General features: G+C 35.1%; 1 protein-coding gene across 1 annotated transcript; it reads right to left on the bottom strand.

Annotated features, from left to right (window-relative positions):
- Positions 1-10,697: 10,697 nt before the first annotated feature.
- Positions 10,698-44,634, bottom strand: B4GALT4 (beta-1,4-galactosyltransferase 4). Its single transcript, XM_031959692.1, has 7 exons — positions 44,484-44,634; positions 34,775-35,163; positions 25,575-25,807; positions 18,871-19,058; positions 15,835-15,957; positions 13,213-13,317; positions 10,698-10,939 (listed from the first exon to the last, which is right to left on the bottom strand). The coding sequence occupies exons 2-7, from the start codon at positions 35,013-35,015 to the stop codon at positions 10,807-10,809; spliced, it is 1,023 nt and encodes a 340-aa protein (XP_031815552.1). The 5' UTR covers positions 35,016-35,163; positions 44,484-44,634; the 3' UTR covers positions 10,698-10,806.
- Positions 44,635-57,993: the final 13,359 nt, after the last annotated feature.

Raw genomic sequence — 57,993 nt, forward strand, 5'->3', positions numbered from 1 at the left:
TCCTCTTCCTACATTATACACACTGGTGTAACTAACTGTGAGCTGCTCCTTTCCATCTCCTGTCTCCTTGCCTTTGCTCTGCTTATCTCCCATATGCAGACTGCACCCCCTCTTCACCTCATGAACCCTTCACATCCTTTCAGATATAGCCAAAGCATTACCTGCTATCTGAGGCTTTTCCTGATTCCCCCCAAATCCCAGGGTCCTTTCCTTAACTAGCTTGTATTTATTATTTATTCATATACTCTTATGAATGTACATGCTGACTCCCTGGAGTATCAGATGATTGGGGTGTGTGATTGATCAAACTAGGATAAGTCAGAGTGATATTACTAGCATTTCAGTGCCTGACCTCTGAGTCTAATCCTTATGAATAGAGTACGGCTGGTATAATTCTTCACATGGAAAAGGTTACGGAGCCTGTTTCCAGGAGTCATGATGAGATATAATTCAAGTGCCTTAGAAAGATTTGGAGAAATGTGAGGTCATTCTGCAAAATGCACTCTTCTCATGGAGAACAAAAGCCTCTGGCTGTCCAGAAGTCCAAGAGTTGAGTGTGTTGGACTTGTAACTGTCCCAGCATCCATAATCCAGGGAGTGAGGAGTAACCTTAAAGACCCAGCCCAGTAGTGGTGAAGATGACTCATCCCTTTATGATGCCATATTTGAATTTGGTGGGACCCATGCTGTTGAAATTCTGGGAGGTGGTTGCTATTATAATCCCCATTTTACAGATAAGGAAACTGAGGCAATCAGAGGTTAAGTGACTTACTTGTGGTCATACAGCTCGTATCTGGGTTGCCAGACTCCAGGTCTGGCACTCTGCTATTGAAGTGCCATATTTTAATTTGGTGGGAGCCATGCTTTTTTAAAATTACGTTGTCTGTGCTCACTCTCCAACTTTCAGAGACCTAAGTGGTGTATGGTGGGGACTAAGAGAAAAGATGAATGCTCTATCTTTAGGGAAAAATATCCTCTTGTAAAAGCTGAATGATGCTAAGTGGATAAATGGACTTGGGTGCTAGTCATTAGTAGCTAACAGTGTAGGGAAACCACACTCAATAATCAGACAGGATTAGAGACATTTCAACCCCTCAAAGATTTCTTTAAGAGCTGAGAACAAAATATAGTCAGCCTTACCCTGGGAAATTGGAGTCAGAGAGTGCTTTCTAGATAAATTACACAAGTTTAACCATGTCAACTCCTCAAGAAGTCCCAGTGGCTTCCCTTGCTTCTATAAAGTACAGATTCCTGTTTGGCTTTTTAAATAAATTGCAAACTCTTTTGCCTTTTTAAGCCCTTCACATTATGGCTCCAGCTTATTTCAGGATTATTGCACATTTTCCTTTATATGTCCTACATTCTTGCCAAGTCAGCACACTTGCTGCTCTCTTATAATATTGCATCTCTTGTCCCTATGACATATAATAGGTATTTAATAAATGCTTGTCATATGAACTAAATGTATAGATTACAGTTAAAGGATGTTCAACCTGGTGAAATACTTAGCATCAGGATGTTTAACTTGGCAAAAAGAGTTGGGGAGAAAAAGACAGGAAAGCTATCCTGAAGTATTTGAAGAGTTGTCTTGTCAAAATACTTAAATCCTTTTCTGTTAGTTTATCCTTAGGTACCAGGAAAAAAAAAATCTAAGCAAAATGAATAAGAACTGCAAAATTAGAGATATTGGCAAAAACTTCCTAACAGAGATGTCCAAAAAATGAACATTAAATAGCAGGTAGTTCTTCCTCTCTCTCGAGGTCTTCAAACAGATGTTGGAAGTCCACTTGTCAGATATTTGGTAGAAAAAAAATTTTATTTAGGCATGGCATAGACGAAATTGCCTCAGATTCCTTTCAATTTAGAGATTTTTGATATTTCAAATTATTTACGTTTTCCCCATTGAGGGAGTGGATGAGGACAACCAAGAGTATGGTGATATAGACTCTTAAAATGTATTCTTTCTTCTCCTCCATTTCTTAAAACCTCTAGTTTCCTTCCAAGCTAAGATTGATTAGTCTGGACTAGTTATTCAGCCATTTTAATCATGCCCAACTCTCTGTAACCCCATTTGAGGTTTTCTTGGCAAAGATAATGGAGTAGTTTGCCATTTCCTTTTGCAGCTCATTTTACAGATAAGGAAACTGAGGCAAATGGGTTGAATGACTTGCTCAGGATCACAGAGCAAACTAAGTGTATGAGACTGAATTTGAACTCATAAATGAGTCTTCCTGATTTCAGGGCCAGCATTCTATCCATTGCATTATCTAGCTGCCCCAGCCTGGACTAGATGATAATGTATATTTCAGAACCAGGGGAGGATTAATAAAGAAAATTAATGAAGAGGAGAGGAAAGAATAAAGAGTTCATTGTCATAACTATACCCTGGGCATCCTTGGTTGGCTCTATACTGCTTAATACATTATTCAGCCATATATTGCACACTAATCAAGTCTCCAGGGACCAAAACTTCAAGAAATAGTCAAGACATTGGGATGGGGAGAGGAGAAAAGAATTAGGAACCCAAAAGATCTTAAGGGGCTAGAATAATGGACTGAATCTAAGATGAAAATCAATTACTGGAAAGTTGTGCCCCGAGATATTTTTTTTAAAAAATTAGCTCTACCCATGCAAAATGGAAGAGAAAGAAAGCAGTTTATCTGAAAAAGACAGTTGTTTTAGTGAGCTGTAAGCTCAATATGAGTCATCCATATGACGTTGACAGTCAAAAAAGTTATTGTAGTCTTGGGCTCATTAAGAAGCATAGATTCCAAAATGTAATACTCTTCCTGACTAGATCTTATCTGGAGAATTCTGGCTATTTCTGGGTAATTTGGGTTATTTTTATTATTTATTTTAGTACTTTTTTTTTTCCCAATTACATGCAAAGACAAATTTTAACATTTATTTTTACAAAATGTTGTGTTCTAAAACAGCAAACAATTTAATATAGGTTATATGTGCTGGACACTTAATTTTAAGGTTATTGATAGGATGGAGAGCATTTGGAGGAAGGCAGTCAGAATTATAGGACCTTGACTCCAAGTGATACAAAAATGAGATGAAGGAATTGGGTTGTTACTCTGGAAGTGGGTGGATCATGATAACCAAGCATTTGAAGGACTGTGATATAACAGGGAATGATTTTACTATCTTGGCCCCAGAAGGCAGAATCAAGAAGAGACTAAATTTAGGCTTGATGTCAGAAGAAACTTCCCAATAATTGGAGCTGTCCCAAAGTGGAATCACCTCCCCTTCTTTGGAAGCCTTTAACCAGGTACTCAAAGACCCTTTGTCAGGTATAATCTATTCTTATTCTTTTCATATTATTTCATATATGCTTATGCAGGATATTCCAAAACTTAGCATTATTTTAAACTATTAAAGCTTCACTTCCTTTCCATACTGTAACTTTCTCTACTCCTTCTTCCCTAGCCTTCCCTTCCTCTCCACATTCTTCCCTTTAAACTATTAAAGCTTAAAACTACATTAAGAATTTTGTACTTGTCTTCTCCAGTTAGAAAAAGCAGTAAGCCCCTTGAAAGTTAGTCTTTTTTTTTTTTTGTATCCCCAAACCTACCACAGTATCTGCCATACATATATATACTTAATAAATGTTTGTTCACTATTATAGCAGCGAATTTTTTTTTTCATCTAGGACTGGATGACCACCAGGACTCTTTCCCACTCTCAAACTTGTAATTAACCCAACACTTTCCTTCTGCAGCTCATTTTACAGATATGGAAACTGAGGCAAATGGGGTTGAATGACTTGCTCAGGATCATAGAGCAACTAAGTGTATGAGACTGAATTTGAACTCATAATTACTGCTTATGATGTCAAGAATAACTGATATCCTGTACCCTCCTCACATGGTAGTACACACCAAAGCTTCTTAAACTTTTTCTATTTGTGACCCCTTTTCACACAAGAAGTTTTTATGTGATTCCAGGAATAAAGGTATATAAATCACACATTTGCTGATAAATCATAATTGAAACTCCCACATTCAGTTACATGATCCCACATGGGGTCATGACCCACAATTTAAGAAGGTTTGGAGTCCAGGAGTCCTCAAACTTTTTAAATAAGGGGCCAGTTCACTGTCCCTCAGACTGTTGGAGGGCCAGACTATAGTAAAAATAAAAACTTTGTTTTGTGGGCCTTTAAATAAAGAAACTTCATAGCCTTGGATGAGGGGGATAAAGGTCCTCAGCTGCCACATGTGGCCCGTGGGCCGTAGTTTGAGGACCCCTGGATACACCATGGAGCAATGACCAATACCAGTTAACTTTAAATTCAACAGATATACCATCAGTATGTTTTATATTATACAACTCTAATTAACTCTTTTAAGGTATAATACCTAAAAGATTTTTCTAGGGCCTTAACCCCATGAAATTCATACATAAATATCATGACCATGTGTCATCCATGCATCTGGATGTCTTAGATGTCTTAACATTTTAAAGTTAATATCAATTGCTAAGTAGAAACACTGAGTTTTTCCATGACCACACTATAGCAGCTTGGGCAAAACCACCAGGTATTTTCAGACTCAGTAAGACAACTAGTGACAAGGCTAAGATCCTGAGAAATAAAGTCTAGATCTGTGACTACATTAATAGAGAAGACTCCCAGGTGAGTAATTTCTCTTTACCAACGCTGCTCAGTACCTTCTCTGCCACTTACAGCCTTCGAGAATAATCTAGAACCCACAATATTCCCGAATATAGATTAAAATGTAATTACTGATTTTTTGTTGATAAATTTAAAATATACATATATATAAACATGGGATTTTCTAACTCAATTTCCAGCTCACTGGTATCCTTAGGTACAGCTGAGTGGTTCCCATTTCTATGTGAGTTTGACATCACTGGCCTGACACACCCAAAGCTCAAATTCCTTGTCCAGGATCACACTGCTAAAATTCATCAGAGGCAGAAGCTAATCCCTGATTTTCTTGGCTCCCAGATTAACTCTTTACCCATAGGTAGTCATAGGGTACTATGACTGCCTCAAACTCTCAATGTTTTAAAATTTGATTTCCCTAATTTTTGGAGGCTTTGTGCCACAAAATAAGTTTCTGCCTTTTTTCCCCCTCATTTCCTTCCTGCTCATTTCCTAAGCACAGGGAAGATCAATGACAGGTGGGTAACATCTTTTTATTATTTAATATTGCTCCCTAAAGTCTCCCCCAATTCCCAATTAGGCACAAACACATCGGCTCATTATTTAATTTTTCATCATAACCTAAATTCAACATTAACACTTTCACTAGGATGCTGCTGCTGCCGCCAGTTACCCACACTGGCATGCTACAAAACTTTTTCCTTTTTCTGGTATTTAATTTTTTTTTTTAATTTAATAGCCTTTTATTTACAGGATATATACATGGGTAACTTTACAGCATTAACAATTGCCAAACCTCTTGTTCCAATTTTTCACCTCTTACCCCCCCACCCCCTCCCCTAAATGGCAGGATGACCAGTAGATGTTAAATATATTAAAATATAACTTAGATACACAATAAGTATACATGACCAAAACATTATTTTGCTGTACAAAAAGAATCAGACTCTGAATTATTGTACAATTAGCTTGTGAAGGAAATCAAAAATGCATGTGTGCATAAATATAGGGATTGGGAATTCAATGTAATGGTTTTTAGTCATCTCCCAGAGTTCTTTTTCTGGGTATAGCTAGTTCAGTTCATTACTGCTCCATTAGAAATGATTTGGTTGATCTCGTTGCTGAGGATGGCCTGATCCATAAGAACTGGTCATCATCTAGTATTCTTTTTCTGGTATTTAAAAAACCATTCTGCAGTCTTCACGATCAGAAGAATAATAGCTTATACCAAATGGGTGTCAGAGGCAAAAACCTGATGATGTACTGATGCCCAAAGTGCCAAGGGGTGCATATTAAAAATCCTTCAGGGAAGCTACTATTGCAAAAGGAACTCTAGAGATCCTAGTCTGTTGGTATGTGAGAGACCTTTTGTGACTATTTTAACACCTTGTAGAAGTTAAAATACCTGAATGTCTCTTATGTAAACTCAAGTCTTCTGAAAACCTTCCCTCCAAATAGACCCCAGCTTCTTAAACATTGGGTCACAACCCCATAAGGAGTCATGTAACATGTAACATGTGAAATTATAATTTATTACCAGTAAATGTTTTATTTTTATACCTATTTTATATATCTTTATACCTGGGTCACATAAAAATTTCTTGAATGAAAAAGGGTCAAACTTTTTCCACTCAAGAAGCCTTGAAATAGACAATTAACACAAGATTTTTTTTGTTTTGTTTTTGCTTTTAAGGACAAGAGAAAACCAGTTTAGCTAAGGCACTGAGGAAAAGAAGTGGTGGGCTTTAAAGGAAAGGGAGAAACCTACACCTATGGCTATTAGATAACTCAAGGAATTACAGGAATTAAAGGGAGTTCCAGAAATATTAGCTCTTATGGTAACCTTCCAGCCAAAGCTGCTTCCTGAATCCATTAAAACCAGACTGGAAGCAGGTCTTGGGGAAATTGCAATTCCCCAAACTTTTGGACTCTAGGTCCTAGGCTGTTCCCACCAAAGTCCAAAGGGAAGTGGCAGTGCATTAATCCACCTGAAACATGGCACCTCCTGTTCCTGTTTGGCCAAGCTGGCTTGTCCTTCCTGTGGTTGGCAGGTGTTTGGAAACTGGTGGGAGAGGACGGCAGATTCCCCTTTTCCACAGGCTTATTTTCCTGGATGATGGTTGTAGGCCAAGTTGAGAGCAGGATTGATGGAACACTAATATCTCTGGGGAGCAGTCATACTCTCAATGTCCTTGGCTTCAGTGTGATTTAAGTGAATTAATTTATAAGAGTTGAATAACGTTATGAACCTGATTGAAAACCCAATGTTATTCAGCATGGAAGCTTGAAATGTCTTTCTATTGCTGAATATTAAGTTCCCTTACCAAAAGCATGATTAATAACCAAAAAAAAAACAAAAAACTGAACAGAGGAAAAGGAAAATTAATCCAGTCCCACTGGTGGTATTTAAAAAGCAGGTGCTGGAAAAATAGGCTTGAATATGAAAAAAGATACTTATTCCCTCAAAGCATCCAAATAGATGAGCCAGATACTGGCAGAGAATCATCAAAAAAGAATGCCTAGAAGAGGTGATAATTATATAATAGCTAAACTGAATTTAAGATGGAAATATGGAAATAGGAAGCTATGAACAGAAAACCCGAGAATAATCTCTCTCAACCATGGAACTCTCCTATCTGACTCTCTCTAAAGCATAAAGTTTTCTGATAGCCCTGGAGATTTTAGCAGGAAAACATTAGTTTTAGAGAATGTTTCACCCAAAGAATATAAATACATTCATTCAACAGGATGATTCTTTAAGCACACCACGCTAATGTGAGCAGATCAAGTGAGCTATTTCCTTGTCTTTTGTTACTGCAGTGAAATTTCAAAATAACCCTAGAAGAACCAGAACCCAAGCTCTGGTAACTGCTGTCAAGTTTCACTTTATAAAGGCTTTCTGAGAAGGCCCAGCAATGAATGAACTTTGTTACCTACTGCTCAAGGTAAGTACCCACTTGGATTTATGTTTGAGGAGGACCTATCACCAGAAGGTTAGACTTTTAAGTGATGATTTTTTTTTCAATACAGAAAACTCCTCTCCCCCCCAAAAAACAACAACAACAACAACAACAACACACACACACACACACAAGTGTGGAAAGGTTATGTTCTGAATCAGTAGATAGTAGCTGACAAAAACAGATCTTTTGAAATACTAAAATACTGACTCCAAAAGTCACTTTGGACATACTTTGTGGTTATAACACATTTACTGTTGATTCTAAAACTACATATAAAAAAAGCTTTTTTTTATTGAAAATATCTAGAAAAATTAGTAGGCAACATGTTATATTATTAATAGTAGATGAAGAACACTCCCCAGGGCAAGTGCAGTTGGCTGATTAATTTAGAACAGCGTAATAATAACCACCACACCAGCCCCTTTGGTAAGACCAATGGAATAATTCTTCAATTGATATGGGAAGGTAGAAGTTCCTCTAAGCTGCATGGAACTACACCAGGCCTGAATCAAACAATGGCAGATAAAAAAAAATCCAGAGAACTGAGGATGAAGAAAAATTGCAAAAAAAAAAAAAAAAAAAATAGATGATTCAACTCAATTCAACAAAAACAAAAATTGTCACAATCCCTGCCCACAAGAATTTAACAGCAGGTACAAGAGCTACACAAATGAGTATGATAAGGTAGAATCAAATGTGGAACTGCAGATCTGTGGAGGAGGAATTTGTGGCCAAAGATGAACTAGCGTATATTATAAAATGCAAAAGGGATAATTTTGATTAAGTTAAAAAGTTTTTCTTCAAACAAAACCAATGCAGACAAAATTAGAAGGGAAGTAGAAAACTGGGGGAAAATTTTATTTTTACATCCAAGGGTTCTGATAAAGGCCTCATTTCTAAATACATAGAGAACTGACTCAAATTTATATGAATACAAGTCATTCTAAGATGATAGGAAAAGATAATGATGAATATTGGAGGGGATGTGGGAAAACACTGAGTTTGAAAGCAAGATTGATGTAACACTAATATCTCTGGGAAGCAATTGGTGAGCAATTTGGAACTATGCCCCAAAAGTTATCAAACTGTGCATACCCTTTGACCCAGCAGTGTTACTACTGGGCTTATACCCCAAAAGGGATCCATATGTGCAAAAATATTCTTGGTAGTCCTTTTTTTTATAGCAAGAAACTGGAAACTGAGTGGATGCCCATCAATTGGAGAATGGTTGAATAAATTGTGGTATATGAATGTTATGGAATGTTATTGTTCTGTAAGAAACGACCAGCAAGATGATTTCAGAAAAGCCTGGAGAGACTTACAATGAACTGATGCTAAGTGAAGTGAGTAGAAGCAGAAGATCATTGTACACAGCAACAAGATTATGTGACAATCAATTCTTGATGGACGTGGCTCTTTTTCAACATTGAGGTGATTGAAGCCAATTCCAATAGACTTATGATGAAGAGAGTCATCTGCATCCAGAAAGAAGACTGTGGGGACTGAGTGTAGATCACAACATAGTATTTTCACCTATTTTTGTTGTTATTTTCTCTTTTTTTTCCTTCTCAGTTTTTTTCCTTTTTGATCTGATTTGTCTTGTGCAGATGATAAATATGGAAATATCTATAGAAGAATTGCACAAGTTTAATATATATTGGATTACTTACTGACTAGGGGAAGAGTGGGAGGGAAAAAGGGATAAAAAATTTGGAGCATAAGGTTATGCAAGGGTGAATGTTTAAAACTATGCATGTATTTTGAAAACATACTATTATTAAAAAAAAAAAGAAGAAAGAAATAAGAAAGGTAAGTACCAAGAAACCTCTCATTTAAATGAAAGTGTGGTCTGATTAAAGTTGCACAGCTTACAAAAGCCTGAAACAAAGGTTCAGTGCCTCTAAATGTAATGCCATTAGAATGGGAAAAGAGCAAAAGAGATCAGGCAAAGTGTTCTGAAAATGTAAGGGAGAAATGACTTGCAGCTGATGAGCAGTGGCAGAATGTTTTTTTTTTGCAAGAGGTAGCATTTGAATGAGGCCCTAGAGGGAAAAGGATTTCAATAAATGGAAATGTGTATGGAGTCCATTAGAGAAAGCCTGGGAAAATGCACAAAGCTAAGCAATTACAGAACAAAATCAGGGAGAAAAAAACAAACTCAAAATTAGGAATAGCTACTAGTCCAGAAAAATGAACTAATAAATTAAAGAGAAAGGGAAATTATCTGAGCAATAAAAAAAAAAAAAATTCAGATAATGAGGTGGCAAAAGTAGGTATGAAAGGGAGATAGCAGAGAGAAATGATGAGTTGATTTTTTTTTAAAGTTTCCTCTTCAGAAGGGTTGTCTCATTCTAATCTGAGTGCTACCTTATTTGACTTACCTGCACCCCAGAGAGGCAGAAGAGGAGAATAGGTATGTGAGGTAGGAAATATGTGAAGCAACTATATCCCATTTCCCCTACTGCCACCTCTTTCTCAAATAGGCTGTACCTTTGCTCAGCTACTCATTTCTATTCCAGGGACACCTGTTATACTTTCCCTCTCTAGTACCTTTGTTTCTCCTTACTCCTCTACCTGATGTTCTTCCCCTTAGGTAAGACAGATTTAAAGATCTCTAAGGGTACTCATCTACCTACCTTTCTGTTGTTCCCAAGAACAGTACTGACCCTTTTGACAATGGCCATGCTATTTCCTGCAGCCCATATCTTCTGATTCCGAGTTGTCATTTTTCCAAATATAAACAATTCTTTTTCTTTTCTTTTTTCTTTTTGTTTTTTACAATTTGCCCAGAATCATACAGCTCATAAATGTCATGTGTCTGAAGTTGAATTTGAACTTGAGTCCTCCTGACTCTAGGGCCAGTGCTCAATCAATTGAGCCACTTAACTGGCCCTGACAATTCACTTTCAAGAAATGCTCCTGAACAGCTCTTAGTGTGCCACAATGGGCCTTCTCATTCTTGCATATGCTCATCTATAAGGAAACTTTCCTGTTCCAATAACCTTATTCCCTCCACATCATGAACAATGCTTTTCAGAAAAACAGGAAGGAAAAATTCAAACTAGTCACATCTAGGAGACAGCTTTTCATTGTGTCCACTCCTTGGTGAAAGAGGCAAAAAGGGTTGGGGGGAATGTCAAGTTCAAAATTTCCAGACATTCAATAACTACTGCAACTGGACATTCTATCTTTCCCCATAATGTAGGATTAAGAAGTCACATGAAAATTCACTGTGATATTGATATATAAAGGATTGTGTTTCACAGACAGCAGGTTATAGTAACAAGAGTTCAGTCCATCTGTTTGCCACACTCGTGACACCTGCTTTAATAGCTTCATCCTAAAATTAAAAAAAAAAGTGAAAAAGATAAGGTTATACAGAATTATATTTCCAGATATAAGCCTCTATTCCTGCCAAGATTCCTGAGCAAAGTTTACAAATACTCTTAAAGAACTATTGAATTCAGCTGTATTTCTGGTAGATTCTACTTTGCACTCCTGCACAATGGAACAGAAAGAAAGTCATGGTTTCAAGTCTCACTGGTGGTGTAAACTGGACAAGAGACTTAATCCCTTAATTTCCAAGTAACTCCCACAACAGCTATAAATTGAATCTGCAGTAGTCAAAGGAGGTTCTCAATATAATGAGATCACAGGTCCAATCCTTCCTCTTAATCCCTATAAAATATTCTAGATTATAAAATGGTCCCAAAATGAAAAAATTAGGAAAAGAGTTCATTTCAGAATCTTATTTACTGGTATCTTCCAGCACTTTCACTGGCTGTCCTTCATGTTTGTTATGTTCTTCCTCTTCATAGCTGCTTCCTGCCTTCTTTAAAGTCTCAGATAAATTAGTACCTTCTTCAAAAAGAACAGACATCTTTCTAATTTCAGAAAGGCCTGGAGAAATTTGCATGAATTGATGCTAAGTGAAGTGAGTAGAACCAAGAGAACACTGTACACAGCAACAATAAAATTATGCTATGATCAATTCTGATGAACGTGGCTCTTCTCAACAATGAGGTGATTCAGGCCAGTTCCAATAGACTTGTGATGAATAGAATCATTTGCATCCAGGAGCTGAATATAGATCACAACATAATATTTTCACCCCCTTGCTGTTTGCTTGCTTTTTTTCTTCTCTCATTTTCCTCCCCTTTTGATCTGATTTTTCTTGTGCAGCATGGTATATGTGGAAATATGTTTGAAGATTGCACATGTTTAACTATACTGGATTACTTGCTGCCTAGGGGAGGTAGGAAGAAAATTTAAACACAAGGTTTTGCAGAAGTGAATGCTGAAAACTATATTTGCATGTATTTTTGAAAAATAAAAAGCTATTATTAAAAAATTTTTAGTAAAATAGCAAAGTAGCAGAGAGGGGAAAAAATGCTATTATAAAAAGAAAAGCTTTTTAATCTTAGGGCTTTTCCTCTAAGACTACCCCAAATTTATCAAATACAAATCATGTTTGTACATATAGCTATTTGCATGTTGTCTCTTCCATTAGAAAGTGAGCTCCTTAAGAGGGCCTGTTTTTTTGCCCTTTTTTGTGTTCCCAGTTCCAGACGTCATTCTCAGACTCATTTCTTACCTAGCCTTAATCACTGAATGGGTGCAGCTTCAGTCAGATTTTTGACCTGTTGAAGACCTTAGTTTCAAAAGGCCATGGTCTCCTACTGTATCCTACTATACAAGACCATCTCCTTTTGTTCTGATCTATACCTTTTAAGCTTTTTATTTTCAAAATACATGCATAGATAATTTGTAACATTCACCCTTAAAAATCTTGTGTTTCAAATTTTTCTTCCTCCATCCTCCCACTGCCTCTAGACAGCAAGTAATCCAATATATGTTACATGTGTAATTCTTCTACAAATATTGCCATATTTATCATCTCATACAAGAAAAATCATATCAAAAAGAAAAAAATTAGGAAAAAAATCCAATAACAAAAAAGATAAAAATACTACAATTTGATACACACTCAGTTCCCACAGTCCTCGCTCTGGGTTCAGATGGCTCTCATCATCACAAGATTTTTGGAACTGTCCTGAATCATCTCATTGTTGGAAAGAGCCACATCCATCAGAATTGATCATTGGATAATCTTACTGTTGCCCTGTACAATATTCTCCTGGTTCTCTCACTTCACTCAGCATCAGTTCATGTAAGTCTCTCCAGGCCTTTCTGAAATCATCCTGCTGTCTGATCTATATCTTGCCATCAAGATCTTTTGATCCCAGAAGGCTCTATGAGGCAGGTGACCCTGTATAACCTTCCCTCAAATCCATCCAATTCACTTGCCAGTCACCTGTCTGATGCCATTACTCTCTTTGAGAAAGAAGGACAAATAAACAATTTCTAACTCTTAGTACAAGGCCTGGCACTTAGGTACTTAATAAATGCTAGTTGACTAACTGCTGGGAAAAGATCAATTTAGTGGGAAAGGGAAGGGAAAGGATGCTCCCTGAAAAGACAGAAGTAGATAACTTTCATAAGAGCTGATTTTCTTCAAGTACTGGGTCTTCCTCATTGCCTTAAACACAATCCTGAATGTAATGGATTCATTAAAAAGTTCATTTTCTTTACAATTACAGATGCAAAACTTACCTTTCTGAGTTTTCCTCATTGCCCTTATCTCTGGTGTGGAAGATCATTGTGTATTTGCCTATAGAAGGAGGAGGCCGAGATATTTTCATCCCATGTATCTCCACCCTACAAAAAGAAAGGCACAATGTAATACTAAGTGAGCCCTAAGGAGGAATCCCACAGAGCTTGATGATAATGGCATAGTTCAGTGCTTTAATTTTCTCCATCTTTAAAATAAAAGCACTGCATATTTAACCTGTATCAGATTGCTTGCAATCTTGGAGAGAGGGGGAAGTATGAGAGGGAGGAAGAAAAATTTGAAACACAAAGTCTTACAAAAACGAATTTTGAAAACTATCTTTACATGTATTGGGAAAAATAAAATACTACTGAAAATTAAAAATAAAATAAAATAGTTTTTGCTTTCTTTCTCCAGAAAGTTAGATGGAGCAGTAAATAAAACACTGGTTTGGAATTCAAATCCAGTTTCAGTTTCTCCATATATAAAATGGGGAATACCTACTTCCAAGGGTTATCATGAGTATAAAGCACAATAATAATTGAAGGATACTTAGCAAAATGCCTAGCACATATGAGCACAACATAAATGTCATTATTATTCTCTATTCCTTTTCTTAATTTTTCCTTTTTATCTGCACATACTTGATAAATAATAAGAAATAATGATTTCCTTTCACAAAGAAGACTATAAAAAAAAGGCTACATGTAAAACATGAATTTATACCAGATACAGCTTGTTTTACTTTTAACATTGAAAATGTTAACATCATAGTTCTAAATTCCCCTGCTTCTCTGTGTATCTTTTTGAACTTTCTTCTACTCTCTCCTCTTTATTTTTTTAATGATTCATTTATGTTCTTTGCCTTTCTTCTTTTTTCTATCACTATCCCCCAATTCTCTCTCCTCCCTGAATTCTACTTTGGATCATATTTATTTAAAAAATGTTTTTCTGAAGTCATTCTGGTTGCTATTTCTTATAGCATAACAGTATTCTAATACAATCACATACCACAACATATTCAGAAAAAACTGTAGACTTAGATGAACATTAGTTCAAAAAGTGAAATGAGAGAACCAGGAGAACATTGTAACAACAATATTGTGCAATAATGAATTGTAAATGTCTTAGCTATTTTCAGAAATACAATGATCTAAGAATTCCAAAAGGCTCACAATGAAAAATGTTGTCTAACTCCAGAGAAAGAACTGAATGCAGATTAATGAATACTATTTTTTTCTACTTTATTTTTTCATGGTTTGTTTTCTTTGGGGGAGAGGGGAAAGTCTATGTTTTCTTTCACAACATGACTAATATGGAAATGTTTTATATAATTGTACATGTATAACCTATATCAAATTACTTATCACACTAATGCATCGTTGGTAGAATTGTGAAATAATCCAACTATTCTGGAGAGCAATTTGGAACTATACCCAAAAGGCTATCAAATTGTGTATACCCTTAGATCCAGCAGTGTTACCCTTAGATAAGTTACTGGACTTATATCCCAAAGAGATCTTAAAGAAGGGAAAGGGTCCTGTATGTGCAAAAATGTTTGTGGCAGGTCTCTTTATAGTGGCCAAAAACTGGAAACTGAATGGATGCCCATCAACTGGGGAATGACTGATCAAGTTGTGGTATATGAAGATTAATGGATTATTATTGTTCTGTTAAAAAAAAAAAAGACAAACAAATTGATTTTAGAAAGGCCTGGAAAGGTCTTCATAAACTGATGCTGAGAAAAACAAGCAGAACCAGGAATACATTGTATAAAAACAGCAAGAATATGTGATGACCAACTATGAAAGACTTGGTTCTTCTCAGTGGTTCAGTGATCCAAAGCAATCCCAATAGACTTTGGGCAGAAAATGTCATTTGCATCCAGAAAAAGAACTAAGGAGACTGAATCAACACATGCTATATTTATTTGTTTTCTGCTGTTGTTTTTTTAAATCTCTCCCATGGTTCTGATTTTTGTTCTGATTTTTCTCTCCCAACATGATTCATAAATGAATGTTAAAAATTATTTTTAAATGCTATTGAGAAAAAATAAAATATTATTTTTTAAAATATGTTGCATAACCTCCCAAAAAGTAAGTCCTTTAATGGCAGGAACTGTATTCATAGAGTCACAGATTTAGAGTAAGAAGGGACCTTAGGGGCCATTAGCATTCACCGCTAATAAATGTCTGAAGTACAATTTGAACCCACATATAAGTCCAATATCCCATCCATAATACCATGATAATTCTGTATTTTTTCCTGTTTGAATTCCCAAGCCCTAAACACATAGCCAAATTAAGTACCTACTTTATGAAAGGCAGAGTTGAATTGAATTGGGGAAGGGAATTGGGAAAGGAACTGCAAGAAGTTAAACAGTTCCCTATTCTAATCTGACATCCCGGAGTCACTATACACCAGGATCCAAAATCTCTTGCAGTAGCCCATGTCATAGAGCTGAGAATGGCTAACAATAATTTTATTTATTTACACACACACACACACACACACACACACACACACACAATAAATTATGATATAATTATGTCATATATAATTATCAGATCATATAATATCCCTATGCTAGGCCACAAAGAGGGCTGTGTTCTTTGTGGATTCACCTGATTCTGAGGTCATCATCTTCTCCACCCCAGCCCCAATAATTGTTGGAGAATCCATTCACCATGTAAAACTGGTCTCTTGTTAGAGCAGAAACACCTCCAAAATATCCCTTATAACGCAATCTGTAGGTAAAAACAAAGCATGGAGGGGAAATGAGTACAAAGCAAACTTATTCCCAACCAGCACCACATACATTCTGTGCTTTCCTTACATCCTATACATGTTTGGATGTCAAACTATCAATTATCTATCAATTTTCTTAGTCTCAAACAACCCCCAACTTTTACTTACCTTTTTAACATATTCCCTCCCTCATTCAAGGTACCATCACACCTACTCATTTCGTTTTTTGCATGCTTGTATATGTAATATGGATTATATGGATGTCTAGGTAGGTATCTGAGTATTTATATCAATAATTATTATACTCAATTGCCCCTTAGGGAATATATCTTATGTTAATTTAATTAACTAATTAATAACTGTAAATATTACAAAGGGAGCATACTTCCATGAAAATCCAACTCCACATCACCAGCAATTAGTATAGGTTAGAAAAATCAAAAGAAAAAATGCAATGACCAACCATGATTCCAAAGTATTGATAAAGCATGCTACCAAGATACAGAATGAGAGAGATACTTTTTGGATATGACCAATGTAAGACTTTGTTTCGTGTGACTATGCAGATTTTTAATGAGGATTTTATTTTTATTTCCCTGCCCCCTCAATACACTCATGGAAAAAAAAGTAGAAGTTGGAAGGGGAAGGAGGCACAGAAATACATTAAAAAGAAGAAAAAAAAATAATTGTTCATTTTTTTTAAGTTTTGAAAATAACCTAACCTAGCTAAAAAAAAAGAATTCCCTTTTGTTCCCCTTACCATTACCCACCCACCTACCCTACCCAAGATGGAAGCTGAACGTCCCCTCAGGGGCATACCTGGTCCAGACTCCTCATCCCTAAGGGGTTCTGGATGCCTTGTAAAACAATCCCAGGCTGGAAGAGTGAGAACCAGGAGTCCAACTATGCCAAGGTAGGCCTAGCAATCCACTATCTAGGTGCTGGCCCTGTACAAGGTGATGGATGCTGGTCACCCTATGGAGGATAACCAGTAATAATCAACCCATCATTTCTCTCAGGATGGAGCTGTATTTCAGTCGCTTGTGAGGGAGTGTGTAGGGGAGTGAATGATGTGTGTATACCAGTCATGGAAAATAAATTAAGTATATTTCGATGTGTATAAAGTATGTCTGTGTGTATAAAGCAGATGGCCAACAGCAGGAGACAACAATCAATCAGTTGAACATATAACTGCAATGACAGCTGTTTGAGGGATTGCATACCTGTAAAATCAGGCAGGAAAGATCAGGAGGCAACAAATGCTCTCTTAAAAGATCAAATAACAAGAGGCTAAAACACTGTTAAGAGACACTGGTCCAAGAAAAGGAAGAGATCTGAGGTCGTCTCCTAATAAATGTATTTTTTGCCAAGGGGAGGTGGGAGGGAAGGGGCAGGGGAGAGGAATGTACTCTTGATAGTTTTAATAGTTATTCAAAAAGATCTACGGCAGGAAAAAAGGCACAGGAAGTAGACCTAAAGACTGACCCTGCTTCTAAGCGTCTAATCATCTGGCCCTTCCTTTTACACTGAACACTGACCACAAGCACCCTTAAAGGTGCTTCATTCAATATTGGTTTAAAAAAATTGGGGGGAAGGGTTTTGGGGGTAAATTAATTGGGATTAAATGTCCAAGTTCATGTAGCTAGTAAGTATCCGAGGCCAGATTTGAACATCCTTCTGACTCCAAGTATTCCAGCCACTTCACCACCTAGCTGGCCCAATGTAGCGTTGTTGTACTCTGGCTCTCTGGTGAACACTCTCTGGTGGATCTCTTCTCAGAATAAGATTTTTAATCATTAAAAGAAATGCCAAATTTCAGTTAAGAGGGTGGTAAAAATAAAGTGCAATTTGTTTGTTTTTTCCACCCAACTTCATAAAACCCCCTGAAATCCATTACAGACCCCATGGACCCCAAGCTAAGAAATTCTGATAAAATGTTATCTGCATCTACAGCCAGAAAAAGAACTATGAAGACTGAATGTAAAGCAACACATGCAACATTCACTTCTTTTTTGTTTTTCTTCTCCCTTGATTTTTCCCTTTTGTTCTAAGTTGTCTCCCAATATGATGCATAAAGTAATTTGTATAAAAAATAAAAGTTTAAAAATGTTAATTTCAAATATTATTATTAAATTTAACCAACTTTTAAAAAACAATTATGTGAATAAATGTGGAAATATGTTAAGAAGATTTGCATATGTTTGACCTATATTGGATTACTTGCTGTCTAGGGAAGAGAGGTGGGAGGCGCAGGGAGGAAGAAAAATTTGAAACACAAGGTTTTGCAATGTTGAAACTATCTTTGCATGTATTTTAAAAATAAAAACCTATACCTTTCTTGATGTGGGTAATTTGTTTTTACATATTCTGAATCCTCCCTAATATTATGCTGGGCATATGACAAGTTCTCTTTTGTTTTGTCTTGTTTTATATTCCTTTTCTGTTTTTCTTTTTTCTCTAATTCTCTTTTTTCAAATAAAATAAATTAATAAAAAGAATAAAAGGCTATTATTAAAAATTTTTTTAAAAACTTATGTGAATATGTCTATCCCCCACTTGCCCACTGTTTGAATTAACTAATCTTTCTGATCCCTCCAGTTTTTATGTCCTCACCTTCCACATTTTCAAACCCCTTTACTGTTAAATGGATAGTGCCTAGTCACTCCTGATTGAGTTCCATTGTTGTTTATATTGACTTACAACATTATCCTGAAAGACCTTGATCAATCAATAAGCATTTATTGAGCATTGCTAAGGGCTAGGAATACAAAGAACAGCAAAAGGCATTCTCATGGAGCTCATACTCTAAAGGATAAGACCATAGAAAAACAATTATGTTCACAATCCAGAGGGAAGATATTAAAATTAAAAGACATCAGGAAAGAGCTTAAAAAGATAAACTCTACTCCTACCTGTAGCCAGTGCTGTTTCTGCCAACCACCAGGTGTTTTGGATGAACATCACACATATAGAGGTTTAGGTCATTCTCTGGTATCAGATCTACATCATGGAATATAAAACAATCCCAATTTTCTTCCTTAAGGGCTTCTAGGTAGCCAACATTCAGGAGTCTGGCTCTGTTAAATTTGTCATCTCCAGCCTGATAGTATTAAAAAAACAAACAAACAAACAAACAGGGAAGTAATTAACAAATTTATAACTTTGAACCATTCTTCCTAAATCTCAGCATTTACCTAATAGCAATAATGTTTAATGAGATTAAAAATAGATAAGGAAAGTTAAGTAGGAGGGGAAGGAGATATGAGAAGTGCTTATAAAGGGGTAATTAGATAGAGGGTGGACTGGAGCAGGCAGTAATCAGAAGCAAAATACTTTTGGGGAGGGACAGAGTAAAAGGAGAGATTAAATTTTAATTGAATATGTGTAGCTAACACTTTATCAGAAATTCTTGACCTGGAGTCCATGTACTCCTCCAAAGATAAAAAGAATAAAATTAAAAGTTGGGGGAGGGATCATAAGTGTAAAAAAATTTTTAGGCAAATTTTTCTCTTAAATATACCGAGAAGTGAGTCAAAATTATAAAAATAAGGGTCATTCCCCAAATAACAAATAATCAAAAAATATGATGTTTTCAGATTAAGAAATCAAAGCTATCTATAGCCACATGAAAAAAAAAATTATCTAAATCACTACTGATTAGAGAAACGTACATTAAAGAAAAGGAAAGTGACAAATACTGGAGGGGATGTGGGGAAATTGAAACACTAATATACTGTTGGTGGAATTGTGAATTGATTCAACCATTGTGTAGAGCAATTTGGAACTATGCCCAAATATTTACAGTGGCTCTTTTCTGGTGGCAAAGAATTGGAAATTTAGGAGATGCCCATCAATTGGGGAATGGTTGAACAATTTTGATATATGATTGTGATGAATACTATTGTGGTATAAGAAATGATGAGCAGGATGATCTCAGAAAAACCTGGAAAGACACATGAATTGATGTAAAGTAAAATGACTAACGCCAGGAAAATATCATGCCCAGAAATAATAGTATTGTAAGATGATCAACCATGAATGGCTTGGCCATTCTCAGCAATACAATGATCCAAGACAACTCTGAAGGACTTATGGTGGAAAATGCTATTTATCCCCAGAGAAAAAGTTGATGGAGTCTAAGTACAGATCAAAGCATACTTTTTAAAATTTTATTTTTCTTGGGTTTTCATTTTGGTCTGTGTTTTCTTTCATGTTATCACTAAAATGGAAATATGTTCTTTGTCTTATCAATGAATAGGAGGAGGGAGGGAAAAAATTTGAAACTCAGTTTTAAACATGAATGTTAAAAATTGTTTTATTCCTTTTTTTTTTTTTTTTTTTTTTTTTTTGCTGAGGCAATTGAAGTTTAATGACTTGCCTAACATCACACAACTAGGAAGTGCTAAGTGCCTGAGGCCAAATTTGAATTTGGGGTCCTCCAGACTTCAGGGCTAATGCTCTAATAAGCACCAACTAGTTGCCCCCTAAAATCATTTTTACATGTAATTGGAGGGAAATAAAATACTAAGTTTTTTTAAAAGCAAAATTTTAAAAATTTATCATTTAAAACATTACCAACATACACAATGCTATATCACAATTGTATTTTGTATTTCCATTTTAGGTTTAAATATTTCACTAGATGGTTCAACATAAAAATTTGGGCAGTGCCCACTTTAAGCTACTTTGTCTGTAGCAGCAACAGAGTTGATTATAAAGCAGATTATATTTTCTTTCTTTGGGGGGGAGAGGGGGAGAGGATGGGGAGATGACGCAATTGGGGTTAAATGACTTGTCCAGAGTCACACAGCTAGTAAGCATTAAGTGTTTGAGGTCACATTTTAACACGGCTCCTCCTGACTTCAGGGCTAGTGCTCTATTCCACTTTGCCACCTAGCTGCCTCTAGATTTTATTTTTCAATAGCATCAAGGTCACAATTAGGGGTTATAGACCTTAACAGGAACTCAAAATTAAAGAACTAGATGACTGCTACAAGTCCTAACTTTGGATCTATAATTCTAAAAATCTCCTTTGTGGCTGAAATATCCAAAAATCTAAGTTAAAACAATGATAAACCTGCCATAACTGTAAAAGAAAAAGTATGTTTCAAGCTCTATAAAATGGATATAAATGCATGTCACAATTAATTTATATAAAGGGCATCAATGGACCATGAAGAATGCATAACACACAAAATCCAACTTTAGGATTTCTAGCAAGAAGGAAGAATGAAAAGTCAGAAGCAAGGTACATGCCTCATAATGTCCCTTCAAAAAGAACACAAAAAATAAATACAATTATTAGAAACTTTCATAAGAAAATTAAATCTCACCAAAAATAAGTTGAGTGAAACAAAAAAGAGCTCTGCTAAAAATTTTTAAAAATGGATATAACATTGTAAAAATAATTTTGAAAGACTTGATCACCTTGATGACGTCATGATTGCAGTAAACTAGTGAAGAATGCTACTTACCTCCTAATAAAGAGGGGATGAAATAAACATGCAGAATGAAACACACATTATTGAATGTTGCTAATATGGAAATCTATTTTGCTTTTCTAGGTACAATTGTTAAAAAAATTTTGTAACAAAATTTATTTTTCCAGTAGGAAGAAGAAAAAATAAATGATTGTTAATTTAAAAAAATTAATTTAATTTTTAAAATCTTTGTTATAGCTTAAGAAAAAGGAAAATCATCAGAATGAATGCACATCAAAACACTATTGGGAGAAGCTTAAGAAATGATGTAAGAACTATTGGAGGAATAAATTTAAATAGGGGATAGGGGTCAGAGAATAATTTTTTTTTAGAAAAGAAATGACTGTAACTAGGAAATCCTAGGAAAAAATAATGAAAAGAATGAAAAGTGAATTCAGCTAAGGAAATCTTGGAAGAAGATGGCAAAGCTCACTAAAATAGAAAATAGCATATTCCTTCCCTGCTCCTTCCCTCCTCTTTCCCCCTTCCATTTCCTGCCCCCTTCTTTCCCTCCCTCCATGAATAAAACTGATGGAGAAGAATGCCATATTTCAAGTGTACTTTAAAGGAGTACTCATCCAATACCTTCTGATCAGAAAGGGAAAAAATGGTCCATAGGCAAAAATACAGAAATGGAATCAATCATTTATAGGTCAGTATTTGATAAATTCAAGATTACAAAATGCTGTTTTTGTTTTCCTTCTCAGGTTTTTTCTTTCTTTCTAGATCTGATTTTTCTTGTGCAGCAAGATAATTGTATAAATATGTATACATATATTGGATTTAACATATACTTTAACATGTTTAATATGTATTGGACTACCTGCCATCTAGGGGAGAAGGGAGAGGGAAGGAGAGAAAAAGTTAAAACAAAAGGTTTTGCAAGGGTCAGTGTTGAAAAATTACCCATGCACATGTTTTGTAAATAAAAAGCTATAATAATAATAATAAATAAATAAAAATAAAAGATTACAAAATGCTGAAGAAAGGAATCACTAAAAATTGTTGGGAAAATTGGATAGAGGTATCATGGGGAAATTAACTTTAGATAAGGCTTTATGACACATGTAACAATAAATTTCAACTAGAACAAAGATCTTAACATTCCAAAGATTTAATTGGAAAGATGAAAAATGATTATCTTATTGAATAAATGGAAGGAAATACTGAAGACAAAATAGATGGATTTGATTATGTAACTATAGAAAATATTGTGCAAAGGAGTGTGAAAGGGAGGAAAAAATATTTTAGTAACTGTGATGTACCTAATATAAATTTATGAGTAGAACCTGCTCTCTAGCACATAATGATTGAGAAAATATTAATAGACAATTTTTGAAAAATGTTAATAAGAAATTGCTAATAATCCCTTGAAAATCATCTAAGTATTTCAATAAATCATAAAAATACAAATTTAAAAAGCTTTGGGATACTGCCCTATAACTATCAAATCATCTAAAATAATTTGAAACTGTGATATTGAATATTGAAGAGACTTTTATGCCACAAGCACTTATTAGATACTGATGAAAGTACAAATTGGACCCATCTTTTGTAAAACAATCTAATAAGTAAAAAAGTTATTGTGTCATTCTGATTGCAGGATTCTATCCTCAAGATATTGTTAAATAGAAAAAAAAGATCTCTGTAGAAAAATATTCATAGACATTCATTTGTAATTTAAGAAAAAAAAAAACAAAAAAACCAGAAGCAGCCTTTATGTTTGTGAATAGCCAAATAAATTGTGATATAGAAACATACTGGAATACTATTACACAAATGGCAAATAAGAATACAAAGAAATGAGCGATTATACAAAGCAGTGCAAAGCAAAGTATCAGAAGAACATACATTCTGACTATTATAAACACACACACAGAAGAACAAAAATGTCTATAAATATGCCAAAGTAAAAAAGGATTGAAAGAAGACAGAGGAAATTAGTTATTATTATTTTTGGTAAAGTTATGTTTTTACCTGAAATATTGCTTCTTATTTTGTTTATATTTGTTGGTATTATATTTATAATTTTGAAAAAATGAAAACTAAGCAAAAACCCAACACTGCTATTTTGTATCACCTGGCCTAAAACTAATATTTTTGCTATTACAACTACTAAATTACTGATAATTTTGCTTGACTTCTGAGATTTTTAACTATTTTTCTGGAAAGATGCAAATAATATCTTTTCAAAAAGTTTTTCAGGACAAAGACAAGCATGATTGCTTTTAAAATAATATGGTGAATTTACTTCATACTTTTTTTTTTAAGCAAGCAGAATTAATACAGATAGAGTTGTGATTGGTCTAACCATTCTGAAGAACAATTCAGAGCTTTAGCCAAAGGCCTATAAAACTGCAGTAATTCCTCTACTAGGTTGTATCCCAAAGAGATCAAAGAAAAGGAAAAAGAACCTATCTGTAGAAAAATAATTATAGTAGCTCTTTTTGTGGTGGCAAAGAACTAGAAACGGAGAGGATGCCTATCAGCTGGGAAATGGCTGAACAAATTATATATGATTGTGACAGAGGAATACTATTGTGCTAAAAGAAATTATGAGGGGGAAGAGTTTCAGAAAAACCTGAGAAAGACTTTTGTGAACCAATGAAAAGGGAAGTGAGTACAAACAAGAGAATATTGTACAAAGGAACAGAAATATTGTGACAATGATCAAGATTTAGCTATTTTCCACAGGACTCAAGAGAAAGAACTGATGAACTTGAATGCAGACTTTTTTTCATTTTCTTTATTTTTTCTTGCCTTTTCTTTTCAACATGGCTAATATGGCAATGTTTTGAATGATTTGAATGACTTTACATTATAATGTCATACTGCTTGCCTTCTCCAATTTTAGGGAAGGGGCTAAAAGGAGAAGAAATTGGAATTTAAAAAATTTTTAAATAATTTTTAAAAGACAAGCTCTAGGTAATAGATTGATGAATCCATATGTAATCTTTTTTTTATCTGTTCAGCATATATAGAAATACTCATTTTTTTCCTTGGATGTTTAAATGAAGAATAATTATTTTTTAAAGTTTTACAGAAAAGCTTAATTGGTGGATTTTACTAAAAGGAATATATTTCTTTACTATAAGGACCTTACAGATCATGTAATCCAATCTCTTCTGTGTAAAAGGTCATACAACCAGTCAGTATGTGTGTGTGTGTATGTGTGTGTGTGTGTGTGTATATATATATATATATATATATCATAGGTAATATTTTTTCATTATTCTAAATAGTATTTCTCTTTTAATCACTCCATCTCTACTTTTTTGTTAGTGATATATACAAAAACACAAAATTTTTGTGACTTTCTCTTGTATCTTACATTAATATATTATAAGCTTTGGTATACAAATTCATTACACTGTACTTTTTCAAGAAGAATGAAATCTTCCACAACTAGATGATACTCTGGTGAACCAACAAAATTAAATGTATGAATGATGGCAACAGAAAGTCAAGAGTAGGTCTATTTTAACTAATTACTGAAAGCCAAAATGCAAAGTGATAGGGACTGCTTATTTAGTGCTTCCAAAGCCACAGAACAATGATTCCATCAAATAATTGCTTCTCTATAGTTCTTACTCATATAATAATCAATCTTGATTATGAAAAAAGATTAAAATATCTGCTTACGTGACATGCAATAAATATTCTGGGGAATATTAGGAAGAGAATTTAGTCAGACTTTTAGTATGAACTTTGCTTGGTAGGCAATAAGGAATCACTCAAGTTTTTGAGCATGGGTATGATATGACCACATCTTTCTTGTACGAAGGATGGATTGGATGATGTTGATAAAGGAAGTGAAAAGACCAATTAGGAGGCTACTGCAATAGTTTAGGAAAACAATTCAAGAGAGCACTCCTAATATGAAAAAAACAAACAAAAAAAAACAGCCTTCCTCAGAAAGCTTATTTAAGAAGCAGCAAAATTTACCAGATTTTAGTCGAATGGAATCCATGTACCATGGAACAAGAATTTTCTTTCCCCCCCTTTCAGGGATTAAAAAAAAAAATAGAAATTTTGCTCAAAAAAGGTTGAATGATGGCAATTTTATCCAAGAAAAATTACAAAGATGACTATGTAGATTTGTAGGATCAAAGGGACCAACTCTAATAACTGCTTACCTGATGAATGACATAGATGCCATAATCCACTTGCTGCCTCTGCAAGAATGGATGGAGATGTTTCAGCAGGTATAATAAATGCTTCTCTCTATTCCGATGTGGAATTAGGATGGCAACCCGTTGTAAAGCCATACAATCTTCTGGGTGGTATCGGCCTTTCTGAACTTTAGGATTCTCTGTCTGTACTTCTCCCCATGTGAGATCTGATTTGAAAATGAGTTTCCTGGTTCCTCCTAAATAACATATACAGGCATCAAGTCTAGTTTCCAAGCTACTAATTAAAGTGCCCTAGAGATGAAATTCTCATAAATGAAATGGAAAAACTCAATTCTGGCTTCTCTTATTGGGAAGAAAAGTGCTAGGATAGAGAGTGCAGCTCCTTATTGTTTTAAAACTCTTTGATCTTCTAATAATTTTAACTTAAGCTTAATTGTTTTATCAGAATAAAACAATATCATTATGGGATAGGATTTTAAAATTCTAATTAGACCCAACAATACTACCTCGAGGGCTATATCCCAAAAAGGAAATGGACCCTTGTGTATAAATATATATATATATATATATATATATATATATATATATATATATATATATTAACAGTAGTTCTATAGAAACAAAAAATTGAAAACTAAAGGAGTGCCCATCTATTGGGAAATGGTTAAACAAATAAACAAATTATGTGACATATAAACATATGTTTATATGTTCACATGCATATAAACATAACATATAAATAAATTATATTAATGTAATGCATCGTATCATACCATAAGAAATGATGAAATGGACAACTTCAGTGAAAACTGAGAAGACCTATTTACAGTGAAGTGAAAAGAACCAAAATAATTTATACAATAATATTACCAAAAAAATAAGTTAAAATATTTGAGAATCTGATCAATGTCATAACAAACCATGTTTCCAAAGAACCAAAGAAGGAGCATACTACCAATCTAATGACAGAGAGATGGTGAACTTAAGATGCAAAAAGAGATATACATTTTGGACATGTCCAATGGGTGACTCTGGTTTGCTTAACTATGTAATTTCATTGGGGGGGAAGAGGAAGAGAGGGAAGAAGATAAATTCTTGTTAACTGAAAAAATTCATTGTTATTTAAAATTTTTAATTATATACTACTTGAGACAACATATTCATTATAGTATAGTGAAAAGAGTATTTGGGTTTGTGGTGAGATAGTAAAAAGACCATTGGACTTGGAGGTCAAAAGGCCTAGATCTGAGTCTTACATCACTACCTATGATATAGGACCACTGTGTACCTCAGTTTCATCTCTAAAATGACAGAGATTGAAATGAATGAACTACTAAGTTCTTTCCATTTCTAACAACATATTATTCTTATCCTTCCATCCCCAGACCCCAAATGGTTATCCATGTGACATAAAAACACATGGTTAACATTTAACATTTTTATGATTTTCAAAGCATTTTAAATTACCTCAGATAGTTTCAGAACTATCTTCACTTTGGAAGATTTGTATGAAACATTGAAGAATGAAATAAATAACATGATACACACAAATAAATTTATGAACTCTGATTAATGTTAAGAGCCAGTCACAATTCTAGAGAACCTAGGATGAAGCATAATAATCACTTTCTGGCACGGGCTAGACAATCACTAAAACCTCCTTGGGGAAAGACCTTGGAAACAGAGTAAATTGAGAAAACAAGCAAATAGGCCAGAGAAAGATCCAAGATGTTTGAATACATGTGTTAGGTTGGAAGTTTAATGCCTTTCAAAAGGGAAACAGAATGGGGGCAAGTGGGATTCTGATGAAAGCAATAAGGAAAGGCTAGGCTGAGAAAGGGGTTTCACAACAACCTAGGTCTTGTGGTCCCTGATGATACAGTTTCCAGGGAGAAGAAAGCCCACATTCCAAAGGAAGACAAAAAGTCCAGCACCACTTCAAAAAAAAAAAAAGCAGCTATTATTAGCCAGATAGTGAATTTACTCCAAGAAAAAATAATCAGGGAGAAAGGAAGAGAGATGAGAAAGTGCAATGTCTTCAATATCCATGGTACAAGACCACCATGAAAAAATGAAGGGTAGGTGAAGAAACAATCTCCACACTCAGACGTAAGGGCAGCAAGATTCTAGATTTCTCAACCTGACAGACCTACTCTACAGGCAATTTATATCTTGATATCCTGACACGAAGATATAAACATTTCATTGTCACCTCAAACTCAACACTGGAATAACAACCTTCCCCTCCCTCTAAATTTACTTCTGTAGACTTCACTGTTTTTATTCATGAGAGCACCACTTATTCAGTTTTCCAAATGGAAACATCATATGTAGTGGAGATAAACTGGAACCATTCCCAATAAGATGAGAAGTGAAACAAGGTTGCCCACTATCACCATTACTATTCAATATTATATTAGAAATGCTAGCTTTGAGCCATATGAAAAGATGCTCATGATTAATCAGAGAAATGCAAATTAAGACAACTCTGAGATACTACTACACACCTGTCAGATTGGCTAGGATGACAGGGAAAGATAAATCAGAATGTTGGAGGGGATGTTGAAAAACTGGGACATTGATACATTGTTGATGGAATTATGAATACATCCAGCCATTCTGAAGAGCGATTTAGAACTATGCTCAAAGTTATCAAACTGTGCATACCCTTTGAATCCATCAGTGTTACTGCTGGGCTTATATCCCAAAGAGATCTTAAAGAAGGGAAAGGGACCTCTATGTGCAAAAATGTTTGTGGCAGCATTCTTTATAGTGGCCAAAAACTGGAAACTGAGTGGATGCCCATCAATTGGAGAATGGCTGAATAAATTGTGGTATATGAATGTTATGGAATATTATTGTTCTGTAAGAAATGACCAACAGGATGATTTCAGAAAGGCCTGGAGAGAGTTACATGAACTGATGATAAGTGAAATGATCAGGAACAGGAGATCATTATATACTTCATCAATAATACTACATGATGACCAATTCTGATGGACATGGCCCTCTCAACAATGAGATGAACCAAATCAGTTCCATTTGTTCATAATGAATAGAACCAGCTATATCCAGCAAAAAAACTCTGGGAAATGAGTATGAACCACTACATAGCATTTCCAATCTCTCTAGTTTTGTCTGCTTGCATTTTTGATTTCCTTCACAGGTTAATTGTACATTATTTTAAAGTTTGCTTCTTCTTGTGCAGCAAAATAACTGTATGGATATGTATACATATATTGTATTTAACATATATTTTAATATATTTAACATGTATCACTCTACCTACCATCTGGGGGAGGGGGTGGGGAGAAGAAGGGGGGAAATTGGAACAAAAGGTTTGGCAATTGTCAATGCTGAAAAAAAATTGCCCATGCATATATCTTGTAAATAAAAAGCTATATAAACCAAAATGCTAGCTTTGACAATAAGAGAAGAAAAAGAGATTAAAGGAATTAAAGTAGGTAATGAAGAAACCAAATCACACTTTGCAGATGATATGACGGTATACTTAGAGAACCCCAGAGAATCAACTAAAAAGCTATTAGAAATAATCCACAACTTTAGCAAAGTTGCAGGATACAAAATAAATCCACATAAATCATCAGCATTTTTATACATTACTAACAAAATCCAACAGCAAGAGATACAAAGAGAAATTCCATTTAAAAATAACTGTAGATAGCATAAAATATTTGGGAATCTGCCAAGGGTAAGTCAGGAATTACATGAGCAAAACTACAAAACACTTTCCATACAAATAAAGTCAGATCTAAACAACTGGAAAAATATCAAGTGCTCTTTTGGATAGGTCAAGCGAATATAATAAAGATGACAATACTACCTAAACTAATCTATTTATTTAGTGCTATACCAACCAAACTCCCCCCAAAATATTTTACTGACCTAGAAAAAATAACAACAAAATTCATCTGGAAGAACAAAAGGTCAAGAATTTCAAGGGAACTAATGAAAAAAAAAAAAAAATCAAATGAAGATGGCCTAGCTGTAGCAGATCTAAAATTATATTATAAAGCAGCAGTCACCAAAACCATTTGATACTTGGCTAAGAAAGAGTAGTTGATCAGTGAAATAGGTTAGGTTCACAGGACAAAATAGTCAATAACTATAGCAATCTAGTACTTGGCACACCCAAAGACCCCAGCTTTTGGGATAAGAATTCACTATTTGACAAAAACTGCTGGGAAAATTGGAAACTAGTATGGTAGAAACTAGGCATTGACCCACACTTAACACCGTACACCAAGATAAGGTCAAAATGGGTTCATGATCTAGGCATAAAGAATGAGATTATAAATAAATTAGAAGAACATAGGATAGTTTACCTCTCAGACCTGTGGAGGAGGAAGGAATTTGTGACCAAAGAAGAACTAGAGATCATTATTGATTACAAAATAGAAATTTTTGATTATATTAAGTTAAAAAATTTTTATACAAACAAAACTAATGCACTTTGCATCAGCTCATTTAAGTATTCCCAGATTTTTCTGAAATTCTTCCCTTTGTCATTTTTTACAGCACAATAGTATTCTGTCACATTCATACAAACTATTCTCCAGTTGATGAGCATCGCCTCAGTTTTCAATTCTTGACCACTACAAAATGAATGACTACAAATATTTTTGCACATATGGGTCCTTTTTTTTTTTCTCTGACCTTTTTGAGAAATAGACATGATAGTGGTACCACTGAACCAAAGAGTACGCATAGATTTACAGCCTTTTAGTCATAGTTCTAAATTGTTCTCCAGAATGGTTAGACCAGCTTATAGTCTACCAATAATAATTAGGAACTTATTTTTTCATATCATTTTCATCACTTGTAATTTTCATGGGGTGCAAAAATGGGGGGGGGAGGTTTAGACAACAAGGTTTTACAAGGGTCAATGTTGAAAACTTATCAATGCATATGGTTTGAAAATAAAAAGCTTTAATTTTTAAAAAAAGACTCCATAGGCCATCCCTTCTACCTGTGATACTTCCCTTCCTGTGGTACTTCCCTTCTCTCCTCTGCCCCTTGCAGGCCTTTGTTCCCCATAAAGTTCAGCTCAAATGCCAATCCCCAGAAAAAGTCATCCCTGATTTTCCTTAGTAATTGGGGTTTCCCCAACTTCAAGCTCAGAACTTAATCTTACACATATTTCATATCTATTTTGTACTAAACTAATTTCACCTACATTGTTGATCTCCCTCACCAGGTAGAATGGTAACACTTAATAGGGAGAAACTCTTTTTTTGGTTACACATGTACAATAACCTGCACATTTATTTATGCACATATATACATAAGTATATATTAAATTTGTCTTGTACTGAACACAAATACATCTGCTAATGCACCACAAATGCAATCAAACAGTTCCCCCACAAACACAAATTCCCATGAAAAATAAAGGCTGCAAAGGTGGTCGGAGCTTCGAATCATTTCTCCCCCCGCCATGCTGCGTCATTAGGGTAAGTCACTTAACTTCCCCTAACTCCACAGCATGCTGCCAGTCCTCCAGCCTCCATCACTGCCCAGCACTGGGCTCCAACCCCAAGCATCTGCCCTACTTCCCCAGCCCAGCAATTGCTTCATACTGCATGACTTTCTCCCACTCCTCTTCCAACCTTGCCTTCTTCCCCAAACCTAGTTCTGAAAAGATCAAATTATACTGCCATTCCTGGAAAGGACACAGCAATCACGACTTTGTGGACTTCTATCATCACTCGCTCTGACTTCCTTGTCCAAAATCATACAATTTTTAAGTAGGAGGATCATTAAAGAACATTCTGTCCTAATATATCCAAGCTGGTAATATTGTACTATAGAGCTTCTCCCCCAGACATGACTACATATTTGGCTCAGGAAGAGAATTTTGGATACATAAAGAAGAGGCTCTTTCTTCTCTGAAACTCAAGTATATCATAGAAAAGCATGCAACAGGATAAGCAAAAAGAAGGAAAAAAGCTGAGTTTTTTGCCTGGCACACTACTGGATTTTTTGGGCTCCAGGAATATAAGAACCTATTAAAGTATACCATCATCATTCTACTGTGTTCATTAAGTACTTAGCTACCTTAAAGAAAATGCAAATGATTTTTGAACATATGAGGCTTCTGATGGCAAATTAGTAAACAAAGAAATTTTATATATCCATAAAGCAAAACATATATTGAGTTGAAAGGGAGTCCAGCTCATTGTCTAATTTGTCCCAAGATGAATCAGTTTGTTATCTTTGAAATAACAATGATAAATAGAATTTTTATATAGTCTTAAGGTTTGTATTTTAAATGTTCTCATTTTATCCTTACAACTACTCCAATTCTGAGATAGGTGACATTATTATACCTATTTTTCAGATAAGGAAATTGAATCGGAGAGACTATAAGTAATTTGTCCGGTATTTATAACACAGCTATTAAGTATGTGAAGCACTTAAGCTAGTTCTTCTTGATTCCAACTCCGGTGTTCTATTTACACTATTCCACTTTGTGCCTATTATGATACAATATTCTTCAATAATATACTGTTTTAAATTGTATATTTTAGATTTTTCAAAGAGCTTTTGAAATGTATTCTCATTTAATCCTTAGTGACCTGAAAAGTTAGGGAAAGCACTACTGTTACCAACTGTTCAAATAAAAAAGAAATATGCTTTTAGAAAAGTAACACTAGATGCAAAAGAGTATTTGTTTTGTTGACCAATTAATTCTCAAATTTTTCCTGCTCCAATTTCTCAAAGTATCAAGCACTGCCAAGAAATACCATTGGTGTTAAATAGACCTCCAAACTCAATTCCATATAACTTCCACAAGGTCTTTGCTAAGACTCACAAACCTTCTGTTCAGGAGTTCTTGACCCTTTTTTTTGTGTCATAGATTCTTATGGCAGTTTGGTAAAGCCTAAGGATTTATTCCTCAGAGTAATTATGTCGTTGTTGCTGTTTGGTTGTTTTAGCAAATACATAGATTATAAAGGAAACAAATTATATTTTAAAACAATATTAATTTTTTTTTAAAGTTCACATTCTCCAGATTAAGATTTTTCTGCTTCAATTGATTTTTGTTTACAGACTTGCTGAAGTTAAATCTTTAGGCACTATTCCTCCAAATTGGCAAATCCAGTCTGTTTTATCTTCTCTAACATCCCTGTAGCATTCAACTATTTAAACATTTCCCAATTTTTCTTCTCAGCAATGCAATAATCCAAGGCAATTACAATAAACTTTGAATGGAAAATGTCATCCACATCTAGAGAAAGAATTATGGAGATTGAACACAGATCAGAGTATACTACTTTCATCTTTCTCCCCCTTCTTTCTTGTGGTTTTCCCCCTTTGTTCTGATTTTTCTTTTCCAACATGACTCATATGGAAATGTTAAAAATAAATATACTTGTATAATCTACATCAGATTATTTGCAATCTGAACCTTCACCTTTTCGATTTCCCACTATAAAAATTTCCTTCCTACCTCTCCAGTTTTTCACTGATCTAATTTATTTAACTACTTCCAATACCAATGAGCATACCAATGAGCATGGCTCAAATCTCCTGTTATCCCTGGCACTCTGCTTGTTCATTATAAAAACACTTACTGAAGCAGCTACATGGGGCAGTGGATAGAGCATTAGCCCTAAAGTCAGGAGGACCAGAGTTCAAATTTGGTCTCAGACACTTAACACTTCCTCACTGTGTGATCCTGGGGCAAATCACTTAATCCCAATTGCCTCAGGGGGAAAGAAAACTAATAAAACCATTTATTAAGCCACTACATCAAAGGATTCTCAAATCAGCAACTTCATTACTGACCTCACTTCCCTTTGGCTAGATGCTACTTTGATAAATGTCTGCAAATCTTGTTTTCACCTTAACTTCAAAGTGATCTACAAACCCAAATCCTCACTTTCTCTCCAAAACCATTTTAATCTGATTCTTTCCTTCCTTTGGTTCTTTTTCCTCATTCAACTTTTCCATCCTAATTAGTTACCGCCCTCTTTATTGTGCTTTTTGTTCTTCCATAATGTAGCTTTTTCTTTTCTAGTAATGATAACCACTTGGATTGAGACAAAGGAACTATCTCCTGCAGCCCCCAAAACATAACCTGAGGGGTTTGAAAAGGGCTCCAAGAAAATACAAATTAAAACAAATCTGAAGTACTATCTCACTCTTATTAGATTGGATTAGATTGTCCACCAGACAAATGGTGGAGAGGGATATGGAGAAAATGAAACATTAATACACTGTCAGTGGAGATTTGAACTGAATCAACTATTCTGTAGAACAGTTTGAAACTATCCTCAAAAGGCAAAACAATATATATCCTTTCACCTAGCAAAATGTTATCCATCTCCAGATGGTTTCTGAATACAGATTAAAGCATTTTTAAACTTTAAAAAAAAAAAAAGAAAGAAAGAAAAGGGCTCCAAGAAGCAGAGCACACAGAAGTTTAGTTTTAGTGTTAGCAGAAATAAAACCAAAAAATGCAAGATTGAGGAACAACTGATCAAATAGATCACATGTGATATGACTTTATGGAATACTATTACTACTGGGTCATTCTTTTTTATGACAAAAACAAAAACAAAACAAAACAAGAAATCAGAGAAACAGAGACAGGCAACTGAACAGATTTAACTGAAGAGGGCAAAACCATGAAAATAGTATACATAAAGACTACAATATGAACCAAAGGGAAAATAATCCTAATAGAAGGCACTCAGATTAATTGCAATGACCTATCTCAGACCCAGGGAACACAAAGGCTCAACCTCTTGCCTGCTAGGTGGTACAATGGAGAGGAGTCAAGAAAATCAAATTGTGCCAACATATTTATTAGCTGTGTACTCTAAGCAAGTCACTTAATTTCAGCCTCTGTGTCCTCATCAGCAAAATAGGTATATAATAGCACCTACCTCACAGAGTTGCCTTATGGCTCAAATGATAGAACTATGCTTCAGCATCCTAAGGTGCTATATAAATGATAGCTATTTTATTGTTCTACAGAGGTGGAGATAAGGAAACCAACTGTCCTCCAGGGTCCCTTCTGGATCTTAATCTACAGACCCAATTGCTCAGCATTCCCAGGAAAACCTCTCAAACTGAGACTCAAAATTGCAGATGTGGTTTGGTGAAAGAAATTTCCTTAATTTGCTACATTAATGAAATCACATCCAAATTAAAATAAAGCACAAAATACTTACTCAAGTGTGGAGACAAAAGAGGACATTTTTTCAATTTTGATTTTGTCATGGAAGCCTTATTAGATGAAGCTAACTCCGTCGTCCAAATTATGGTCCTGTTGAAAATCTTTACTTTAGGAATCTCTTGGAAGGCAGCAACCAGGTAACTTGAGGTAACCCATCCAATCACCATCATGCATAATGCAAAGAGCAGCAACAGTCTGAATTTATAGGAAAGCTGAAGAGGAAAGTTTATACCCATCTTATTATTAGAGGGATAAAATGTCCTTCACCGCCACTCATGAGGCAGGGGAAAATAGCCTAAAAAAACTTCACGATCCAATCACAAGTTGTACGTCAACAGGTGCAGCAATGAAAATTCTTTTTCCATGGTTCTGTTCCAATAATTTCTGGAAAACAATCATAAAAGATATTTTATTTCAAACAAGCACCTTAAGCTGAAATATCAGGATATATGAAATATATATATATATATATATATGTATATATATATATATATATGCTAAGTAATAGTTCTAGACTGAGAGTAAGGAAGATAAGACTTCATATCCTGCCTCACAGGATTAGTTGGTTGACCCTAAATCATTCATGCTCTCAACTTCCATTTTTCCAACTGCAAAATGAGCTTAACAACAATACCTGTTCCCATGGGGTGTTGAGAAATCAAATAATCTTGAAAACTTTAAAGTATTATATAGATGTTAGCTATTATTGTTTCCAATTTTAAAATATTTCCTTATATATAATCTTAAAAAACAACAACAACAAAAAACAAACCTAACAGCAGATCTGGTTGAATAATCAAGGTTAATTCATTAATTCATTAACCACTACTTTTAGAGACCAAGCTGATCTTGACCCATAGGAAAAAAAAATTTTTTTGGCAGAAATATGTAAATAGTTAGGAGTAAGTAAATAAATTAAATAAATAAGTTAATAAAAGTGAGAAAGGGGAAGAGGGAAGAGATTCTGATTCAGCCCAATTATTTCCAGTTATGTCTGACTATGATCCTATTTGATGTTTTCCTGGCAAAGATACTGGAGAAGTTTGCCATTTCCTTCTCCAACCTATTTTATAGATGAAGAACTGGGTGACCTATTCAGGGTCTCACTGCTAGTAAGTGTCGGAGACCAAATCTGAACTCAGATGAGTCCAGATGATTCTAGGTCTGACACTCCACCCACTGTGCAACTGAAATGACCCAAAGGATTACCTTGCACCTATTTTTAATGTGATCTAATGGGGCTGTAGTGGGACAATTAATCCTCAACAACTCTTAAAGGTAAGCAGAGTGGAATACAGTCACTGTATAGGCAGCCAACTCATTAGTCTATGATTTTCCCCCCCAGACATGACCACATATTTGGCTCAGGAAGAGAATTTGGGATAGAATAAAGAAGCAGCTCTTCTCCAGCCCAAATAAATCATAGAAAAGCATGTTCCCTGTCACTCAGAGGACAATCAAGTTCATTATCATTAGTTAATGAATTCCCCATTATCATCAGTTATTGTCCCATGTGGTATTTATACATCACACATCCCGAAGCACCAGAGAATAAGAAGTAACAAGCAGAAACTGCAAAGAAAGAAAAAAATTTTTAACAAAGAAAATAATTTTAAAGTGAGTGGGTTCTTTCTCACTGGAGATCTTCAGGGGAAGGGACAATGACTACTTTTTGGGTTATTTGTAGGGAAGATTCTTTTTTGATTATGGGTTGGACTAACATTTTGGTCAATGAAGTTCTTAACTACTCTGAAATTCTATTATTTTATGGGTAGAAAATATGTATGGAAAATTTCAACATAGAAGAGCTCAAAATCCAGAGAACAAATCTGGAAAGTGAACTATGAAGAATTTTCCCAGTGACAACATGAAGGACTGCATGGGGACTCCAAGACTAGGATGAAGTTAGTGTAAAGACTACATCCTAAAAATAATTAGGAATATGGAGAGAATAGAGCTAAATATGAGAAAAGATACAGAGGGAAAAGATAACAACAGGGTTTTTTGCTTTTCTTTTATTAATGAAGAAAAGACAATTAAGAAATTCTGTTTCTGCCACTAATTATTTGTATGACATTAGGCAAATTATTTACTCTCTTGGAGCCCCAATTTCTTCATCCATAAAAATGAGGAAGTTAGACCAGGTAACCTCAAAAATTTCTTCTGGCCAAAGACTCCTTTCAGGGAGACCAATTCAAAGGCTACTACAATAGTCTGAGTCAGAGGTAAGGCTACCAAAAGTCAGCGTGTTATTTGGAAGCCAGCAAGGATTTTCACATCAAAATTTTGTTGCTATAAAACGGTGGTTAGGTATACAAGCTAACCCACAAATGTAATATAACACAGAATATGGTTAAACTATAATATCAATAGTACTAAACTCACATTTTGGGTGCTGGAAGTAAGGGCTGTTCAGTGCCAGAAATATCACAGGATTATAATTTAGAGCTGAAAGGGCCCATTGAGTCAAACTCCTGAATTTTACCAATGAGGAAATGAGGCCCAAAGAAGTTATTTCTCATCATAGCACACTAGTAAAGGCCTCCAGTTAAAATTCAACTTTGCATCAGCAGCTTTACGAGGTTTGATCCCATGAAACACTATGCCTAATCCAGGATAAGCTGATCACCAGAAATCTCAAAATCAGGCCCAGTGACTCAGTTTTTTAAACAAAATACTTTATCAACTTTTCAGCAGCCTCTCCCCTTCGATTGGAAGGCTGGAGGGTGGAGTTCTAATCTCCTTCCAAAGACACCCTTTTTAAAAGGCTTTGAACCTGCAGAATTTTCCAGTAACTATTCACTTTACATCAGCAACTCTGAAGAGACTCCATGGAATATCAAGCCCTTTGCCACCCACTTCCTTTTCTGCTTTCTTCTGTAGGTAGCGTTCCATTTAGGGGATAAACCATAGGGTCTGGAATCCTGAATTCAAATCTGGCCTCTGACACTACCTATGTGAGCCTGGGCAAGTCACTCCACTGTTTCCTCATCTATAAAATGAACTGAAAAAAGAAATGGTAAAAATCTTTGCCAAGAAAACCATAAATGGAAGCACCTAGAATACAACAAAATTATAGATTATAAACTCTTTTAAATTAGAGATTCTCTTTCTTATTTCTCAGTATCCCCACAGTGAGTAGCTCAGTGACAGGCACAGAGTTTTTATATATTTCCTGTGGACAAACTATCCATGGGATTTTCTTGGCAAAAGTACTTAAAGGAGTTTCTAGTTTTATGTTGGAAGGGGTCTGAGAGGATACTTGAATTCTGGTCTTTGTGATTTCAGGCCCACTTCTCTAACTACTCTAGGCACTTAATAAATATTAATTGAATTAAAAGATCTGAGGTGGACTATGAACCCCCAAAAAATACAGGAGGAGAGGGCTTCTTATCCCTAATTTCTGATAATTACTTTTTTAGTTCTAGTCCCATTTTATATAGTTTATGGTCCTGCCAAACTGGGCAGCTAGGTGGTTCCAATTTAGCCCTGTCCTTTCTTTGCTCCTTTTGGCATACATATGCCATACATATTGGCAGCCAATCTCCTACGTTTCTGCCAACTAAAATCGTTTTCTTTCTTCAAGGCGTAGCCTAGGTCTCCTTCTTCCTAGAATACCACAATTGGAAATGATATCCTACCTCCCTGAATCTCTCCAGTTAGTATGATCTCTCCTAACATTTAATCAAATTCAAAATTTTTATCATACTTAATGTGCACAACTTTTACCTCTACATTTACTCCTTGGATCCCCAGGACCTGGACAAAATCACTCATATGTAGACAAGTTTGTAATCTGATTTGGAAGCTGCTCCCTGCAACAATGTAAGGCTGTGAATGGATCACTTGCCTGTCTACCTGTCGTTCCTCACATCTGCCAAAGGAGCAGCTTATCTTCTCCTTCTATCATTTGATTCCTCTGGGAATCCTTATTAGTTATATGTTGCACTTTTCTCACAGCCACCAATACCTTCTGGGTGATGCTCATTTTTAGTGCTGCTGAACACATCTTGCTACCAAAGGGCAACATCAATAGAATGCCTTTATTTAAGAGTTGGACCTTAAGGGAAGACTTAAAACTGATACAAATTGAGGTAGGCTGAACTGGGAAAATAATATACATGGAGACTATAGCAATAAAAACAGAAAAAACAACAATGTCAATCAAACAACTGAAATTGAATACTAGGAGTCAGAAGAACAATTTTTACACAAAATACCACTAGTACAATTTTTATACTAACTATAACACCAGGAAAAGAAAACAAGATTGAAAGATTTAATCACTGGAATTCCTCTCAATTATCAACTACCAACCAAAAGTTTTGGATGGGACAAAGGGAAGAGGAATTAAGAAGCCTCTTGATGAAGGTAAAAGAACAGGGTATAAAAGCTGGCTTAAACAATCACAGCATCTGGTCCCATCAATTTCTGATAAAGAAAGGGAGAAGAAATGGAAGCAGTGTGAGATTTTATATTCTTGGGCTCAAAAATTACTGAAGTTGGTGGGTGCAACCATTAAATTAAAAGATACCTGCTCCTTGGAAAGAAAGCTATGGCAAATCTGGAGATGTACTAAAAAGCAGAGACATTATCTTGCTTGTATAGTCAAAAGCATGGATTTTTCATGCTTTTGATTTTCCATTATCCATGGATAGCTGTAAGAAAAGACTGGGCACCCCTTTTTGTAGTTGCATGAAACTGAAAACTGAGTGGATGCCTATCAGTTGGAGAATGGCTGAATAAATTTCAGCATATGAATGTTATGGAATATTATTTTTCTGTAAGAAATGACCAGCAGGATGATTTTAGAGAGGCCTAGAGAGACTTACATGAACTGATGCTAAATAAAATGAACAGAACCAGGAGATCATTATACATGGCAACATCGAATATTATACAATGATCAATTCTGATGAATGTGACTTTTTCCAACAATGAGATGATTGATGCCAGTTTCAATGCTCTTGTGATGAAGAGAGCCATTTACACCCAGAAAGAGGGCTGTGGAAACAGAATATGGACCACAATATATTATTTTCACTTTTTTTGTTGCTTGCTTGCATTTTCTTTTCTTTTTTTTCTTCTTGATCTTATTTTTCTTGGACAACAATAACTGTATAAATATGTATACATATATTGAATTTAACATATATTTTAACACATTTAACATGTATTGGATTACCTGCCATCTAGGGGAGAGGGTGGAGAGTAAGAAGGGAAAATTTTGAACAAAAGGTTTTGCAAGGGTCAATGTTGAAAAATTACCCATGCATATGTTATGTAAATAAAAAACTTTAATTAAAAAATAAAAAGGAAAAGAAAAGAAAAAAGGCTGGGCATCACAGAATTGGTGCTTTCAAATTGTGGTGCTGGAGAAGGCTTTCGAGAGTCCTTTGGACAGCATGGAAATGAAATCAGTCAACACTTAAAAAAGAAATTATTTCAGACTATTATTCACTGGAAGATCAAATACTGAAGTTGAAACTTAAATCCTTTGGCCATTTAATGAAAAGATAGAACTCACTAGAAAAGACCTTAATGTTGGGAAAGATTAAAGGAAAAAGGAAAAAAGGAGAGCAGAGGATGACATGGAAGAGAGTATCATGAAAACAATATGAATTTGCACAGACTTCAAAAGATAATGGAGAATAGAAGGGCCTGGTAGTTTCAAAAAATTAGATATGGCTGAATAATAATATCTCAAAAGAGGATACTGAACCATGCTTTATACCTCTTCTCCAGGGGAAAGGATAGAAAAAGAAAGAAGATGCGATGATGCTTCCCCAAAAGAAAGAAAAGATCATTAATGAAACATTTTTTAAAATGTATAAAATAAAATAAAGAAATTCAGAGAATGGCATAAGCAGAACAGTTTAGAAATTAACATGTTGCAAATATGGAACGTTTAAAAGGATTGTATATATTTTGTTGCTATCTTGAGAGGGGAAAGGTACAGGACAGAGGGAGAAAAATTTAGAACAAAGTTTTATAAAAATGAATGTTAAGACTATCTTTAAATATAATTGGAAAAATAAAATACTATTTAAAAAGGGGGGAAAAGAAAATTAACATGTTTAATTTGCTAGACTTAAAAATACACAACTTCATATACAATACTCTGTTCTTGTACATGAAAATCTTCATGTTTACTGATATTTGTTGTAATGATTAGCTTAGATTAAGAAAAAAATTTAAATGAGACAGCATATGAAATCATATCAACCTATTTTGGTGGCAAAGTAATAACATAAGAAGAAAACAACTTTAAGTTCTAACACACATTCATCATCTGATACCAAAAATTGATAGTTATCAGAAGTCAAGCACATTAGTGCCCTGTTGGTGGAATCAGGAACTGGTAAAGGCACTGTAGAGAGTAATTTGATTCTATGCCCAATGAAATCCCGAAAATAGAGAAAATACCCTCTGACCCAACAATCCCACTACTAAGCACATCTCCTCTTGGAACTCAGATTCTTGAGGCTTTTGAGTCTTATGAGTGAGCGTTCACTTTCTTTTGTTGTAAATTAGGCCATTGAGCAACTTTTAGCCCATCTCCAAACCTCTGACCTATTCCTCCAATTCTGACATCCCTGATGTGTTGTATTTTACTCTTAGACTGTAAGCACTGCAGAAACTATCTACTTGTTTGTTTTTCTATCCCCAGTCCTTAGCACATCATCAGACATATTCTCAGATTTTAGTCTGGTATCAGGTATAATTAAGGGCATAATAAATGCTTTTCCATTATTCCTCCTCTTTTGGGCCCAATTCACATTTCATTTGTGTGATTTGTTCAAGAAATATATACAATGTTTAACATATATTGGATTACTTGCCATCTAGGGGAGTAGGGTGAAGGGAGAGAGAAAAAAATTTTGAAACACAAGGTTTTGCAAGGGTGAATGTTAAAAACTATGCATATGCTTTGAAAATAAAATATATGTCAATCTGAGCAACAGACATTTCTTTTCCCACTTAGTGTATAGATAAACCAGGTCAAGCATATATTTGTCACCTGCCCTATACTCCCAGATCAGATCTGTTAAAAAAAAAAAAAAAAAAAAAAAAAAAAAAAGCTTAAAAATTACTTATCCATTTTCTTGCCCCAAGCAAAAACTCCCACAGAATTATTACCTCTTTAAGGTTTACAAGTTAGTAAATTATTTTCAATCAGGAAGCCTTCTGGATTTCTTTTAGACTTTGGGTACTGATTATTGCTATATTCCATATTCCTCATAGAATCATTATGTCAGGCTCAGAACTTGGTGTGTGCTGGATAAATGTTTAACAATTAGTTCTCCAAGGAGAAATATATTATATTTCTTCCTATTTTTTTCCCTTTTTTGGGAAAAGGGGGAGGGAGGAAGCTATCAGAGGTAAGTGATACAAGTTAAGTTAATCAAATTGCCTAGGATCACATAGCTGATAAGTATCTGAGGCTAGATTTTGAATTCAGAGCTCTAGACTTCAGGTCTGATGCTCTATCCACTGGTTTTTCATTACTTACATTTTCTCCTTCACTTTCTTAAATCCAATCGAGGAAAATATAAATCAAGCTGGCTGATTTCCAGGGGAAGCTGAAAATGAATTATCAAACTCCATGTAGGCCAGTTTAAACAACTCCAACATGTTCCTTTGAAAATGGTAATTGGACTTATTTAACGCCCCTCCACATAGCTTACATATATGTTTCAGCTTCCCCTGGAAATCAGCCAGCTTGATTTATATTTTCCTCGATTGGATTAAGTGGCGAAAAAAGAATTGCACATACTTAACTTATACTACATTGTTTGCTGCCTGGGGGGAGGGAAGAGAGAGAGAAAAATTTGGAAAACAAGATTTTGCTAAAGTGAATGGTGAAAACTATCTTTGCATATATTTGGAAAAATAAGAAGCTATTATAAATTTTAAAAACACTATTATTGATTTTTGTGATGATGATTAAATAATGGTGAAAAATATGCACGTATTTTATATTTGCTGATTTACCTACATGTCAATTCATCTTCCAAAAATCAGCCACATGTTTTCAAGATTCTTGAAAACACAGAAAGCTTCATTTTTCCTTTTTATTCCTTGTGCCTGACATAAGTGGAGTTTAATAAGTTCTTATTGAATGAAAGTGATTTTTCCCTCTTCTTAACTCCACCAACATTTTGGTTATACTGATCTTAATACTGTCTCCTTTCCCATCAACTAGGTGGATATTGACTCTCTTTGCCCAATGGAAGTGAGAAGGGTGTAGGGGATGAATTCATAAAACATACTAATTACAGTTGTGTCCATCACCTCAATGAAGAAATTATTTACTATGATAACCAGTTTACTCTTAAAACTCACTAAAAACATGCCCTTTTCTCTACAACCTCTCTCCTCCCTCCCCAATTATCTAGCAAAAAAACCTTGCACATAGTATATGTACAATAAACCTTTGTTCAAAGAATGAATAAAAGTTAAGGTAAAATTCTGGCTGTTTACATGGGGATCCCCATGGAAAGTGACAAATCAACAACTGAAACTAACGAGTTTAAACTATCCCTAGTAAAATTTGATCTGAATTATAAGACAGTGAAAGTGGGGACTATTTATGAGGACCCAAGAAGGCAAGTTCTACCCAAATTCTACCAACGTAAATCACAGAAATCTACAATCTGCCTCAAGGCAATCAAAGCCTAAGAAAAAGACCAAGGGAAGGGCCTGCATACCTTTCAGAAATACAACCACCGCAAACCAACTCTATTATATGCAAAATAACAGCAGGTATTCTGGAAGATACCAGGATAATTGAGATCTTCAGCGAAATTAGATCTACAAACAAGAAACGCTTAAGTATAGAGCAGAATAGGCGGTAAATGCACATTCAAAAGCTAGTCTACCTTTCCAACCCCACGTAGAAGTAAATTCAATCTCCAATCTACTACATCCCTTCCCCCAAAAGTCCTTGCTCTCTTAATTCCTAGTCTACCTGCTTAAATTGTGATAATTCCAACAGTTGAAATTGTACGATCTTTCAAAATTCAACTCAAAAGGTAGGCTCTTTAGAGTGAGAAGCCCTGAATCAACTCTTTTTTTGGGAGGGAAAAGAGAGTGGATCTTTTAAATAACAATAGGGAATGCTAAAAAGGACACTTTAGTATTGCCTCCGGCAAACTTTGAAGGGGGCAATCGAGATGATTCATTCCACCAGAATAGTTCGCAGATTATAAAATTTCTGGGTTAACCTCCGGAAATCGAAGAAGGCTAGTTGCCTTCCCTCCCACCAAAACAGTTGGCTTCCCCTTCGGCAGCACATAAGCAAAAAGAAACTCAGCTAAGAGAGAGGAGAGGAGGGAAGGGGTGTCTCTAATGGCGCCCCAGGGTTGTCCATCAAAAACTCAGCACCACCCTTCGGTTTTCGCTTTCGGAGCCCTCGCCCTGCCTCCACTCTCCCCCTCCACCCTCAGAGACCAAGGGCTCCAACCTCTGCCCCAAACTGCGGCCCCTTCCCAGGACTATAGCGGTCCCCAGGCCTCCAGTCTGACTACCGGCTCCTAGGTTAAAGGACCTGCGGCAGCATCCCTCTTCCCCAGCCCATCCTCGGGGCTTCAAGGACCAAGCTCCATTGGGCACCGGCATCCTCCCCCGCCCCTTCTTCCCAGGCCAGACACCCAAGTGTAATACCCGAGTCGCCGGCCTGGATAGCAGGAGCCCAGACTCACCAAGCAGAGGCTGCAACGACTCCCTTGGCTGGAGCCAGGGGCCGGCAGGGGAAGTCGCGAGGCGGAGAAGCGGGAGCAGCTCTATCTGGGACCCCGCCTCCAACCCTCGGCCAGATATCCCCTTCTGCTCCTCCTCCTACTGCTGCCGCTCCTCCTCCGCGGAGTCAGCGCGAGAGAGGGATGGAGGCTCTGCACTGAGAACACGCTGGTCCAGGGTCCCCGAGGCAGGAGGCGGAGCCATCTCCAGTCGCTCTTACCTCCCGCTCGCTCCCTACCTTTCCAGTCCCAAATTGAGTGGCGGGTGCAGCGCCCTCCTTAGCGAAACACCTGGGCATCTTCAGGATCAGTCTGCCAGTCAATAAGCATTTACTAACGGTCACTCTATATTTATTAAGTGATTATTACAAGGCACTGTGCTAAGTATTAGAGATAGTAGGAAAAGGTCAACAGTACTTGTCCTCAACAACTTTTCATTGTAATGAAGGAAACTAATAGATAGCTACAAGATATAAAACAGTAATAACTACAACTTGTGTTTGTATAGCGTTTTCAGGTTTGCAAAATTCTCGCTAAATTGCGCATAGTATATGTATAATAAACCTTTGTGCAAAGTTATCTCCCTAAATTCTCAAAACCTTGTAAGGTAGGTGCTAAGATTATCACCATTTTACTGATAAAAAGACAGGGCAAAACAAAACTGAAGCTGACACTTTTTTTCTTTCTAATTTTTGATCTGATTTTTCTTGTGCAACATGGTAGATGTTTTTTGACAAATGTGTTTGACAAATAGTGGAGATCTTGCTGTCTAGGGAAGGAGGTGGAAAAGGGGAGGGAGAAAATTTGAAACAAAGTTTTGCAAGGATGAATGTTGAAAACTGTCTATGCATATATATTGAAATTAAAAGCTATTAAAAAAAAAAAAACTGAAGCTGAGGTAAGTGTGAGCACACCAGAATTAAGGGGCTGGGTCGGGATTTAAACTCTAGTTTTCTGGTTTCCAAGTCATATGCCAAAAAATAGTCTGAAAGAGGAAGATATTTGCTGCTGAAGGAACCAGGAAAACTCTTGGGCAGGAGGGTGGCTATTATTGAGTTTGAATGCAGATCCAAGAATATTTTCCCCTTTTAGTTAATTTGTTGATTGTGGTTTTTCCCTTTTGTTCTGTTTCTACTTTCACGACTTGACTAATATGGAAATATGAAAAGATTGCACCTTTATCAGACTGCTTGCTATCTTGGGAAGTTGGGGGAAAAAATTGGAACTCAAAATTTTATAAAAAATGAATGTTGAAAACTATCTTTACAAGAATAGGAATAATATACTATTTTCAAAAGAAGAGGAAGAAGAAAAGGAAAAGGAGTTTATGCAGTGTTGGAAGTGTTGAATGTACCTGCCTTCACTGTGGCTGTAGCAATAACACATAGGAAAGGGGAAAAGTCCTTGGTAAAAACTGATTTACACAAAAGGCAGACAAAACTGTTAATATTTAACAGTAGCTCTGTAGGGGGGAAATTGTTTATGAGATACACATTTAAATTTAGTTTGCATTATTACCATCTTCTCCACCACTTTCTTAAGTCTAGACAATTAACAAAGCAATAAATCATGCCACATTTGTAAGGACTGTTAATTTCTGGTACAAGATTCACAATGAAAATTTAACAAGCCTGTTTGAGGCATCTTCAGTCTACTCTCAGAAGAAACCTTAAGTCTACTTTTCAAAGGAAGAAATCAAAAATACCAACAAGAAAAAAGTCATGAATAATTGGATAAAAACAAATTTAAAGAATTCTAATGTTTCATCTCACATCTATCAGATGGGCCAAGATGACAAAAAAAGGGGAAATGACTGTTGTTTGAATAAACTGTGGAAAAATAGGTGGTGTGTGAATGCATTGTTCCTTTACCAGTAAAATTGTATAACAAACAGAATTTTATTTGGAAAGCAAATAGACACATTGTCCCCACAAATGACACTAAATTGTGCATAACTGTTGATATGCAACAATAACATTGCTAGGCCTATATGCAAAATCAATGAAAGAACGAACTCCTATATACATACACACACACACACACACACACGCACAAAATGAACAGTTCTTTTTATTGTAGCAAAGACCTTGAAACTAAGGGAATCGAACAATAGTTAAACAAATTATGTTTAAGTCTGAGTAGATATATGGATGTTATGGACTGTTACTGCAAAATAGAAATGATGAAAGGATCGGTTTCAGAAAACCTGGGAAGATTTTAGGAATTGATACAAAGTGAAGTAAACAGAACCAGGAAAACAATTTACATAATAAAAACAACATTATAAAGAAAAAGAATTTTAAAAGATTGTAGAAGATCATAGTAATAAATGGAGATTCCAGAAAACTTGATGAGAAAGCACACTACCTAACTAATATCTCAAGGTACAAAAGATCACATGTTTTTTGGGGAGAGGAGAAGGAGGAATTGGCCAATGCATGAATTTGTTTTTCTTGACTATCCTAATTTCGAAGATTGTGGTTTTCTTTTTTCTTTTTTTTTTTTAATCAGGAAGGAAGATGAGGAGGAAGAATGGAGTTATCAATAGTATTATTTGAAAAAAAAAAGATGCTGAAGGATTTTTTTTTTTTTTAATTCACAGAAGAGAATAGAAAGAAGTTCAACAGGAAACATAGCTAAGTAGGATAGATTTTAAAGTAATTTTGAATTTATTTGTAAGGGCTCCACATAAAGTAAGTGATTAAATGTCATTTAATCTGATGAAGAATTTTCTGTTTTCCAATAGTCAAAGGCAGTCCAACTAAATGTGAAAAGACCTTGATCAATTTAGACATCTTCAATGAGCCAATGGAAGAAATGGATTGAGGGGGCACAGAAAGAATATTGGGATTGTTTGAAGAAAAGCAATTCTATGGAGATTATCTATAAAATACAAAACTAGATTATCTATATCTAAATTATCTATAAAGTACAAAACTAGTTCCAAATCAGGTACCAAGGAGTATGGAAGTAGGGATGGGGTGAAGGAGGGGAGAAAGAGGAGATACTTAAGAAATTTGCTTGTTCAATCCCTCCTTACATATTATATATACTTGAAGAATCATTAAAAAAAAAAAAAAGTTATGAGCACTTCCTTTATTCATGGACCTGAAAGTAATTTTTTCTTTGTTCTATTGATTTGTTTGTAATCTGATTTTCAATCTATGGTATTTATGCCTTCCATGCTTTTCTTGGCTCATGGTATGAAATACTGGTCTAAACCTAATTTCTGCCATTCTGTTATTCAGTTTTAATGATGATTTTTTTTTTTTAATTTTGTTCTTTTTAAAAATTACATAGTGATTCCTTATGCTAGTAGATGAGATCTTTGGGTTTATCAAACATTAATCTACTAGGTTAGTTTGCTTCCATATATTAGATACCTAATCTGTTATACTAATCATTCTATTTTTCAACTAGTATCCATTTTTCTTTTCAGAATTACTGCTTTGGGGTATAGTTTGAGATCTGGTACTGCTAAACCTCTTTCCTCCCTGTATTTTTTCATTACTTTCCTTTAAATTCTTTACTTTTTCAAATTCTTGAAATTTCAGTAGAATTTTGTTACAGGTTTTTTCTAGTTGTAATCCTTTGGTAGTTTGATATATATAGATAGTACTGAATAAGTAAATTAGCTTAGGTTGTGTTGTCATTATATTGGCTCAGCTTATTCATTAGTTATTAACATTTTTTTCAATTATTTGGATTTATCCTTATGCACATTATTATGTGCGATTTTTATTTCATAAAATTGAAAAGTTTTCCCACAGAAATTGAATAGCTAAGATTAGAAGCAAAACAGCAGGGGGGGGGGGGGGAAATTACCGCAAATTTCTCTCATTTCTAAGATATGAAATGATGAGGTTGGGGTAGCAATTCCTGGTTCTAAATACAAGGTACGTGTGAAGAATTCATGATGGCATTGTCTTTGCTTAAAGGTACTTTTATGAGAAGAGGTTGCAGACAAAATGAAAAGGTAAAATAAAATTCATATTTACCAAAAGTGGTAAATATGAAATAAATTCAGGGAAACAATAGAGAGAATGTTTTATTTACCAAAGGAAAGGGGTTACACCATTGACTGGCAGACCAACCCTAAAAGGGATTGAGTACCCTAAAAGAGTTAGCTATGACAAGGAGAAAGACAGCATGAGGCAAAACATGGTAGTCTAACCCCTAAAAGCAAAAATGGCACAGGCAAAGGGCAGCTTTATATGAGAAATATAACCTAGGGAGGAGGGGAAATGTTGACATCATAACTTGGCCCTAACTGTGACTTAAAAGTAGAGAGGTGAGCCCAATACAGACTTCAAAAAATAGCGGTAAGGAGGATCTGAGGCTTGTGGTATCATTCCCTATGCTCTAAGACCACAATTTGATTATACTAGTAGTCGCTAAAAACAAACTAAACCAAATAAGAATAATAACAATATAATAAAAATTAGTAAGCACAGGAGAAAGAACTCAACCATAGATAATTATTATGATGATAGAAAAAATCTTTATTTATATTCTGAAAAAGGTAATGGAGCTAGAAAAAGCTGCTGCTTTTAAAAAAAACTATTACAATAGTATTTTATTTTTTCAATTACATATAAAGATAATTTTAAACATTCATTTTTTTAAGATTTTGAATTCCAAAAATGTTTTTCTTTCCTCTTACCTTCACACTTCACAAGAAAACAAGCAATCTGATAAAGGTTATATATGTACAATCATTTTAAAAATACTGTCACATGAGTTTAAGAACTGCTAGGTAAAGGAGAAAATATTGGAAGCAACAAGAAAAAAAAAAACAATTTAAATATCATGAAGTGACTGATGTGACTGATAAAGACCATAGATGTTGGAATGTTGTATTCCAGAGAGTAAAAGAACTGGGGTTATGCCCAAAGGTAACTTACCCAGCAAAGTTAAGTATAATCCTAAATGAAAAAAAAAAAAAAAGTGTAACTTCTATAACATCCAATTAATAAGGAATCAGGGGAAGGACTTGGTACTTCAGGATAGGAAATAAAATGCTGTCTTTGGAGTTTCAAAGGTATGTCTACTGACCTAGGGACCCATTCTTGCTGAAATGTAACATAAATCTTTCCTGCATTCATTAGTGAGTCAGTGGAATTCTTGATATTTTGTTTCTTACATTTAATAAATTGAAAGATTTTCAGGTCTCTGTGACAAACACTCCAGAACTTAAAAGAAAATTTGATATATAGCATTCAATAGAAATAAAATATAAATATTAAAGACCAGTTAGAAGGGACACAATAAGGTCAAATTGTTTACTTAATATTTATGAAAATATTAACTCATGATTGTCATCATTATTTGGGGAGTTTGAAAGAAAGACAATAATTATGAGATGAAAGTTAAAGTTAAAATAGATTTAATCAAAAGTGAAAAATAAATTATAATATGCATCAGCAATATTGTTCAATATAGTTTTTAGCCCATTTAAAATACCTAAACAGTATAAAACAGTATATTCCTGAGCATACATAGGAATTATGGAAAACATAAACATAAAATACTTTTTATACATATAAACTCAGATCTAAATAATTGAAGTAATATTTATTATTCATGAGTACATAAAACCAATATAATTTTTAAAATTACAATTTTACCTAACTGATCTATTTATTCAATATCATCCCAAGTAAATAACTAAAAAAATTTTTATTGAGTTAGAAAAAATAATAACAAAGCTCTTCTGAAAATGATGTGAATTCTGAAATTCTCCCGTTGTCAAGAAATGCTAAAATGCTCATCCTGGGAACTTACTATTGTTAAAGCAACCTAAATGTACCCAGAATGCTTTGAATAGCATCTATAAGATATTTTTAAGATAGGAATTTTCCAGACTGTTTTGTTTTCCCAGAATATCTTTAAGACAATCTTAATATCTCAATACACATCCTTTATCTCTCCAACTCATCCCAATACATCCCCTTCTCCTCTGAGAACTAAGGTTATATTTCTCCAATGAAAGATGTGCTTATGAAGATTTTTGCTAAATCCTTTTGAATGGGATAAACTGAGTGAAGACTTCAAATGGGAATGTGAACTTAAACTCTGCCCTAATTGTGACTTGAGACTTGCAATAATAAGTTGAGCTATAGTTAAAAAGCTGCAGTTCTCTCCTGTTTCCACACACAAACACATACACACACACATACACACCCCTCTTAATTAGCATTTAAGTACTTTATTTAAACTGGATGATGATTTTGGGAATTTAAATAACAGAATTCTCTCAGACAAGAATATCTGCTTGTATAGCAGTTTTTTACGGAAATTTAAATTAAGAGTTTGTTATTTATTAATATTCTTTTGTTTCTGGAATAAATTTCTGAGTTTAGAATGTAAGCCTAGACTCCCTCAAGACAATGAGACAAAATGTGGGGGAGGGGGTGCTTCTGCCTTTAGAGTCTATTTAATTTTGTGTTTTGCGTTTGTGCTTTGCATTCCTCTACTGACACCTTGTCTGTTGGGAGTTGCCCTTTCTCTTGAGATAGTAATAAATTCCTTTTATTGCCTTTTTTTTTTTTTTTTTACCTTGAGAGTCAATGATTTTTAATTTGGGTAAGAGTCACTGTCCCACACACTTTTCAGGACCACTTGTCTGTACATCACTCTACATCTAACCAAGTCTTTCCCCTAATAGCTTCTTCCTATTGGTTAATTGTGAGTTCCACTAGAGAACTCACCTTTCTCCTTGTTAATTCACATAATAAATAGCATAACTTTGTAATCTGTGATGGATGTCCTGCCATGGTCATCCCATTTTGTGAAATGAATTTCTATTATGATATTCTTTTTTTCTAATTGATTGCTGTCCTGAAACTATTTCAGTAGCACTAACTCCTGGTGTTTATTCTACCCACCAGAAAGGCAAAAGATCTTCAAAGAAACCTAGAAAAAAAAAATCAGAAAAGGAAGTTAGCAACATTAGACTTTAAACTATATTATAACATTGCTGAAGTATAAAAAAGATAATTTTTATGATTTTAAATAAAAATCTTCTTGTATAAATGTGTGTATATATATATATATATATATCCAAGAACAGGGGGGATATAGTATAGGAAATAATGAACCTAATTCATTTAGAAAAACATGGACATAGAAAAACATTTAAAAAACAAAAGACTTGGACCTATGAGGGAAAATGCTATCCACCTTTAGAAAAACAGAAATAAGCATAGTGCTGATGAGATCTTGAATGATATATTAGGCAGAGAGAAACTGAAGCAAGCAGAGAGAAAAGTTCTGATAGAGATCAGTTTAGCTTCCTTCATGGTCCCACTTTCTGTGGAGGTAATCCAGTCTGAAATCCAAGTTCTGACAAACCCCTGAGACCCATCTTCTATAGGGGTCTTGGTCAGTCTCACTTTACTATGTCCTGTCAGAAATTCTAGTCATGTCCCCGAGGTTAAATTTTCCTTGTAAAATCTACTTATGGACCATCCCATGGCTGCTGCCTTTGGGTTAGTCTCCCATGGCATTTTGCCTTGTAGTATCTTTCCTCTTACCCTTCTTATCTATAGGGTATCTGTCCTAATTCCACTATGCTTCTCAGCCCCATTTCTCCCTTTTATACCTCACTCTTTTGGGATGCTAAGTCCCTTTCAAGATTTAGTCTGCCAGCTAAGGACATGCTCCAATTTCATGGGGTGCTCCCTTTCTATCAGGTAATTGTGAGTTCTACTGAAGAACTTGTCTTTTATATGTTCTCCCACTCTATTTCATATTTACCATTACCAATGTCTATTGTATTCCTTCATTTTGTCTGTAACCTCTTCCTTAAATAAATCTACCTTTTGCCAAAGAGAATGGCATGAGTGAACCCCAACTTTTTGTGCCTACCATCATCTGGTATCCATATCACCCACATCATTTTAGTATTGAATTCCTCATCAGTATAGTCGTACATATATGTGTATGAGTATATATGTATGTTTATAGATATCTATATATTATGCACATATATCCACACACTTTATTGTAGCCTTCTTTGGGGGGAAAAAGGGCCCAATAGAGAACAAAAGAAAATCAACAAAGAAGCAAAGGAAAGTTGGGCAGCTTTGAAAACAATATGTAGTATTACATAAGTTTTCTTGAAATGGAAATTTATTGTATTATATTGACTCCTTTCTTATGATCTGCTGTGTATATGACAATTTTTTTTTCTTTTCTCATTTTGTACTTTAGTTTAACATTTTTAAAAAAGAATAAGAATTGCCTTCCAAATAATAAATGATCCATGGTTAGGAAGCTCTCAAAAAAAAAAAAAAAAAAAAGAAATTCAAGTTATCTATTGCCAAGGTATTTATAAATACTGAATGGCATCCTGAATTATTTCTATACTCTCCTCCTTCAGTTCAGGCTTCAACCAGCTATTAAAATAATTTTCAGTGATGCACAGATGATGATTATGTCACTTCTATGTCCAAAATCTTCAATGGGTTATCACCTCTAGGATGAAACACAAATTCCTTGGTTTGGCAATTAGGATCCAGAGCAAACCTGCTCTGACCTACCTTAACCAATCTCCTTTCTAATTACTCCTTGAAAGCAGGTATTGTGCCAGTTTTCATTCTGGTAAATACTTCAAATATCTTTGAAGTGAATTTATCTCATTTTTTCAGTGCGGCCCAATTTTTTCTACTTCTATCTTTATGAAAGGTGCTTGCCTTGGAAGTAGGTAAAATAAGTGACTGCTCCCCTAGTGCAATTTCAGGAGTATTCTGCCCTCTTCCATCTAGCTTGCTGATGTATGAAAATTTCCAATAAGCAATAAGTTTTTCACTTTAAAAATGAAATGTAATAGGAAAATATTCTAGGTTGCTGTCAATTTTTTATACTTTAGTACAGATGACTTTTCTTGAAGTCGTAGTTTGAAAATGTATTTTGGGGGCAGTGGAGAAAGTACTTGTGAGAAGGTCAGTATCTACCAGGGTTCTACTTACCCAAGACTCTTTAGAAACAGGGTTACTTTCTAAAAGCAATAAAGCTGATTCCATAGCTTCCTAGTAGCCTAAGGGCATAAAAGTTCCACCCATTTGGAATCTTAATGACCCTCTGACTTAATGAACTTTTAATCTAAACTAACAAGATGCTGGTATAGGGTCCACCCACCCCAAATATTTGGCCTAGTCAGTAGTTAAGATAGCTTTGTGGTTCACATCATTCTTGACTTGGGGAAGGGTACTACAAATATGCAGGGTGGAGTGCTTGGATGGTATGACATACAATTTTATATGAAGAGTCTTCTTTGGAACAAGGAGCAGGCAGCATTCATTCTCTATTGCCGACCTTGCAAAAATTCAAACTGCCAGTATAATAAGATTGATAGTGAACTGACTTTATTGTATTCAGTAACTAAAAAGAGTGTGGTAGGTTTAGGGACCAGGCTATGAAAGTCAAGGACTAGTGGCTAAGAAAGTGAAGAAATGGGTCTCCAATCTGTGTCCTACCTCCGGAGAATATAGTTCCTGATGAGGTGTTTAATGTTGGGTGTGACTAGCAGAGAAATTGATAAAAATGAATCCTTGGGACAGGCAGGGAGAAAACTCTGATAGAGATCTATTTAGCTTCACATTTCCACCCTCTGGGAAGGTTGTCTAGTCTAAAATCCAAGTTATTGGATAACCCCTGAGATCCACTCTCAGTAGAGATAGCAATTTCACCTTGCCCTGTCCCATCAGAAATCCCAGTAATGTCCCTGAGGTTAAATTTTCCCTATAAATTACTGGAGACCTCTACAGAGGGTGGGTCTCAGGGATTTGATATAACTTGAATTTCAGACTGGACAACCTACCCAGACTTAACTGATCTCTATCACAACCTTCTTCCTACCTGCCTCAAGGATTAATTTTTATCATTTCCTCTGCTAGAATCAGGGGATCATTGTACAAGGCAACAGCAATATTATATGATGATCAATTCTGATGGATGTGGCTTTCTTCAACAATGAGATGATTCAGACTAGTTTCAATGGTTTTGTGATCAAAAGAGCCATCTACATCCAGAGAGAGCACTGTGAGAACTGAATGTGGTTCACAACATAGCATTTCAATTCTTTTTGTTGTTGTTTGCTTGCATTTTATATTCTTCATTTTCTTTTCTGGTTTGATTTGATTTTTCTTGTACAGGAAGATAATTATGTAAATATGTATGTATATATTGGATTTAATATATATTGGACTACTTGCCATCCAGGGGAGGGGGAGTGAGAGAAGGAGGGGGAAAACTGAAACACAAGATTTTGCAAAGGCTAATGTTGCAGAGTTATCTATGTATATGTTTTGAAAATAAAAAGCTTTAAATTAAAAAAAAAATTTTAAACAAAAACAATCCTTTATTGTTCCTCAAGGAAGGTAAATGACATTTGGCAGCTTGTGGTGGACGATGGGGAGCTGAACAAAATCATCACATCTGTCCCTGACTTTATCTCTGACATAAACCATATTACTCTAGGCCCAACTAAGCAGTATGGAGTCATCTACCTCACCAAAGCCTTCTCCTCTATTCCATGCTAGGACAAGTCTGAAGCAATTTGCTTTCCTAGGAAAAAGGTTGGTATACTTTGATTGTCTTTTCCCAGAGCTAAGATAGACATAAATATATTGATAATATGACTGAGGTCCTGGATCAGATCATGTAAGGAACAAAAAGTGGGAAACTGGCTCTAAAAAAATCCAGAGTCCAATCTGTTCAGTCAAATTTGGAGAATTACAGTAGATGACAAGAACTCGATGGAATCTGTGTTTTTTAAAGGAATAAACTATTGATATTTACTTCTCCACTATCTAAGGAGGAAGTCCAAAGAGATTTACTGGACTCCTTATCCCCAATCTGGATATTTGGTAGCCCCATTTACCATGTTCCTAGCTTCTTTCATAGGGCTCCCAGAAAAAGTTATGTCCTTGGAAGATTTAAAGCTAGCTAATCCAAGCAATCTTGCCCCTTAAACCCTTCTAACAATTGCATGGCCTATATTTCTGGAGGTCACTGTCCATAAAATACCAGGCTGAGCAGAGCCTTTTAGCACATACCAGGATGTGGTCTGAATAAGCAACTGTTAGGTTTTTGCTGCTGCAAGTTCCCCAAAGAGGCCACTCTATGCCACTTTTGAAATGCAGTTGCTTTGCCTTGCTCTGCCATGACCAGTCACAGAATATCCAGCAGCTGCTATAGGCTGAGGAATATACTATGAGAGATTTCCCAGGATCTTAATGGAAAGCACCAGAGACTGAAGCAAATCTAAGAAGTCCAGACTGAGTCTGAATGGTACTGACAGCAAAGATAGTACAGTGAGAGAGCTAAGGCTTTTAAATTACAAATAAGCTTTTTTTTTTTTTTTTTTTCTTGATAGTCATGGAAGTTGCAACACTATAACAGAGAAGGAAATCCAGGACATGTTCATCTACCAGAACCACTTCTGAAGGATTAAAGAAGAAATTCTAGAAAACTTATGGGTTTTGTGTGTGCCATCTTGCCAGAAATCCACAAAAAAACTGTCACCTTAGGATAGGAAAAAAGAAAAAAAAAAGGAACTACGTTCATATTACATAGATTAGTGGTTCAGTTGCTCTACTGTAGAATATGAAGCTTTAGCCAGGCTGTGATGAGACTTTAAATTATCTCCATATAGTATTTGATATAATGATTCAAACTTTTTAGAGGCTAGAGAATCTAATTATATACAGAGTGAAAGCTCATCTAAAGATTTAATATTCTTAATTCTTCTCATACTAACATATGCATTAAACAAGTATAGCTTTTCTTTGCCTTTTAGCTGGTAAGCAGAATACTACTCTAATTTCTAGATGGTCTTAGTGCAGAAGAAAATTCCTTAAAGAAAGAAAATTAAGTTTTATGTTGTTTCCTCAAGGATTTTTCATTATTGTAAACAAAAGCAGCTCCGAGAAATAAATAATGGTCATCCTTAAAATAATCCCATTTAAATGAGGGTTAGCTTAAAGTTGCTGCTAAGGCTATTTTAGGTCCTTTGAATGACCTAATGGAAGAGACCCTGCTTCCTGAACTCAGATGGTTAAGAATATGATGTTACATTTACTACACAGATAGTCTCTTGAAAGTAAAGACTATTTAAAGTAAGTGTTCCATAGTTGCACCTTTTCTTCTGGCTCACACACTTTTTAAAAACAGAGGATCCAAAGGAATGGAGACAAGATGACAGTGATGGTACAGTGAGAGAGCAAGTTCAATAGGCAAGAATTACTGAAAGACTCAGGCCCCTTCTTTGAGAAACAAACTATCATTATCATAAAAGCAAGCAAACAACATCAAGGTCTGGTCTGAGAGGCTTGCCTGATAGTTATAAGGTAAGAATTGTCTCTTCCCAAGGGAGATAATCCTTCAATTATTGGTTGGAACTAATACACTTCTGTTAGGCCTCAGACTTCCCCCACACACACACCTTTTTTTAAAAATTGCTTTTATTTTCAAAATATATGCAAAGATAATTTTCAACATTTACTTTTATAAAACTTATGTTCCAAATTTTTCTCCCTCCCTTCCCCCCAACCATCTCCTCTTATCTGGGGGAGAAGGGAATTGCTTGTTATCTGCAAGTAATCCAATATATGTTAAACTACAATTCTTCTGAATCTATTTCCACATTTATCATGCATGCTACATAAGACAAATCAGATCAAAAAGGGGGAAAAAACGAGAATTAAAAAAATACCAACAAAAAAGATGACAATACTCTGTTGTGATCCACACTCAGTCCTCATAATTCTCTGTGTGCAGATGGCTCTCTCCATCACAAAGCCATTGGAATTGGCCTGAATCACCTCATTGATGAAAGAGCCATGTCCATCAGAGTTGATCACCACATAATCTTGTTGTTGCAGTATACAATATTCTCCTGGTTTGACTCTTCTTCATTTAGCATCAGTTCATGTACGTCTCTCCAGATCTTTCAGAAATCACTGGACGTCAGATCTTGAAACATTCAGTAAGACTCAAACTTCATACACCTGGCTGAGAGAGCAAGAGCATCTGCCTGCAGTCAGCTGTCCACCCAAAAACTAACAAAGGCCCTGCTGGGGTCCTGTAAAGAAACCTAATGAGTAAGAAATCTTAGTGAGTCTCATCTATGTCTTTTTTTAATAACTTTTGCTGAGAACATGAGAATATGCTCAGTTATCTGATGAAATGTCAGGAAGCATAAAAAAGGGAAGACTATCCTTCTGATGCATTGATTAATATTATTGATGATCTATGTTTGCTTTGGAAACCTGGACAGTTCCCTGAACAGACAGTCATCCTAAAGGAATGGACAAATATTCTCCTTGGTGCATCCCTTAAAATGAAGCACCCTGTACCTGGAAGGTTACTTTGTCTCAAGAGTCATGTATCGAATGGAACTATTTAGCATAGTGCCTTCTTTGTTCTCAGCCTACAAAAGCTCCTTAGTGGAAAAGGGACTTTGAGAATC

This window comes from Sarcophilus harrisii, chromosome 3 (genome assembly GCF_902635505.1).
Source record: "Sarcophilus harrisii chromosome 3, mSarHar1.11, whole genome shotgun sequence".
NCBI classification, from domain to species: Eukaryota; Metazoa; Chordata; class Mammalia; order Dasyuromorphia; family Dasyuridae; genus Sarcophilus; species Sarcophilus harrisii.

What these genes read in the sequence shown, in the direction of transcription:
- B4GALT4 (XM_031959692.1), bottom strand. Translation starts at nt 35,015, where the DNA reads ATGGGTATAAACTTTCCTCTTCAGCTTTCCTATAAATTCAGACTGTTG. An exon ending in GCATCTATGTCATTCATCAG is followed by an intron (nt 19,059 to 25,574) that starts GTAAGCAGTTAT and finishes TAATACTATCAG; the next exon opens with GCTGGAGATGACAAATTTAA. An exon ending in AGAAACAGCACTGGCTACAG is followed by an intron (nt 15,958 to 18,870) that starts GTAGGAGTAGAG and finishes TTTTACCTACAG; the next exon opens with ATTGCGTTATAAGGGATATT.